General features: G+C 44.3%; 5 protein-coding genes across 8 annotated transcripts; 3 read left to right on the forward strand and 2 right to left on the reverse strand.

Moving 5' to 3' along the window:
• Positions 1-13,704: 13,704 nt before the first annotated feature.
• LOC117850223 (uncharacterized) lies at positions 13,705-16,434 on the forward strand. The gene is made up of 8 exons (XM_072292460.1): positions 13,705-14,696; positions 14,746-14,788; positions 14,884-14,964; positions 15,119-15,238; positions 15,532-15,630; positions 15,709-15,768; positions 15,860-15,954; positions 16,154-16,434. Exons 1-8 carry the CDS (start codon positions 13,909-13,911, stop codon positions 16,227-16,229), a joined length of 1,362 nt encoding a protein of 453 aa, XP_072148561.1. The 5' UTR covers positions 13,705-13,908; the 3' UTR covers positions 16,230-16,434.
• Positions 16,435-17,240: 806 nt separating this feature from the next.
• On the forward strand, positions 17,241-24,789 carry LOC117848342 (uncharacterized). Of its 2 annotated transcripts, none has more exons than XM_034729698.2 (17): positions 17,241-17,498; positions 17,607-17,683; positions 18,317-18,382; positions 18,516-18,587; positions 18,950-19,022; positions 19,312-19,349; positions 19,444-19,554; positions 21,631-21,750; positions 21,844-21,924; positions 22,012-22,080; positions 22,195-22,272; positions 22,381-22,545; positions 23,300-23,407; positions 23,497-23,565; positions 23,648-23,710; positions 23,798-23,910; positions 24,006-24,789. In XM_034729698.2, exons 1-17 carry the CDS (start codon positions 17,465-17,467, stop codon positions 24,475-24,477), a joined length of 1,809 nt encoding a protein of 602 aa, XP_034585589.1. In that variant the 5' UTR covers positions 17,241-17,464; the 3' UTR covers positions 24,478-24,789. The 2 variants fall into 2 exon arrangements, with proteins under 2 accessions (XP_034585589.1, XP_034585590.1); XM_034729699.2 differs by having other exon boundaries at positions 17,325-17,498; positions 24,012-24,789.
• Positions 24,790-29,755: 4,966 nt separating this feature from the next.
• Positions 29,756-31,759, forward strand: LOC117847238 (uncharacterized). Its single transcript, XM_034728408.2, has one exon. It carries the CDS (start codon positions 30,497-30,499, stop codon positions 31,523-31,525), a length of 1,029 nt encoding a protein of 342 aa, XP_034584299.1. The 5' UTR covers positions 29,756-30,496; the 3' UTR covers positions 31,526-31,759.
• A 3,911-nt stretch (positions 31,760-35,670) lies between these two features.
• Positions 35,671-39,053, reverse strand: LOC117849407 (uncharacterized). 3 transcript variants are annotated; one of them, XM_072292898.1, is made up of 4 exons: positions 37,351-39,053; positions 36,578-37,262; positions 36,182-36,460; positions 35,671-36,055 (listed from the first exon to the last, which is right to left on the reverse strand). In XM_072292898.1, the coding sequence occupies exons 2-3, from the start codon at positions 36,827-36,829 to the stop codon at positions 36,203-36,205; spliced, it is 510 nt and encodes a 169-aa protein (XP_072148999.1). In that variant the 5' UTR covers positions 36,830-37,262; positions 37,351-39,053; the 3' UTR covers positions 35,671-36,055; positions 36,182-36,202. The 3 variants fall into 3 exon arrangements, with proteins under 3 accessions (XP_072148999.1, XP_072148997.1, XP_072148998.1); XM_072292896.1 differs by having other exon boundaries at positions 36,578-39,053; XM_072292897.1 differs by having other exon boundaries at positions 35,671-36,076; positions 36,578-39,053.
• Positions 39,054-40,562: 1,509 nt separating this feature from the next.
• LOC117849405 (formin-like protein 12) lies at positions 40,563-53,993 on the reverse strand. Its single transcript, XM_034730936.2, has 18 exons — positions 53,517-53,993; positions 52,155-52,852; positions 51,861-52,082; positions 47,249-51,777; positions 46,920-47,043; positions 46,129-46,200; positions 45,123-45,221; positions 44,964-45,005; positions 44,737-44,817; positions 44,601-44,651; positions 44,431-44,512; positions 43,105-43,199; positions 42,646-42,717; positions 42,452-42,568; positions 42,245-42,313; positions 42,093-42,159; positions 41,172-41,501; positions 40,563-41,084 (listed from the first exon to the last, which is right to left on the reverse strand). Exons 1-17 carry the CDS (start codon positions 53,587-53,589, stop codon positions 41,311-41,313), a joined length of 6,684 nt encoding a protein of 2,227 aa, XP_034586827.1. The 5' UTR covers positions 53,590-53,993; the 3' UTR covers positions 40,563-41,084; positions 41,172-41,310.
• Between the last annotated feature and the right edge of the window lie 4,642 nt (positions 53,994-58,635).

A 58,635-nucleotide genomic window follows, 5' to 3' on the forward strand; every position in this document is an offset into this window, starting at 1 on the left:
CCTCTCATCATCCTCTTGTTTGTACCCCCACTACAAACTTTGAGCACCTAGGCTCAGGAATAAAGTCAACCAACCAACCCTGTCTGGACGTAGGGCGCGTTGCCCGAACCAGTATACATTCTGTGTCATTGTGTGCTAGGCCACATCCGATCTAACGCACGGCAACTACAAATATTTACTTGTCGGCCAGATTTCGCACCGACAAGTAGCATCTATAATTTGAGCAGGGTGCAGAGGCTCTTCTTCTTCCAGATCTTCAGCAGCTTGAATTAAATTATCAATGCCTCCCATATCATCATCAATAGGCATATTTAAATCAATATCAAGAGCATTGCCATTGACAGCAAGATCATTAATCTCGAGAAAGTCATTCACAGGAGCTTGAGCAGGAAGTTGAGGTTCTTGCTCATTTTGTTGAGGCCCTTGAGGGTTCGCTGGAGGCCCAATAAAAGGAGCATCAGGCTGAGCTTCAGACCTATCTAGCCAAAGGCCCCATTGGGGTGCAGGCCCAGGATTAGCATTTAAATGTTGATTAGGAGCTTCATTAGGGGGTGCAGCATTGGAAGGCTATCCATAACCAAAAAAATCAAACAAATTGGGCTCCACATCATCAGGTAGTTGATCTTCATCTGCAGGGCACCACCTAGCATTTTATATTGCAGGATTTCACATTGAGCTACCCATGAATCACCTTCAAAATCTTCCCCCTCTGAACATACAATAAACCAAGGAATCCTAGATAAATCCAGTACTCGAGCTTTCACCACTATTCGGGCTAGGTTATGTGGATCTTCTTCCCAAACCAGGAGTTTACCAAATGCAGAAATAGTTTTCTCAATGTCAGCTCTAGACCAAAAATCAATATTAAAACCAAGCAACATCAACCAGACATCGCAGTTCATGGTGACTATTTTGTTGTTCCAACCCCTATTATGCTTAGTAAAATAAATCCTATATTGAACATAATCATGTGGACTTCCCCCAATCAAGAAGTCTCTGTCATGCACAAAATTGAACCGCACAAAATTGACCATAGGGGCAAGATTGGATGGACTGAAACCCCACCCTATGCCGATTGCGAAGGAAATCATCAAGTAGGTCTCTGATGGATTGGAAAGATACCTACTGCTGGGGAAGAGGCTCAATGTTGACAATTGCGACATCACAGTTGCGGCAATGAGGACCCCCAAGAACCACCCGTGCCATGGGCTTCCGGAATCCAACAAGCCGACGATGAGATCCTCTTGGCAAGAAGGGATCAGAACCAACAAAACGGTAAGCCATGAGGGCTTCTTGATAATCTTTCGGTTGTTGCTTAAAGGCACTGGGGTTTTCTGAAGCCGTAGGTGAGGGGTTGGGGGACTGGAAGAGATGAGGGGTGGAGCTCAGAAGGTTGGGGCTCTGAGGATCGAACTGCAGGGAAAGCAGGAGAAGCACAAGGGGGGCAATGCAGAGCACCTGGCTGAAATGGTGGTGACGATGGCTCCGATGCCGGCTGGGGAGATGAAGCAGCAAGCTCTCCGGAGTGAACAGAGTCTTTCCAAGTTATTGTAATCGGTGGCTCGGAGACATTGATACCATGAACTTGGCGACCCTGCTCTTGATGTAAACTGTAAACTGGGATTGAGCATGTACTAGGCCCACCTTCCAGGGACACTGACTTAGCAAACTAGCTATTGACTTTGAAATTAGACCAGTGTGCCGGTTGAAATGCAATTGAGAAGCTCCTGTCGTTGGAGAAGCCCGGGAACCGAGGTGGGAAATGACAATGGGCTGCAATGTGGCCCAGCCGGAAGCAGAGAGAACATCTAACAGGCCGAGTGCAACTGGGCCAAGAGTGTGTAGAGGACAAGCAATGCGTGCAAAGGGAATGACCTTTAGAAGGAGAAACTGCTGCATTTGGCGCCAGACCTGAATGCCCTGCACTTACTGTCCTTGGATGCCAATCATGATTGCACCCCAAATTAAGAGTCAAATCAATGTTTGAAACTAACAAATTCAAAATCGGTGAACGAGAAGAAACCATGTTCTTCATAGGAACCCAAGAACGACGAACACAAATCAGATGAACACCTTAAGCATGATGATTGCCCAGACGGCTGAATACTGAAGATGAATCAGAGAGGTCATGATTCTATGAAATTGCTCTAGAATGCCTGAAATAAATAGCATTAGCCCTAGTTAAAGGTCTATCAGGGGATGTATCTGCATGAATTGGCTTCCACTGACTGATTTTCTTAGGCCCAACAAATTGCCAAGGAAAATGAATACCCTGAGCCTTTGCAATCACTTGTTTAGCAAGATTCATCCCATGATCATTACAAAGGTTGGACACCACTTTGAAGTCTTTAGATTGAAAGAAACCCAGTTGATAGATCAACAGACCAACTTTTTTGGAAGAAACTTTGAATTTGAAAATCCAATCATGAACTTCCAGAGGAACAAAGTGAGAAGCAAAACCTCCAATGATCGATTGAAGAAGAAACCCAACAGAGTCTTCAGACAACTTAAACTTGGAGCGAGGGAAAGCAGCAAGCAACCAGAAACCTTGACCTTCAGCAGAGGAGATCTTGGCACCAAGAAGGGAGTGTACCTTCACAACGAAAATAAGACCTGGATGTAGGTTAGCATTTGAAACCATGCTTGCACAGAGGCAAAGAGCCGTGAAGAAGAACCAGGAAAAGGTGGACACTAGGATCGAGGGATCACCAGCGGGTGAGAGTAAGAGGAGAGGAGAAGGTGGATGCCAGGATCGAGTGATCACCAGCGGGAGAGGGACCCGAAGATCACCGGCGGGGGAGAACCCGGCCGTCGCCTGTGCCCTTCCGTGAGATCACCAAATTTCTCGAACACATTCCGAAGGCTCTCTTCGACCGTACGGAATGAGAGACTGTGGACGTACAACCTGGTAGCGGTGCCATGGGAGGCACTCAGCGGCTGGAGGCAGGCAGTGGCGGTGGACTGATGATGGTGGTTGCGGACAGCACCAGAGGCGGCGGTTGGACGAAGTGTGCGCGAGAGGCAGGGCGCGGCAGTGAAGCTGAAGGTTCTATTCTGCTCCATTCAAACTCCTACATTTAGAATGCGTGTACAGTTGACTTTTTAGATGTTGGCTATCTTAATGCTATAATAATTTATTCAGATTAGAGATATCAGCATCCACAAACAATAGACACGACTTGACCAAAATTCAACTTGTGGCCAAATCTAATGTAGCTATTTCATTAATCTTATTGTTTGATTATTGTCAGCTAACTGTTGTGACTTGTTACATGTGCAGAGCTTGCTGCAAGGAGGGGCCGACACGTCCTCCAGCACGATCGAGTGGGCGATGGCCCTCTTGTTCAACAACCCGGATGTGCTCAGGAAAGCAACAGCCGAGATCCACTCCGTCATTGGCACATCTCGACTACTACAAGAGTCCAACCTCGCGCGGACTCTGTCGGTGTTTTATACCTGGCAACCTACCGAGGGGGTACCTGAGGTAGTAGATTGGTTGGTGGGGGATCGTCGGATCTGAAACTCAAAGGTAAAAGCGAGGACACAAGACACAAATTTATACAGGTCCGGGCCGCCAGAGTAGCGTAATACCCTACGTCCTGTTTGGGGTGCTGTATATTGCACCCTGCGCTTGGGCGTTGAGTAGCCTAGTTGTTGGCTACTAATGGTGGTTCTGAGCTGAGGTGTCGATCTAGGTACCCCTGCTCTCCTTTATATACTCCAGGGGGGTAGGATTACTAGTCGGTTACAAGGAGGAATCCTAGTAGGATTACATATTATGAGTCCTAGTAGGATTACGGTGGAATCCTAGTAGGAGTCCATCTTCTTCCTTCCTTGCGGGTATTGGGATCTATCCCCGATAGCATCTAGACATCAATCATCTATAGATACAGCACCACCACATAACTCCTCTTAGCCAGGCGGTGAAGGCCAGATGCGGCAGATGACGGCAAATCTGTGCAGCGACAGGGAATCGCGCGGCAAACAATCAACAACACAGCAGCGGGATAGTAGGTTAGCGGTGAGGATGGAGTGTAGGAGAGTTGGTGAGGAAGCAGCGACAGAGCAGGGAGACGATGGGGGTGTAGTGCAGGGGCCGGCAACGAAGCATGCAACAACATCAAAACGGGTCAACGAGGGAACTGCGTGATGGTTCCCTAACCGGTGAGATCAAAAGAACAGGCACAATACTTGGGCTTGGGGATAAGAATGACATGCTAATCAATTTTTTAAGCAGGACCTGCATCAAACAAAAACCCACGTTATAAAAGAAACAAATGACAAAGATAAAAAATGAAGGGAGAAAAAAATTATATTCAATAATTTAGCAATTCAATTTGGCAAAGATCTAATTGAAAATTGACAACCAACATCAAATTATCACCTAAGTTTTGCACCATGTGTATTAGAATGTGCGATGCTTTTTTCCTCCCGTGCGCGTTGCACAGGCATATTTGCTAGTAAGTTATAAAGTTTGTTATCGTCTAGAACATGGAATTGGAATCTCTTCATTAGACTTGAGCATTTTCTGGGCTCGATTGGGCCTGCAGGAAGCCCAGTTTGTTTTGGGTCCAGAATATCTGGGATGGGCATGTCAAAATCCAACTGGATGGCAAAATTTTGGGCTCACGTCGGACCGGACCAGCTGTTACTTTTTTTTCCTTAGCGGGGCGTGGACCCGAGATGTTTTGGGCCTGCTATTTTTCTCTTCACTCTTCATCTTAGCGCCCGGGGACGGATGTGGAGTCTATCAGAAGGTTAAAAATGCCAACGAGAGAAGAGAAGAAAATTAGCCGACTATATTAATTATTGCTCCCTCCATTTTTATTTATAATAAGCGCACACACATATTAAAATTTAAACTTTACAATCTTTAATTAATAATTTATTTATTATTATTTTTATAATGTAAACATGGTTGGATTCATAATTAAATATACTCTGAAATGATTATAAGTTTATAACCATAAATAATATAATATAAGATAAATGAATGGTCAAGTGTTATTTGGAAAATCATGCCAAGTTATACAATACCTTATAAATATAGATAGAGAGAGTATATTTTCTTTATGATCCCAGTGTTTGAAATTTCATGCTCCAAACATGACCGAACCGAACAGACAAAAAAGTGGAACGAAATAAAAAGCTTAGGAGATACTCCCTCCATCCCAAAAAATAAGTTGTTTTAGAAATTTTAGGACAGATTAACAAGAAGGTAAAATGACCTTGTTTGCTCCTATTCATTAGCCATATTTGATGCTAATTGACAACTACATGTGCACATGCACATACCATATAGAGTAAAACGACTTGTTTTTTTTTGACAAATTTTGAATCCTAGAATGACATATTTTTTGGATAAAGGGAGTACTTTGTACGTTCAACATTCAGTGGAACCTTATTTGAATTTGTGAACGTATTTGAACCATGAGACTATTTCACAATTTTTTCCCTTTTTTGAATTTGTGAACTTATTTCATATTTGTTTGTTAGTAAATCAGTAGGGGAGTCCCCAACCTTTTTATTTCGTTCTGAATGTTCCATAGCCCTTTCGTTGTAAAATGTCCCTAACAAATATGGAATAATGGATGGCTGGATACATGCCCTATGCGGGGGGGGGGGGGGGTGTGAAATAGAAACAACTCCTCCATACTCCAACCTTAATGGTTCGGACCAGATCGTCATGATACATTTTTTTAGATGTATGAATTCAGGGGGAAAAACTTGTACCTATATTCCTGAAAAATTCATGAGAAAAAAAATGTCATACCACTAGAATCCTCTGCTCCCATGAGTTGATTCGTTCTGCCATTGTCTTTTTTTTTATGGAAACAGGAGGGCTTTAGCCCTGCTGGTTATGTATTGAGAAAAAAAGATGTAAAGGGATTACAAAGAGCAAACCAGTTTGAATCTAAGAAACAAAGAAGGATAAAAAGAAAATCATGAAGATTACAACATAAGCTCTAGCCATTCAACCATTGATTGTTTGGAGGCCTCTTTAACTCTATGCAGGACTAAGGAATAGGTGGACTTAAACCGCAAGATGGCCCCTTGCATTGTTGGTGGTATACCTCTGAAGATTAAATCATTTCTTGTCATCCATATGCACCAGCTCATGATTATGATTATTTCCATGAAGAAAGGAACCTGAAGCTTAGTTTTGAAGGAAGTCAAAATGGAATAAGGGTCCAGCTGTAAGTCGGCATAAAGGCCTAGATGGATCCAACATTCTTGAGCAAAAGAGCATTCAAGCAGGAGATGGAAGAGAGTCTCAATTTTGTTGTGGGAGCAGAGGACACAATTATATGAGGGCATAACCATATGTTTGCGCCGCATGATATCCCGTGTACTAAGTCTGTCTTTTAAAACCAACCAAAAGAAGACTTTGTGTTTCTTTTGACACCGAGACTTCCATAGCCAATCATATACTGGATGGGTGTTTCTATGTCCAATTAGAGACTTATATGCCTTTGATGAAGAGAAAAAAGCATTACCCCAGATGTATATCCAAGAGTCTGGATCAGGCGAGAGTTCTAAACTTTCTAGGTCTTCAGCAAGACTAACCAATTGATTATAGGCTTGTGGCGTCAAGGGCAGGAAGAAGAGATGCTGCAAGTCCGTGATCGAGTAAGCTCGCTTCAAAGATAAGAGTTTATCCCGAGTAAAAGAAAACAGATGAGGGTACACTTGTGTTGGCACCTTATTATTCCATAGATCATGCCATAAAAGGCAGGTACTGCCATCCTTCACAGACACTGAGGCTATTCCTTTGAATTTGTCCAAGAGTTTGATGATGTCCCGCCACCAAAAGGAGCCTTTAGAAGTAGTGCCTGGCAGTTTACCATTTCCATAGTATTTTTCCCATACTAGATGAACCCACGGGATATCTACTTTATTATAAAATTTATGCAAGAATTTGAGTAGCAGAGCTTCATTTTGTGTCTGTAGATTCAGAACACCTAGACCACCTTCCTTTTTTGGTAGAATCACCATGTCCCATGCGGCTTTAGGCGGTTTCTTGTTGTTGATATCCGAGCCTCTCCAAAAACAGTGCTTTCTATATTTATCCACTTGTTTATAAACTGATTTAGGTAACAGCAGGGTACTCATATGAAACATCGGCAAGGCAGAGAAAATTGAATTTGTTAGCTGTAATCTCCCCGCTTCAGAGAGTAGATTTGAGGTGGACAATAATCTTCTTTCACATCGACTCACCATAGGGAGAAATTCCTCAAATTTTGGCTTTGTCAAACCCAGTGGTAGTCCTAAGTATGTGAAGGGCATTTTCCCTATAGAGCAGCCAAAGGTCTGAGCTAACTGTTGTATCCTTTCCTCTGAGATATTGATTGGCACCATCATGGATTTGTTGAAGTTTACCTTAAGCCCAGTTGAGGTGGCAAAGGACTGTAAGAGGTTTTTCAGGTGAAGCAGTTGCAATGGGCATCCATCCATAATAATAAGAGTGTCATCAGCATATTGTATGATTGGAAAGTCCTGATTATGATTAATCTGAATTGGTAAATGCAGATGTCCCTGTTCCTTCGCATTGTTGAGAATTGACTGTAGCAGATCTGCCCCAAGGACAAAAAGGAGTGGAGATAGAGGGTCTCCCTGCCTAACTCCCCTTTTGCAGGAAAATCTTTTTCCTGGAACTCCATTCAGTAAGATAGAGGAGGTCCCTGAAGCAAAGATTTGTTCCATCCATGTGATCCATCGTGATCCAAAACCTTTATGCTTCATAATGTCAAGCATTGCATTGTGCTCAATGTGGTCAAAAGCCTTCTCAAAATCTAATTTCAGAATAACAATTTCTTTTTTTGACTTATGGCATAAGTGGATATATTCAAAAGCCCAAGCAAGGCAATCCTGGATGGTTCTTGTTTTGATAAAGCCATATTGATTGGTATGCACTAGCCTTGTTATGACCCCTTGTAGTTTATTAGCAAGTAATTTGGTGATCAGCTTGACTGAATTATTTAGCAGAGATATGGGCCTATAGTCTGAGACAGTAGCAGCTCCCTCTACTTTGGCAATTAAAGTAATGTATGAGCCATTAATACTCTGCAGGCATAAATTTGCTTCATGGAAGGCTTGGCAGAGAGCATAGAAGTCTTGCTTAATGACAGGCCATGCCTTTTTGATAAAATCAGTGTTGAATCCATCAGGCCCTGGTGACTTGTCACCTGGCAGAGAGTTAATGACTGCATCAATTTCTTCTGTGGAGAAAGGTGCTTCCAGACTGGATAAGTTATCATCTATGTGCATTAGCTGAGATAAATCAAACTCCATTGGTTGAGGATTAGAAGACCCCAATCTTTCTTTGTAAGCCGCCCAGAGAATGGATTCCTTATTCCTGTGGCTGGTTTGAGGAATACCATCAGAATCTTCAATGGACCTGATAAAGTTCTTTTTATGCTTAATTGTTGCATTGACATGGAAAAACTTTGTGGATTCATCTCTAAATTTTACCCACTTAAGAGCTCCACGTTGTTTCCAATATGTGTTTTGCTGCTTTAGGAGAGATTGCAAATGCTGCTGTAGAATATCTTTGAAATTCCATTCGATTAATAGCAGATCTCTACACTCCTCTATTCGTTCCAAGAAGGATAAAATAAGCTTCACATTGGAGATGACTGTTTTCAGACTGGATAGCTGAGCTTGCCATGCTTTGAGTACCCTTCTGAGGTTTTTGAACTTGGCAGCAATAATCTTAGCTTTATCTGTTTCCTGTATAGGGACCGACCATCCATGTTTGATAATATCCATAATCTGATCATGTTGTAGCCAGTGGTTCTCAAAACGAAAAATTTTCCCTTTCGGTATATCTGTACCAAAGGTTATAATGCATGGTGTGTGGTCCGAAGTCTCCATCACAAGAGGGTAGGCAAAGGTATTCGGGTAGGATGTAGCCCAAGAAGGGGTGACAAAAAACCAGTCTAGCCTCTCCAACAGGGGTGATTATTGCTTATTTGACCAGGTGAATTTTTTTGACTTGAGCGGAATCTCAACAAGACCAAGACAGCTAATAGCTTCATTGAACAAGAGCATATCTGTAACATTGCCTCCTGGTTTATTTCTATCCGCTGGACTTCTCATAAGATTAAAGTCCACTAAGACCAACCAATCGACATCATCAGGCATCTGTATATGTTTGAGCCAGTTAATAAAGTCTCGCTTCCTTTCCATCAAACAAGGGCCATATACATTTGTGAGAACCCATTCATTGTCAGACATTGTGGACAGAAATTTCACTGACAAAGCGTACTCATTAGCGAAAACTAATTCCCCATCAAAAAGTTTTGATTTCCATATGATTGCTATACCTCCTGAAGCACCCACAGAAGGCCGGTATTCAAATTTATCGAAAGCACGGGGGCAGAATTTTCTAATATAGTTATTGTCAAGATATTCTCTCTTAGTTTCTTGCAGGCAAATAACATCACAATTGCTGTCGATAATTTTGTCCCTAATTGAAATCCATTTCTTGTCAGAGTTAATACCCCTGACATTCCAACACATGACATTCCAGACTCTTGTGTTAGCAGAATGATTCATAAAAGGTTATGTAGGGGGGGCTGCCATAAATCAGGCAAACATTGCCTGAACCAGATCTGAGTAAACCGAGGTAGGAGAAGTATCTGAGTGCAGACACATATTTCGAACATAACCAAAATAAAGAAGACAGATAACAAAATAAAGTTTCTGGCAAAACAAGTCAGGTGCAGAAGAGGATGCCACCAAGCCCCACCAGAACTACTGCTTCTTGGGCTTATTCTTATTGCTTCTTGGGGGCTCCTGTGCATCTTCAGCATCGGCAGCGGACTTCTTCTTGACCAGCTTCCTTGCAACCGGAGCTGTGCCCTTCTTCTTGACTAAAGCATCAGATGTTAGCTTGGAGGCATCCACCTTACAGAATGATTCACCCAGGTTTCTGATAATCTCCTTTGATAAAGTAGGAGGGGCTGCTGAACAACCAATGCAGTTTTTGTCTTTACAGCCAGAACTTTTGAACCCCTGGTTGTGATTAGAGTTCCTACTGCTCCTGCGAAGCTCTTCATCATTAACCGTGCAGCCCAAGTCAATCTTACCTAGATCATTCATGTGATGCGCTTTCTTGAGCAGGACCTTAGACCAAGGACCAGAGGTAGCAGAGACCTTTTGAATGATCTTTTCTAGCGGTGTAGAAGGTGACTTTGAGAGCTCGGAGCTGAAGGTGTCATGATCAGAAGAGTTCTGTTCCAAGGCGTCAGGAACGAAAGGGGTAGCTGAGGAGCTGGCAATATCACTATGCAAATTTCCCTCAAAAACGATGCCCTTGGATTTGAGCCCCTTACCCTGATTAGAGGAATCCTTGGAAGGACAACCAGAAGACATCTCATTTGGACATTTGTTGGGTAGGCTGACTTTTATAGCCGGCTCTGAATGGAGGAAAGACATAGCTGGTGAAGACAAGAAGTTCTTGGCCCAGACAAAGCTCATAGGGTTCAGGAGTTGGGCCATAAAAAAGTGAGACCATGCCAGGGGGACATGCACCTGGGAGTCTGTCTTGCCTGGAGGAAGGTATTTTGCCCAATGATTATAAAAGTCTGCAGATGCCTGAGTGACTTGAGACTGTTTAGCATTCTGTAATTGAGAGAAGACAGGGTCCTGACAAGGCCCAAGAGTTTGGACAAAGCCCAAATGCATGTGAAAGTTTTGAGGCCCATGGTCCTGAGCTTGATCTTGATTGGCACCCAGAAGCTCATTTTCATTAATTTCATCCTGAACCATGTGCAGTGGCTGACCATTATTTTGGGGATGAACACATCAACTTGAGCAGGTTCAATATTAAAGTTATGAGCAGGGATGTCTTCACTCCCTGAGGAGTCAGTCCCATCAATAATCTGCATATTATCTTCCATTGGGTCATCTGCACCCTGATTATCTGCTGCTTGAATTAAATTATCAATGCCACCTAGATCATCATCCAACGCCATATTTAGATCAAAATCTAGACCATTAGGGTTAACCTCCTGGACCAAAGCATCATGATTATCATCCTGGGGTGGGACTTGTTGCTCCTGATTGGCTGGGAGAGCTTGCACAATAGGCACTTCTGGTGGCAGCTGGGGCCCAATAAAAGGGGCATTATTCTGTCCTTGAGGCCCCTCTGGCCAGAGACCCCATTGTTGAGCCGGGGCATGCACAGGCATTGCACCGGGCATATTATGATTACCAGCATTGGAAGGTTGACCATATCCAAAGAAGTCAAACATGTGTGGATCAACTTCATCAGGAGGTTGGTTCTCATCTTCAGGCCCCACCCCTAATAACCTGTATTGCAGAATTTCACATTGAACCGTCCATGAATTACCTTTAAAATCTTCACCTTCTGAACAGACCAAGAACCAGGGGATCTCAGTTAAATCCACTACTCGGACTTTAACAATGACACGGGCCAGATTATTCGGGTCTTCCCAAACTAACAATCTCCCAAAGACCGCCACTGCTTTTTTTATGTCAGATTTTGTCCAGTAATCAATATTGAGACCCAGAAGCATAACCCAGGCCTCACAGTTCATAGTGGTGAGCCTATTGTTCCAACCCCTATTATGATCAGAAAAGGAAATCCTGTATTGCCCATATTGATGTTGACCACCCCCAATGAGAAAATCCTTTTCATGCACAAAGTGAAATCGAACATATGCTTGACCATATGGGCAGGGCTGGATTGAATGAATAGCAAGCCCCTTATGGTTTCGTAGAAAATCATCAAGAAGCTCCCGTATGGACTGAAAAGATACCTGGAGCTGCGGGAGGGGTTCAATCTTTGCAATGGCCACATCACTTTGATTCCGCCTCGCTCCACCAAGAACCACTCTAGACATTGGTTTACGGAAGCCCACTATCTGACGCTGACATCCCCTTGGCATGAAGGGTGCTGGATTAACGAACCTGAAGGCCATGAAAGCTTCTTGGAGATCAGCCAGCACAAGCGATTGCCCAAAGGAAGACGAAGGGTTCTCTTCAGAGTAGCTTTGGGGATGAAGCTGGAGGGAATGACTGGAGGAGGGTGCACTGTTTACGAAAGGCGGCTGAGGCGGCGGAGCTTTTTGCGTGGGCTCCGAGGCCGGGGAGGAAGACGAAGGGACACCCTCTGGAACCGCGGCACTGAGGGGACGTTTCCAAAAAATAGTTTCCTTAGGGGCAGCTGCCGGTAGACCCAACAGGGAGAGACCCAAATCTTGAAAAGTGCCAACTGCCACATCCTGGGCATTAGAGGACCCACCGGTCATAGGGGTTACATTCTGAAACCAGGTGTGCACCGAAAAGGAAGACCAGTTGTCCAGGCATGGTGACTGGAAAGAGGCTGTATCTTTGGAGAGCCCAGGGAAACGTGGGCGGAATCTGCAAGATGCCGCAAAGTGGCCCAAACAAAAACATGAGCCGCAACGAATGGGCCTCAAGCAAGAGCCTCTGGAGTGGGTATGAGAAAGACATCTGGAACACTGATTTCGGCCCAGCTTCACTCCCCAACTTTGAACCGATGGAACCGTTTCCGGAAGACCCGGCTTATCCATTAAGACAGACTTAAAAGACTGACTCATTGGACCCAAATTAAGGTCCAAATTAATGCCACGAGAGGGCTGATTTGAAATTTGAAACTCCTGTGTTCTCTGTTCATGAGCCTAGGTACGCACATCAAGAACATTGATCCGAGTTCGACGATTGCTAGAGAAATCCGAAGCTGGAAAACAACCATCATGAAGCTCCCGTAAGGGTGATGAGCAACGGCGAAACTTAGATTGGCCAAGAGGCAAAGAATTGGCCCCAGTTAAAGGCAAAGGAGACTTTTTAGAGGAAACCAAAATCCAGGGAAAGTGAGCTCCTTGAGAATTTGCTATAACCAACTTGGCGAAGTGCAAACCTCGATCATTGAACAAGTTGAAATCCACTTTAAAAAAAATCACATTGAGAAGAACCCATCTGATATATGAGAAGCCTAACTTCTTTGCAAGAGACGCAGAACTTGAAGATCCAATCATCCACCTCAGAAACTTGAAAGAGATCCGAAGATCCTCCAAGAACCGATTGGAGGAGAAAGGCCACATTGCTTTTAGAAAGCTTGATCTTTGATCGAGAGAAGGAAGCCAAGAGCCAAAAGCACGTAGAAGCGGAGGAAGGGCAAGTCGAGATCCGAGCGCCCAGGAGGGACCGTACCTTGTTGGAGAAAGAGAGTCCTGGACGGAGATCCACATTGGATATGTCCATGGAGACGAACAGGGTAAGGGGGAGGGGAAGCTCACCGTCAAGAGGGATGGACGTCGGGACCGGGTGGTCACCGGCGGGGGGCCGCCTCAGCGCTCTCCTCTCTCATCCTCGAGTAGCTCATTTGTTTTCTGCCTCCTAATGGTGATACACTCTGAATTTCAATGGATTCCAGCAGCAAAATCGAATCAAGAACAGATTCACTGCTAATTTCGCAGCACAATGTTTCACCCCAACGGTAAATACCGCGATCACCCGCTCAATAAATCCACCCATCAACCACGCGCACCAACGGCCCCAGATCGCCCCCGCGCCCCGATCCAACGGCCCAGCGAATCCGCAGCGGCCAAACCCCCCTCCCGCTTGGCCGCTAGCCGTTGCGCCCCCAAAAACCCAGCGCCGCGCACCCCACCACCACCACCAACGTAACGTTGCCTCGCCCTGCTTCATCCGCTTCTCCTCCCCCTCCCTCCGCCTCCGCTATAAATTGGTTTCGAATTCGTCCACGCGGATTCGAAACGCGAAATCCCACCCCTCTTGGATCGCGCCCGCCTCTCATTACTCTCGCTCATCAACCGCCGTGCGAATTGATCGTTAGGGGATTCGAAGGCTTTTTTTCGTTTTTGTTCTCTTCTTGGTCTCGTGTCTCGATCGGGGATGGCCGCCGCGACGGTGATGAGGAGCGCCAGAGGAGGAGGAGCGCGGCGGCCGTTCGCGCCGGTGGTGGTGTCGCCGCCGCCGCCGTCGCGGGCGGGGAATCAACTGGCGCCAGAGGAGGCGGTTCTTGGCGGCGCCGGCGCCGGCGGCAAGGCGGCCAAGAAGTGCGGCTCTGGCTCACCCCCTGTTCCTTTCACGTCCAAGAAGACGCCGGCGGCGGCGGCGGGGAGGGTGTCGAGCATGAGGAGGGTGGGTTCTTGCGCCAAGAGGTGCTCGACTCCGGGGGCGGCGGCGTACGTCGCGCCGCGCGCACCGGTGCGGGGAGTCTCCGAGGCGGTGGGCAACAAGGTGAGGGCCATGATCTCGTCGCCCACCTGCAGCGAGGCCCGCCAAGAACGGCGGGGCAGTGAGGCCTCCGCCTCGAGGAAGCGGGCAACGAGGAGTGCGACGATGGAGGAGGCCATGGCGGGCCTCCCGGAGCCCGGCGAGGGCCGCGTCAAGTACCTGGTGGACACGTTCGAGCGGCTCCTCTTCCTGGCCGGCGGCGACGGGCCCGAGGCGCGGAGCAGGGGCGCGAGGAGGAAGAACGAGGCGACCGTGACGGCGGCGTCGGCGCCAGCAACGCCGCCGGGCGCCGACGTGTCGTACCGTTCCATCGCCTCCTCGTCCGAGGTCTCCTTCCCCGGTATCGCCGGCGTCGCCTGCATCCTCGACGCCTCCGATCGCACCAGGTCTCGGATTCTGATCCATCGCTGCATTTGCGTCGCCGTTGATTTGCTTTCTTGCTGTTCCCGACTCTTCTGCTGATGCGCTTTTTTTCTTCTGAAAATTCAGCAGGATAACCCGCGCACGAGGCCAACGCCGGCAGAGGACATACAATGTACGTATGCTGCATGCTCACAATCTCACTTTTTGTCGAGATCAAGATAAATTTGTAGTGAAATTTGTGTGGATATTGTTCATCGCACATCGCAGAGCACCGGCTCGCCAGAGAGGGGTTGGAGCAGGAAGGTGACAAGGGTGACGAGCCAGCATCCGTTCAACCTTAGAACTGAGGTACGAGTTGTGTAACGCTCATCATGTGTTGCTCATCTGCAGTTCTTGCTCTGCATTTTTTTTGGGAAGCAATATTGCTTGCTCAGCTGCTCATGTTCTGCATGACGATTATGATGACTGACTGAAGAAACTTTGCTTCTGTTCTTGTACTCAGCAAAGAGGAAGGGTGAAGGAAGAGAATTTTGTTCAGAGATTGAGAAAGAAGCAGATGGAGGAGGAAAGACTGCGCAACCCACTGGCTCAAGGTTTACCCTATACCACTGATGAACCAGAGGTATGGCAGCGATGCCTATAATAATTTCAGTTCAGTGTTCACTTTTACATTGCTTGAACATTGTCGCTTCATTACGTTTGACAATGCCTACATGAAATTTCATGTACAACGATCAGCCTAAAAACATCAGTAGTATACTTGAAAAGAAGTTGAGTCTAGCTCTAGCACCATTGTCACACCTTTGTCTGACTGGGTAGAGTGGCACACCACATTTCACTAGCATGTTTCTGAACTTGGAAGGAAGACCTTGTTTCCTTGTCAGTTATCTCAGCCTTTCTCTGACCCTTCTGCAGACTCCGGTGAAACCTCCAATGAAGGAACCCACTGAACCGATCGATCTCGTGCTGCACAGTGACGTGCGCGCAGTCGGTCGCTCCAAGTTTGATCACCAAGTAAGTTGTCCATTGCGATGCTCGCTCGCCGTCGAAGAGTTCCTGAGGGCCATGCACCGGCTATCTTCCATCCTGCAGGTCGCCGAGCGAAACAGCTTCATGGAGGAAGTGAAATTGGAGAGGGAAAGACAGCAAAGGGTATAGCACCATCTATCTGAAAGTTACAGCATCAGGTTCATCTTGTTCAGATGCAAGAACTGAAAACATGGTATGATGTGTTCTTCTGCAGGTGGATGAGGAGTTCGAGATCAAGCAGCTGAGGAAGGAGCAGGTGCCGAGAGCACATCCGATGCCAGATTTTACCAGGCCATTTGTGCCAAAAAGGTATTGGATTTCTAGTCCTTTGTCTCCTCTAATGATCTGATAGCCACCTTTTGCATGTCAATCATTAAATCTCACGATCTCAGTCCCCCAGAGGTTCTAAATGAACTGAAATAACAGATTCATGTACATTTCCATACATGACAGTATGCAAGTGTTCGTTTCAAACTATTTTCAGCTGAAACTTTTGGCGAAAATGCAGGTCAGTGAAGCCTAAGACGATTCCCAGGGAGCCAAGATTTCAACCCAGATTGATGAGGCACATCTCAAAGGCATAATCAGCTTCAAAAGTAGTCGTCATCGTCACCACCATTGTGGCGATTCTTGCTGTTTAGCAAATTTTAGTAGCTGCTAGCATCTATAATTTTGAAACAAAAAAGGGAAAATACCCTGCATCAAACATGATGGTTGGTGTAATCCGTTGAATGCTTGTAGAGTTCTTTTATGTTTGATTATATTTTGACAGTACATGTATTGGGTTAATTCTTTTGTGATTCCTTTCACAGTATGCTTGTTGCAGTGTTGTGCTTATTCTTTGTCAATTATGCTGACATATCCAGCAGGCGCTTTCAAAGAGATTAAACGTATTAGTATAAAATACGTTTTCATCATCAGGTGATTATCAAAAGAGATTAAGCTCCCTGCGGCACAATCTAACACGGGTTACTTATTTTGAAGAATGTTAGGGCGAGCAACAACCATAGCGCTGTGAGAAGATAAGAATGAAACCAGCTGGGAACACTGCAGAGTGCTGCACATGGATAGTGGTTGAAAGCAGTTTATTGCAGTGTCCGTTTTCACGTTTTGGAGGGAATGCTGTTCCAATTTCCCAACGTTTGATTTGAAAAAAAAGGATTTGGATCTTTCCAAAGTTTGCATCTACTCTTCGATTGAAGAAACTGGGTGATACAGTGATCCAAATTGTAAAATGCGCTACAAATGCATAGCAAACTAGTAAGTTTTTATTTTTGGAGGCCAGTGCGTGGCGAGATTTTATTCTTTAACTTGTATCTTAGCAAACTAGCCTGGTGACTTCGATCACTAACATAAAAACATATTTACTTTTCGAAAACAAATTCGGTATAAACAAATAAACTTTGACAAATATCACCAATTTCTCTTTTTGAGAGGCAAAAAGAAAACAAAAGAAACTAGCTGGTTCACAATCGGCCCAGCTCGTTTGCTTAAACTGGGCCGGCCTAACAACGGCATCTGACAGGCTGAGCCCAGTATTCCACAAAAGCCCGTCGAGTATAAAAGGAAACAATCGTTCGGAAAATAAAAGGGGAAAAATAAAAGAGGAGAAAATCAGATTGTGCCGTACGTTCTCGCCACTATATGTTCGTTTACCAATCCCGTAAAATTCATCCCCTTCTCGATTCGATTCGTTCGGATTCCGCCGGACTCGACACCGGGTGGCTCCGGCGATCTGTCTGGTCGTCGCGGCGTCCGATTTAGTGCGGGTTCCGGCGAGATAGCCCGCTCCCGTACGCCGCCTCTGTTTCAGGATAAGATGGCGGCGGCGCGGCGCGACTTCGACGAGCAAGGTGAGCGAGTATTTATCGAGGAAGCAGAGTTGTTTCTTATGCTTTGAGAGGAGTGTTTTACGCCGGGTATCGCGGGATTTTTCATGTGTGGTGTGTGACTGTGAGCAGATCGCCGGGCGGCGAAAGGCACCGAGGTGTTCGTCGGCGGGCTGCCGCGGTCGGCGACGGAAAGCACGCTCCGGGAGGTTGGTTTGGTTCTTCTGTTTCAGGGTTGTAGTGGACCACCCATTGGGGATAGAAGATTGCTTGTGTGCGTGCAGTGCAGTGTTGGTAGTTAGGCATCTAGAGGTTGACTGAGACCTGTATATCCGACTATTTATCGAAGTAGTGTCTAAATAGCAAATCAGAGTGTTAGATGAGTAACTGTCCGTGGAGTTGGTGGCATTATAGGTTCTGCGATTACTTTTTTTTCTCTGCGATTACATACATGATACATTTGTCTCCTCAATACTTGCCTACCATACCCAAAAACAGAGTGAAGTAAAATGGGAGAAGGGGTTTCAATTTCTTCTGCAATCCAAATGGGAAGAGTTGAATCTAAAGATACAGTTGTATCTTGGCCCCTCTTATTTATTCTGTAATTTTTTTTGGATGTGGAACAGTAATATACCAGCATGTAAAAATGTCATATTCTATCTATCTAGTAATAAGAGAAGTATGTCATATTAGAAGGATTAGGATAACTATTGTATATTTGAGTGTTGAACTTAATCATATTTAGAATTTCTACTATTCAACTTATTTGTTCATGGCTAAAGGAAGTTTTCTTGCAGTCTGTTCGTTATGCCACTAATGGGACTGACTTGTAGTATTAACAGGTATTTTCTCCTTGTGGAGAGATCGTTGACGTGCGTATAATGAAAGATCAGAATGGCCTTCCAAAGGTCTAGTACAACCGTAAAATTTTAGATATTTCTTGCAATATATGTTTTCAGTATTTTAGATATTCTATTTTTTTCACTGTGTCATGAATACTTTAAATATCTAACACCATTTCTTTGCCTGAAATGGTTTCAGGGATATGCTTTCGTGCGGTTTGCAAAGAGGGAGTACGCTAATACAGCTAAAAGGCAAAAGAATGGTATGGAGGTAAGAAAGATGTACTTCTTGTACCAAACTACCAATGCTGACAATTTTTCCATATGTGGCATCGTATATAGTCATTTTTTCCTGTGCCGCTATTGTTTCCATACCTGCATGTAGACATCTTTCTTTCCTTTTTAACCTTTTGTTATTCCTGATAGTATAATAATTTACCTGCCACACTTCTCACTTTCTTCATATTTCTATTTAACGACACGTTTGCTTTATTTTTATTCCCTTTTTATAGACCTTGAATCCAGAGTGAGATGGTAGTGTGCTGTTTCATTATTATAGATGTGAACAACAACATTATGTCTCATGTACCAAGCTTGACACTTGTAATACATTTGCTGTTGGTTTTTTACCAGCTACAAGGAAAGAGGCTTGTTGTCGATCTTTCAATGGATCAAGATACACTTTTCTTTGGAAATCTTTGCAAAGGTAATCTTCACCCTTGGTGAACATCAAGAATCATACTGCAGTAAATTTGTCCCCAAGAAGAATACATGTCGATACAGTTGATGGATCAACACTCATCAATGTTGTCTTGTAGAAACTAGATAGCCGTAATATCTGTCCATTGTCTTAAACAACCCAATACATCAGTGCTAGAGCTTTTGTTTGTGTCTTTTTAACATGTTGATCTGCAGAACTTTGTTATGAAAACATGCATGCAAATAAAAATTATTATCTAATTACTAATGTCTGCTTTCCTTTATTGTCTTGCCAGAGTGGACTTCAGAAGAATTTGAAGAATTGATTCACAAGGTAGGGCCATCAATCATATATTTGTTATCTATGTACTTCTTAAAATAATTTCACTATGACACACGTTATTTTGCCATTCTCTTTGATACAACAGACATTCAAAGATGTTGTTTCGGTGGACCTTGCAATGGCTTCAAATCTTGGTTCATCAAGCAAAAGGCATATAAACCGAGGTTTTGCATTCGTGCGATTTTCTTCTCACTCAGTAAGTCTCTAGTCATTGCTAGAATAGTTCTTTTGTTTTGTAAGCGCATTCTGTTGTGAAAATGTCAACCAGTAAACAAAATGGGTCGTTACAAGTCTATTAAAATTCTGCATTTACCATTGATTTTTAAATCTTGTTTTATGATGTTTATTACTATGATCTAAGTACGTGAAAATCAGATATGCTTTCTCATATTTTGTTGACTTGTACCATTCTTAGTTTATTTTTTCCCTTTGCAAAGGCTCTGTAGTTTATTTAGAGTTGACCGTAGCTTTGTCAACTGATTTATCTTGCAGGTATTGGTCAATATTGTTGCCTCTTGTTTTGTTTTTTTTTTAAAAAGCTTATTTGGACAAACAATCTTATGCAAATACCAAGATATGTGCAAAATTACCTTCAATCTATCCTCTTAAGTTTCTATTGTTGCTAATCAATGAATGACTCTGCACTTTCTCTTCCTGTGCCCTTGCTCCCCAACCAAATGCCAACTCGGGTAACTTTGTCCTAATTCAGCATAAGAAATCTACTACTCCTACTGCCATATTCAGTAGAATACAATCCCTGATCTACAGCCACAATCCACAGCCAGTGATGCTTCTACCAAAAAGAAGGAAAGACTAAGGAAACAAGGGGTGTGGAAAGGTTATTTTATTTCAGCATCTTGTTCTTGTAATGGGGATGGAACCATTCGATCCCATCTATCTACTAGCAAAAGAAGCACATGTGCTATTAGTTTCATGCATGATCAAGTGACCATATATCCTTAGTGGCATTATGTCCTAATCTCAATATGGAGCCGGATGATGAATTGGCACCGAATTATCAACATACCTTACAATCTGCTTACAAGCTTAGGAATTCATCTCTGACTTATATACTCGACATTGATTTTGGATCTATATAAAACATAATCTCTCCCATCTATTTTGTCTTAAATGACTGAGTAATGTTGAAAAGGATGGCTTTTTATAGTTACCTTCTCCACTTGAGAAATTTTCTATTGTCTTGTGGATACTTCTGAAGAAACCGCACACATTGAAGGAATTCTTTGTTCGACACAGTCGTAGAGAAATTTGGAACTGGTGATATAGGAAAAAGATATATGCCAGAATTGTTATCTCATACATATCTTGTATCTTTGATCTGTTATCATCTTAACAAAGATTTATTTGAAATGAATCCCCTGATGAAACAATTGTATGGAAGGATGATGATTGGTTGGATGAGCCAAAGGAGTACTTGCATCCTTGCATTTTCTGATCTGTAACATTCATGAATTGTATTACATGCTTCGTCTGGTAGTTAATAACATGAAATCATCAATTTATGGAGTCACCTGATGAGCGTGTTCAGGACCTTTATTACCATTTGTTTATCTGGATGGCCTTTGTTCTATTTGTTTCTCTAGAAACCTGTGAGCGGCTGTGTTGAAAACACATAATGCTGGAGAGGTAATGCAGTTCCAAAGTTTACCCTGAGTTTTAACATCAGCAAAACTGAAAATTCGTGTGTAGGATTTGTAGAAACAAGAACTCTGAAATCAACGATCTGTCACTGTTTCAATTTTGAAGATCTGAAGGCTACATTGGCCCCTGTTACTCTTGTCGCCATTCCGTTATTGTTTCCCATCCTGTAACTTGCCTATATATTACTTTCATTCAAGAAAAAGTAGACCAGAACCCTAATTCTTTCCCCATTTTTTCTCTTTCCTAATTGGTCGTTCTTCAATTTATTTCCAAATCTATCTGTGTTCTTGTGCCTGTGACACTCTCTCCCATGCTGACACTTGAATCCCTTCCTTCTCTTGGATTCATCACTACACCACAGGAATCTTGAGCTGCCATAGTATTAAGTCTGAAAATATCACTTGGTATTAATCACTGCCACAAAATACAAGTATGTTTATCTACATAAGATCTTGGTTCGTTAGTCATCACTTATCTGAGGTTATGCCCACTGAGATATGAGCAAAAGACAAATATCTAATATCATCTTGGAGAAGATGATCTTAAGTCCATGATTTCTACTCAAATCAGCTTCCTTTGATTTCATTCCACCTCAAACTATCAATCACAGGCGGCGGCACGAGTAATCCGTATCGGTTCCAGAACAGATTTTATGCTTGGCGATGTTTTGCATCCTGCTATAAATTGGGCTGATAAGGAGTCGCATGTGGATGCTGATGAAATGGCCAAGGTAATGTAGAAGGGAAACATTTTTTTCCATGGTACAAATATAGCTATCTTCTGTTTGAACATTGATTGTGATTTCTGTTCTGTTTACTCCCAGATTACGACTGCTTTTGTTGGGAATCTGCCAGCAAATGTAAACGAGGAGTACTTGAGAAAGCTTTTTGAGCAGTACGGGGAGGTTGGTGCACCAAGATGGCTGTCACATTTTTGCAGTTTTTACTAACCAATGTTAATGTTAAAACAATATGACCTGATGTGCAATCAGGTAATACGGCTTGCTATCTCGAGAAAAGGACAATGTCCAGTTGGATTTGTTCACTTTGCCAGTCGCTCAGTAAGTGTTGATCTTAATTCTAGAGGCTATGTTATCATCCAATTAATGCACTTATATATTCTTTGAACAACTGTATTTGATGATTGACATAAAAATGAATATTATCAATTGAAGGAGCTGGACAATGCTATAAAAGAAATGGATGGTGAAACAGTGAGAGGACCTGATCAAGGACCGGCTTTCAAGATCCAGGCATGAACACAAATGCTATCTGTTTGATGGTTATCGCCAGTTTCTTACTGCTTATTTTAATTTTCTACTTTGGATTAGACAAAATAAGCTCTCATTTTATGTCAATAGGTGTCAGTTGCTCGACCTGCAGTAGACAATGAGAAGAAGCGATCTCGTGAAGAAGTGAGAACTAGAAGATCAAATGTATCAGGAGATAGGCCAGATTATTCATATGGAAGATATGGACATGATTCACATGATCGTCAAGTGAAAGCTCCGAGATTATCAAATTATGTATGTGTGATAATTAATATGTTGTTAATTATTTTTCTTTTTTTCTTCTTTTGCTTCCTTTAGTTTTAAAAACTAACAAGTCTTTAAGTAAGATATGACCTCCTACAATTGACTCTTAAATGCCTTGAACTACCAAGACTTGAAAATCTCAATTTAGCTAGCCATTCACTTGCAATAGCTTTGGTTTAATCAGCTTCAAGCTTATGGGTGTACTGTTCTTTTAAAACTGAAGCGTCCATTGTCAACCTGCTACCTCTGGTTGGTCATATGTATTCGTTTGATAATGGAGTAAGCTTCTTCTTGTCTCTAAATGCCTGCTACATTGTCTTCATCGTACAAAAGGATCATGAAGGCTTAAGATTCTATAGTTTTAAAAAAAAAGGCTTAAGATTCTGTATCATAGGTTGCAGGTCAACTCTTGTTTTGAAGGCTACAAGCACAACTATTTTACTAGAGCTCTCCTGTTTGATAGCTTATATATGTCCTGTTTTTATAGCCTGACTTCTCACTTCTTTATGATATAAAAACGGAACATCAGATACTCCAGCATCAACCAGGTTTCTTTTCTTTTTTCGAGAACAGCATCAATCAGTTGAATTACAGTTTTCTTGTTATTTGAATATATATGGTTTTTCACTTTTTCTAGTCATACTTAGTTAAAATAAAGGGAATACATTTCATTTTGCAGTAAGGAGAAAAGGATGATGTGTTTGTTGATATATGTGACAATATTTTCTGCTTGTTTATCTCTTAGGTGGCTGATGCCTCTGACCCCTATGAATCAGCTCTTGCTTCACTGCCTTCAGCTGTCAAGGAAGTCTTGCTTCGAATTCTACGTCTGGGAATTGGTACTCGATATGACGTAAGTAATTTGTACAGAAAGGTCTCCTTTTTGTTCCTCTCTGATGTATGAACTGGAGCATGATGTTCCTGTCCTTCTTCTTTGTCCAGATTGATGTCCATTGTGTAAAAAGCCTCAATGAGCTTCCTGAGTCATCTGCTGTTGCTGTCCTTAATAAGGTGTTTAGTTGTTTACACAAATGATTTCTAAGTTCTCACCTGAATGATGTTATCATTAATCCTCACAAAAGAGCACATGCAGTTTTTGATATCAGGTGGAGATAAACGCAATAAAGGCGATTATTTTGCTTCATTGATTGCTAAGGTTATTACTACCTCATTCAATATCTTCCACCTTTCCTTTTTACACTTATACTTTTTGTTTCCCTAAACGTTTTGTTTTGACTTGCAGCACCAGGCTGAAGCCTTTGGCTACTCATTACACGATACTACTTATTTGCCGAGAAATTCTGAAATGCATGGCAAGCGATACACACATGAAGATTATGATTACATGGCACCCGGGTAGGCTTGCACTCACATCCCTGCTCTGACAGGCCTTACTGTAAATGGTTCATGTGGTAGTCAAGCTCGAATAGTGATCTCCATTTTACTTGCAGGAGCAGTAGATACAACTCAGGCCATGATCCTTCATCATATTACGATGATCTACCAGTGTCTCAGTCAAGGATTAGAAGATATGGTGAAGAAAGATCCACCATTGTAAGAAACACAGAATCGCGACACAATGAAATGGACATCAAAAGATACTCAGAACCAAGATTAGCCCATGAATCAAGACATAACACTGGAAAGCTTATTGATCGAAGATACATACAAGACCAGAGTTTAAGTATTGAAAGATCAGCTGAACAAGCTGTTCTGTCTAGGGAAAGGAGATTCCTGCCTGCTGCAGGGTACAGCATGGACTTAAGCTCAGATTTCCGCTCCAGGTCGCCTGCTGAATATTCGGCAGAACGCCAACAAGTAAGGTTTGATCCCTTCACAGGGGAGCCTTACAAGTTTGATCCCTTCACCGGGGAGCCCATCAGGCCCGAACAAAATCAGCGGCGCTCAGGAAGCTTGTACTGATAGGAGTGGTTGAAGCGACACTGAACATGCCAGATAAGACCATGCTCCTGAAACAAAGCTATATCTGGATATGCACTTCTTATCTCTGCTAAGTGCGCCTCTGTGCTGTTGCTTCTGGCCTACAGATTATGGGTTCCCGGGCCCCAATTCATGGTCCACTAGAATGATTTATCTATGTTTGATGAACCATCTTGGCAGTTAGGAGTTAGGTGAACTTTTGTGCCCATGTCGCTAAATATTGTGTCGGATAAAACATTCATGAATATTTTTGATAGATTAATTAAAATCCAATAACATGAACTGTGAAGACTATGCTCGTGTTGGTATTCTCTTACCGTAAATAAGTAAATAACGTAGTTCAGGCAGTGCCAGATTGCAAATACTGCGTACATTGCAAGTGCTCTTTTAGTGGTTAATCTTTACATATTGTTAGTTGTTGATTGTTATCTGGAAATTGCTCTTTTATTGGTTAGTTTTTACATATTGTCAATTGTTGATTGTTAACTGGAACTTACTCATTGACTTAATAGTATTTTTTTGTCCACTTTGGATGCTGACCAAGTGACCATGCATGCCTTTCTCATATCTACTCATCTGGAGCATGTTAAGCAAGATGACTGATTGGACAGTTGGCAAGACCAGAGGGACTTTCTGCCTCCTAATGATGCTATCTTCGATTCTACTGCTTTAACACTATTTCACATGCTCCCTGAGCTCTGAAACTTGCATAGCGTAGTAAACTGGGTTGCTTGAATATGCCACTTCTGCTGCAAGGTGTATGAACTAGCGCAAAACTTGCGAAAAAGGGCGACATTGCTATGCGTATCAACAAAATTTTCTTGTGAAATAATCGTCAACCGTTGCATTACTTGCCTCAGATTTGAAGTAACCGGGGATGTGAAGGGAGCAAATGGTTATGGTTATTGATGCAATGATTTGAACCCAATGAAAACAAAAGTTAAAACACAAGAAAAAACACTTTTCCCAAGTACACCCATTGAACTTGTGGGGAGTTTAATTCGGAAGAAATAATTGCGGTCAGTCAGATCGGATGCTTTCACCAGCTCATTGGATTAGGACTAATGGATACACGCTGGATATTGCATTATGGTAGGGTTACACTCTTATCATTGACCTACCACCCAACTTGACAGTATCCTCATCACATATGGACGAACTTCTCGGCTCACAAATTGCAGATCCATCTCTATCCATTTGGCACTGCTCACGTGCTATTATTCCACATTATTTCATAGTACTATACCCTTTCAGAGAATGAGAATCTCATACCCGTAGTGCAACTTCAACAGTAAGGAGGAACACTTTAGCATAACACATTTTCTTTTGTTCCAAGATCAACCAATTAAGAGGGAAAAGGATCCATTATCCCCCCAAAAAAATTGTGGCGGCATAATTTAGAGGTGATCCAAATACTAGCCATCTTGCTGCAGCATTCATATGTAAATAAAAAATTAAAAAAATCCATCATATTAAGTTGATGTGACCAAGCAAAACATGCTCAATGAGCTAGTGTGCTGAAGATGGTATGTCACTGCAGCTGACTGAGTTTCTTGAAGGGAGAACAGTGCAAGGAGCTGGAAGGAAAGCATCGGCTCACTCACCCCAATCATCAAGGGAATGCACTACAAGTGAGGCAAGAAGCTGTTCCCAGCAACTACTTAGTCCATGCATGGATTATGGATATAGGTTCAAGGTTATGGGACCCAATGCAGAACCCTAAACAATTGGTGGTTGTGGCTTTTTTAAAAGGGAAAATGGTGGTTATCCTGTCATCAGGGATAATGGACCCCCCCAACACCAGAGCACACACTGGCAGCATTTGCTGCCTGATTTTGTTTGCATAATTTTGCACACACACATGAGCCTGCATCTTTTCTTCGACTTTCCGTTCCCCGCTTAATTTTGCCACATCTTCAGCTTTAGCATGGTGCCCACTAAAGACTGTTGGGGTATATTCTGTGCTGTGCCTTATCTCTGCGATTTCCGGCACAAAGGAATTGTGAAGTGAATCCATGAAATAAGTTACCTGGATAATTTGACTTCCGAAAACCGGTATGCGAAGGTAATTTGGATACCGAAAACCCTCCTTAATCTGAAGTCCTGAGAAGTAGTAGTCTCTGATCGTTCAGTTTGCAACCGGACACGAACATTCCAACATGAACAACATTCAAACTCCTCCGCTGACCAGCTTCAAGAAGCTACAATTGGGATGTCGGAATCCAAGTAGTCCCTATCCCAAAAGGTCAGTGACAGCAAGATGCTGAATTGCTGATACATGGCCATGATGTGAACAGAGGAAACAGTTGGGCAGTACCCATCTCATCTGGAACAAAGTGAAGCCATAACAAACTTCACCTATTAAATTATTGAAGTTTTTGGAAAAGGAAAATAAAAACAATTGTGAGTGTGTGTTGATGCCAACAGCCTGAAAGATGTGGTTGTGACAACTACTCCCCTTGAGAACAATGCGTCACCAGCAGATGACCGACACAGGAGAGAGCAGTACATGATGAACTACAAGATGCAGGAACTGAACATCTAGGAGTATAATACAGTTACACGCATGATACGAGCAGCTACATGCTAGATCAGATAACTGTACGATTCACTGCGACATCATGGGCTCATCATATGAATGGAACCTGAACTCTATGAGCTACAGACACATGTGAGCAGTGGTCCTTGTGCTTGCTGGGATGTTGCGGATCAGTGGTTGCGTGCATTCCGGGCTCAAAATCTTGCTCGGTTCTGATTGAACAAGAGAGGGACCCTAGCTACCTCGTGCCCTGTCTCCTAGTCTTGGAGGAAAAAGTTTGCATAATTGCATGTATACATGTCTTTTTGTGGGTAGAGATTGGGGATGCGTGAGAGACACTGAGATCTGGGCTTATGGTTGGGTAGACCGGTGCGCCGTGGTGATAAAGCATTTGGTCTAGACACTATCTCTTCTTCTTTTTTTTGTTATATATTTTCGCAGTCAAACAAAATTGTTTCAACAAATTGTAGCAATATTGTACTAGACGCATGGGAGATGAAATTGAGGAATCAACAGCTGAGATCAATCATGCCCGTGTACAAGGACCAACTGAAGAATATGCAACAAAATAACGTTTGGTGGCTGCTCTGTCCTTTTGTGTTGTGATTTGTACGCCACCAGCTTAGCTAATAGCTGCCCCTAATTGCTGGTGGATCTCCAATCTGGATGAACAATCACTTGGCTACAGGAAACCATTAATGGCGACAAAGTCTTGCAGAACAGGCTATAGATCTGTGGTCTGTATATAAATCTCCATTAGACAGTACCGTCGCCCGTGAACCAGAGTACTTCACATGTACGATTACAAACTTGCATCAATCATGATCTCAGTTTCTCTCTACCATGTCAATGGAATATTAGTTTATTGAAATTAAGAGCACAAAATGTTGAAAGTTGAATCAAAGATGTGACTAGACCAGCTAGTACTCTCTACTTACAATTCTACAAGGCATATATCAATTGGGTGGGACAAGTACTATTTAGTCAATTATTACTCTATCAGTACATAATTTTTTTAAGAAAAATTATTGTTATTAGGTTCATATTAAAAATTACTTAGCTATGATTAAAAAATTATCACATAAATCATATTAATGGATTAACTGCCAGTCAAGGTTGTCGTAATGAAATGAAAGGGTATTGTAGTGGCAAATGTGTCGCAGAGGACCAAGCAATATAAACGAAAGTAAAATTACTCTTTTCAGTCACAAATAATCGATGTTTGGGGCTGCCTTAAGTCAACCATTTCAAACTTTAGTTTAAATTACTTTTATGTGTTAAGTTTAAATGATTAAAAATGATACGAGTAGATTTGTCTAAAAAATAGCTTAGTAAAAAAATATACTTTTGCTAGTGTTGTAAATATTTTATAACAAAAGGTACCTACCAATGTTTTTTTTGGAAGTGAACCTACCAATGTTATGTTTTGAATGCGCCATTTATTTGTGACTGTAGGGAGTTTCTTTAAGAAAGGTACAAATCGATCCACTGTGATCAGATTATATCTTCTATTTTAATTTTGGCAAAATAGCCATTTCAGTCCCTAAATTTTGCACCGAGGATTAAGTTCGTCCCTCAACCTTTAGAATGCCCGATCTAGTCCTCAACTTTTGATTTTGGATCAAACATGCTCTTGTGCTGATATGAGCCTCCATATGAGCATGAAACTAATGCGAAAAATCATTTTTGCCCTTGGCTCCTTCTTCCCCTCCTCAATTTTCTCCATACATTAACAGTACTATCCAAAATATATAAGTATGAACATATGTATGTTTACTGAGAAAGTATGAATACATACACGGAGCATGTATACCATACCACGAGTATACGAGCACATGTCAAATATTTAAATTTAAAATATGTGTACATACATTAAGTTGTGTATATCATGCAAGAATATGAGTACATACATTTTGCATATTAAAATTTAATTTGTATGAGCACATGCATGATTTTAAAGAGTACGAGTATATACATTTTTTAAAAACTATATTGTATGTTAGTTAAAAAAAATATATTGATGTGTACGTATCAAGGGAGTATGAGCATATACATGTTGACCTAAATGAGCCAAGGGTAAAATGGACTTTTCACATTAGTCTCATACTAAGATATAGCACCACATCAGCACAAAGGATGAGTATGACCCGAAAATGGAAGTTGAAGGACTAAATTGACCGATCTAAAAGTTGAAGAATGAACTTGCCTTTAATTTTTGTCAGGATATGATTTAGTGCTAGTATGAGACTAGAATAGGATTATGTTTTCATTTCCTTTTATTTTCCTTTGAAAAGAATATGACCTGAGCCTAAGAGACGACCCTCTTGAAATAAAATTAGAAAATAAGAGATCCCAGCACATAGTACAAAATCCATGAAATGTGAGAAGATAATACCTTCTGGATTTTTTTTTCTCATGACTAGGACCTAATGCTAGCATCACACCAAAATAATCACCATGGATCATCTACCCATATTGATCGACCCTCTCCAAAAGAAAAATGGAAAATCCCAGCACATAGTGCCAGATGACTCTGAAGTAACTTCCATTCCAAGTGAAGCGCACGCAAGACAACGAAAGCAACCCACCTCCAAAGAAACCAATCTAACCGAAGCCGGCCAAATGCCTTCCGACCTTCCTAACCGTCAGTCGGCAGCCTTTCAGTGAATTTCCGGCACGGGACCTAATTTCACCCAACAGCGAGAGTGACAGTCTCACACCTTCCACTCTGCCATCACCAGCATCCTCTGCTCTCACCATTCTCTGCCAACTCTGCTCGACTCCGTCGCCGTGCGCTCGACGTCTCAGAGCTCCAATGCAACCGTGCATACACCCAATCTTCTCCGCATCACTTATAGATTTTATATACATCTATGTGCCTTTGAGTGGGATACGATCCAAGCAACAGGAGCCTCTCTTCGTCCTCACACCAGCTTCCGGCTCCAGCTCGGCCGCCTTCTAACCGACGGCACCTACGATGCCTGCGAGGCTGCAACGTCTCCTCGTCCTCGTCCCTTCTGGCCTGCTCGTACACCCATATAATAGTGTTTGGTAGATGTTACCGAGACGGGGATGAATGAATTTCAGCTCAGTCCAAATTCTTTTCTATTTTTTCTGCTCGGATCGCTTGCTTCTTCCCCGCCTCTCTTCTTCCTCCTCCATATAAGAAGCTCCCGCCGTGCTCGCCCGCCACCGCCAGCCCGTGCAGTCAGTTACCGGGTCAGTGCCGTCATCAGTAGCAGTAGGTGGTGAGTCCATCACCCGCTCGCCCATCCATCTGCTTTCGACCTCCCCTGCTCTTGACCGGCCAACCATCGATCGCGGCGCGGCCAAGCGATCCCCGCCATAAAGGCGAGCGCGAGCGAGGGAGAGCAAGTCCACTGTTGCATTGCTGGCTGCTCTGGCTTTCTGAGGAGGAGGAAGAAGAAGAAGAGTGGTTGCGGTGCCGGTTTCGGTTGCGACATGAGGAGGCCAGCGGGGATGGCGCGAGGTGGCGCGGCGGTGACGGCGGCGGGGAGGGCGACGAGGGTGATGCGGGCCGCGGTGTCGGCGTTCTTCGGCGGGTACCACTGCTTCACCTCAGTGGCGGCGCTGCTGGCGCTGCCGTTCTCGGCGGCGGTGCTGGCGTCCGAGGCGGCGGCGCCGTCGTCCGCGACGCTGCGGGGGACGGCGGCGCGGCTCCGCTCCGTGTTCGCCGCCGCGGGGTTCCCGCCGTCGCCCTTCTTCGCGCTGCTCGAGGCCAAGCTCTCGCAGACCGTCTTCACGTTCGCGGCCACGCTGCCGTTCGCGCTCACGTTCCTGCTGCTCGCCAAGGCCTGCGTCGCCGCCATGCTCCGGGACCGGGAAGACGGCGGCGGCGGCGCGACACCGCCCCGGCGGCAGCAACGAAGGCTCGCCTCCGCGCTCCCGCCGTGCGGCGCCGTCGTCCGCGCGTACCCGGCCGTCGCCGCCACGCACCTCCTCAACGCCTTCCTCATGCTCTCCGCCAACGCCGCCGTGTTCTCGCTGCTCCTCCTCGCCTTCGGCGCCGCCGACCTGCTCGGCCTCACCTCCCACTTCTGGACGCTCGCGCTCTCCGCCGCGGGCGCCATCGTCTACTCCCTCGCCATCGGCGTCGCCACCGTGGTCTGCAACCTCGCCGTCATCGTGGCCGCGACGGAGCCCGGGTGCGCGGGGCACGCCGCCGTGCTCAGGGCGTGCGTGGCGATCAGGGGCCGGGTGTCGACGGCGCTGGCGCTGGCGCTACCGACCAACCTCGGCATGGCGGCGGCCGAGGCGCTGTTCGGGCTCCGCGTTGTCGCGCAGCGCCGGAGCGCCGGGAGGCTCGCGCCGGGGGTCGCCGGCGAGGCATTCTCCATCGCCTACATCCACGCGATCTGCGTCGTGCTCGAGATCATCGTCAGCTGCATGTTCTACCGGAGCTGCAAGAGGAGTGAAGCTGACGAGCTCAGAGAGCTCGAGCCAGAGGAGAAGGGTGATCTCCAGGCTTGAGCATTGGAGCTCTCACCTTCAGCTTCAGTCTGGTGTACAAGGAAAAGAAAAAAAACACACAAATAGCAGCATAGTTTGTCTTTCTGAGAAGCAACAGGATCAGATAAGGTAGATTTCTGCAAATGTTTTTTTACGGCAAGCAAATGATAAATTGAGGTGAAATAAATAATTATCTTGTACAGAAGGAGATACTCTTTTCATCAACTGAAATAAGAAATCATGGAATTTTGCATTGTTTGGTGCTGTAACTTGTAGAGACATTGATAGCTTCAGAAACTTGTAGGAAAGAGAGGAATATTTTGGAACTTGCAGATTTCATATATTCTGTTCTTGGGTGAGACAATGATAGCTTCAGAAACTTGTGGGCAATGTGTGTAAAATGAGCAAGTAGGAGAGCTGCTGCTATATTAAAAAAGAGAGGAAGGCCCGACAGGTAAAAATAAAAGAAAGTTTTGTTCACGGTGTACACTCTCATCCCGACTAACACATGGGGAAAAGGAAAGAAAGGCGTCTCTATGTACAATTAATGCCGCCGCGCAGCATCAACAAAAAACTCTAAGTGTTTTGCTCCTGCCGCAATCTATGTAACCGCTTGGTCTTTTATCTTGGCAACTAAGCGACTGAGTGTTTGCTCCTAATGTTGAAAAGTTAGTGCATTTTGCTCCGTCCATATTTCCCACAGTACAAGGATGATTAGGGTACGCAATCCTTTTCTGCAGACGAGCTGTGCACCCGCTAAAGCTATCCACCAATCGTGTAGCGAGTCATGTGGAATCCAACGACTTGGGTCAATGTTTTCACACCGTGTCCATGCACTCATTTCTGCCCAAATTCTCCTTACAAAGCTGCATCCGGTGAATAGATGAAGTCCCGTCTCTTGAGTTGTATCACAAAGAATACAACATGGATTGCTTGGCCATCCCTGTTGCGCCAATCGATCCACTGTCCAAACTCTGTCCTAGATAGCCAGCCAGCTGAAGAACTTGCACTTGGACGGCGCCCAAGGTTTCCAAATAATAGCCTCGAAATTAGTCGTCGTGGACCCATAGAATTGCGCACGGTAGGCTGACTGCGTACTATATTGCCCGTCTGCCGTTAGCTGCCACACAATGGTGTCCGACACTCCTGGCCTAGGCTGCACCCGACTCACCTCAGCCCATAGGCTGTGGTACTCAATAAAGTGTGTTACCGAGAAACTGTGATGTAGAAGGTTCAAGTCCCTAATCCAGCTGTCATTAGTCAGGGCCTCATGCAACGATCTGTTCTTTCTTCTGGAGATGTTGAACAGATTTGGTGCCATGTCTCTTGGCCTTTGGCCATTGATCCATCCACTGTCCCAGAAAGATATTTTGTTACCATCTCCAATTGTTATCGTCATGGCTGCCGCAAAAAGCTTACAGTCAGCTTGCATGCAGGGGACATCGCATCCCTCCCAATGCGGGCCATTGTTCATCCATTGCTGCCATAACCAATATAGACGGAGAGCTCTGAAGAATTTTGCAAGATGTAGTACTCTGAGGCCGCCCCCTTTCCTATGTCTGGCCGACCGGGTTCAGTTAACCTTGCACTTCCCGCTTGTGAGGTTTTCTTTTTTGGCCCAAAGGAACTGTTTCCTCTTAGCGTCAATGATCTTCATGATTTCTTTGGGTGCATTTAGGGATGTGAGTAGATAAATGGGCTGGGCGGTCAGTACCGATTTGACAAGCGTCAATCTCCCAGCTGATGTCATATTCCTTGCCCTCCAACTGCTTAGTTTCCCAATGGCCTTGTCCACTAGAGGTTGAAAATCCACCGCCTTTAGACGTGTCGTAGATAGTGGTAGACCCAGGTACTCAATCGGGAAGGTGCCATGCTTTGTCGGAAGGTTTTGTAGAACTTCGCTTAGTTGTATTCCTTCACAACAGATAGGGAGTGCAGTTGATTTTTGGAAATTTGATTTGAGCCCCGTTGTCTCTCCAAACATGTTCAAGATGTTGACGAGTGCATCAATCTCCTCCTTTTTTGATACAATGAATAGCACTGCATCGTCAGCGTACATTGATATCCGGCATGAAGGTGCACGTCCTTGCAGCTTGCTAAAGATACCCATCTCCGCTGCCAATTCAAGTAACCTCTCCAATGGATCAATTGCTATGATGAAAAGGAACGGAGAGAGGGGGTCGTCTTGGCGTAGGCCCCTGCCATGCTTTAGCGGTTGATTTGGAACCCCATTTAGGAGAACTCTGGAGGAGGTTGACAATAGCGTCGTGATCTAATCATGCCAACACGTCGGGAAGCCGAGGTGTTGCATCAGGGAGAGCAGATAATCCCACCTAATGGAGTCAAAGGCCTTTGCAATATCCAATTTTAGGAAAATTGCTGATACTTTGTTTCGATGATATCGTCTAGCCGTATTATGCATCGGCATGAAATTATCATGTATGCTCTGCTTCATGATTAATTCACTCTGACATTTGGATACAATTGAGTTCATGTGCGATTGTAGTCTTAGTGCCAACGCTTTATTGATGATTTTGATGAAGGAATGAATCAGGCTTATGGGCCTGAGATCCTGAACAGTGTCGGCCCCCTCTTTCTTTGGTGACAGGATAATGTTGGCTGAGTTTATTAGTTTGAGGCTGTTACAACGAAGCGAGTAGAAAGCATTTGCCGCTGCCATTACATCTTGCTTGATGATGTCCCAACATGATTTGAGGAACAACCCCGTGTATCCGTCTGGTCCTGGAGCTCTATCACCCGGCAATTTATCAATAGCCCTTTTGCTGCATGGTCTCTTTGAAGAAATTTTGGATCTCAGTTGATTTTTCCTCATGTGTACATACCCAGCCTATGCCCTTCTTTAGTCTCTGTATGAAGTTTTTCTGGCGCCTGGAGTTGACCCGTCGGTGGAAAAAACGTGTGTTAGCATCCCCTAATTTTAGGTTATTAATTCTGCTAGCTTGGTTCTTTCGCGCTCGTTCAATGTCCAGCCCATGGCCCTAGTCTTTAGCCGGCTACGCAGGAGGTGCTCTGCCTCCGAGAGTGTACGGTGTTCTTGCACTATGTCCAGCCTTAGGATAACCTCTAGGGCCATGTACAGTTGCATTCTAGCATATGGTATAAGACGGTTGCTCCACTCCCGTAATGCGACAGCCGCGTCATGTAACTTGTGATAAAGTATATGGAATGGCTCAACATGCAGTGTTTGTGTACTCCATGCCCGGGTGACTGTATCCCTGAATCCCGGAAGCATTGTCTAGTAGTTTTCAAATTTGAAAGATTTTGGACGTCTCGGTCCACAATGGTTGGAAAGTAACAGTGGGCAATGGTCGGATAGAAAGGTGGATAGGGCGTGCAGGGCATGATTACTGAAAGCATGTTCCCATTGCTTATTGGCAAATACTCTGTCGAGCTTAACAAGAGTAGGGTTTCTTCTTTCGTTACTCCACGTGAATTTTCTATTTTGTAGGTGAATTTCGCGAGGTCACAGGCATCCAAGGCCTCTCTAAACATATTCATCTGCCACCGGTTGAGCCTGCTGTTTTTTTTTTTGTCGCTCGCTTTGTATATGAGATTAAAGTCGCTTAGGATGAGCCATTGGGAAGTGTATACTGGCTTTAGAGATTGTAGTTCAGCAAGGAATTCCACTTTCCTGGTAGCTCTGGTCAGGCCATATACTACCGAGAGAGAGAAGCTGTTTGGCGTTTCTTGCATTATTACCGTTGCCGTGATATGGTACTCTCCTATTACCCGTTTGACAGCTGGTGTTCCACATTAGGAGAATGCCACCCCTAGTGCCACTGATACCCCCGCTGGCTTGTAAGTGTAACCGTCAAGCGTGTGCCCTCCTAGATACACTGCCGTGAATTGGTCTATCTCGCTTAGTTTCTTTTCTTGCAGACATGCAATGTGGCATAGGGTGGCGGAAATCGTCTCTCGGACCGTGTCTCTGCTGGCTCTTCTGTTGAGCCCCCTCACGTTCCAACATAAGACTTCAACTTCAAGGTTCATTCCTATCATGGAGGGAACGCCAGACATCTCTTGTAACGGCAAACAGGGCTGATCAGCAGTTGTGGCTTATCACAGCAGGAGAAGAGAGCACAGACGCATAGAATAATGCCCTGATTCCTCGACAGGGACCCATCCAGCAGGAATGCAGCGGACAATTGAAGAATGGACCATGCAGATGGAGTTACGCTGCCATGACATTGTTGTGGCTTTAGGATTACAACCCAATCGAATGCGAAGTCTCTGAATAATTCAAATAAGCTGCAGTGGCGCCTTGCACTGCTTAAAAGTTCAGAAGGTGCACTTAACATAACGAACTGAACGACTCTAGTTGAGGCATCGAACTGGTAGTTAGGTGGCCGCCTGTAGCGCTTCTGCCTGCAAAGTGGTGGTGGCTTCCTGGATGTCGGCGATGGCTTCTCCTGCCACCGCGGCCATAGCTTCGTCGAGGTCGTCAGCGTGTATGTCTTCAAGGTTGAAGGCCGCTGTGAGCGCCGCAATCACCTCCTGTGGTAGTGGCCCCTGGAACATTGCTAGGAATTCCTGCAGTGCAGCCTCGACAAGCTGTAGATCATTGTTCAGGAGGCCGAGCTTGCGACATAGATTATGTTGCGCGCGTTGAATAGCTAGCATTGGCCGACGAGTAGAGAGTCGCATGCTGCGGCGTACCGTAGACATATCGAAGATGCGTCATGGACGGCGACATTTGGCTGACTCCATGTGCGCCGGCGGATTCGGCTCCTCCAGTGGTGGCTCCTCGCTGTGGAGGATTGGCTCCGGCCTGGTAAAGAAAGCCCCGATGAGCGTGTTGTCAATCGGGCTGCTGCGTTCTGTGTTGTTCGGCATCGCGGCGGCGGACGTCGTGTCCGTGTCATTCACAGCTCCGTCAGTGCGGCTGGTGTCGGCGCATGCTGTGCCTTCGATGTCGCTGGTCGGGTCTGGCAGCATCTGTGAAGCATGGAACAAATTAGAGAAGCTCTGATCCAGAGCGAAGCTATGGCCAGAGGCCATGACTGGCGAAGACGGCAAGGTTGGCAGCTGAAGATTCTGCAAAGCTGCACCAACCTCCTGGATGGAGATAGATTCCCCACCGTCTTGATTGGTTCCTTCAGCTGGTATGTCTTCCAGGATGCGTGCAAATGAATCTGCAACCTTGATCATCGGCGCCTCCTTGTTCTTTGGCTTGGGTTGACGATCGTCAGACCAGGCTTCAGTCCCCTGATGGCCGGGTAATTGAAGCCTGTCTGCCAGCACCGCTGCTTTGTCGATGTAGTCGAAGAGGAGCATGTTGAGAGGTGCTAGCTCTGTGTTTGCCATCCCCTGCTGCCGGTGCAAGTAGTTCTTGGCCGCCTCCTGGATCGTCGATGCTTGGTTAGCGAAGAGGAATTGAAGCTCAATCACCTTTTTGTCTTGGAGGGCACCGAGTTGTGGCAGCTGCTATGGCAGGTTGATGTTGGCCGTAGCGTCATCGCCCATGTTCCGACCAGCATCTTGGTGATGACGTCCCCCTGCCTGCTCCCTCCGGCCCAGTTCATGCGCCTGGGCGAACGCTCTCGCTCGCGTGCTTACACGTGTCATGGGCGCGGCGAGAGTGGTCACCGTGGCCGAGCTGGTCACGTTCGTCATCGTCGTCCTTGCGTCAGCGCCATGCATTGCCTCTGCCTGGGTGGTCGTTGTTGTAGACTTGTAGCCCCGGCGTTGGCGTTCCCGTTCATCCCTGCCGTCGCGTCGTCGGTCTTCGTCTGCCGCACTGCTCCAACCAAGTCGCGATTGGTCAGAACACGGTGGCGAGTGTGGGCGCGCGGCGCGTTCCGCTGCCCGGCGTGGGGTGTTCTCACCATCAATGCAGCCGAGGTGCCATGGTGTGGGAGGCGGCGGATTCTCAGAGTGCAGGAAGTCTTGTCATCGAGGTTGACTAAAGCTAGCGTGTAGTCCTAGATCTCCTCGAGGTGGATGATGATGCAGTGCTTCACTCCGCATTGCCAGTGTTCTGGTGGCGTCTTGGACACCAACACTGACTCGAGCCTGGCATCACGTGCACGGTCGGTGAACGTTAGCCAGACGCACTTGGGGATTGAGCTTTGATTCGCCGTCCATGCCCACAGGTTGATGGTCTTCGTCTCCTCCGGCTGGTCCAAGTTGGTGTTGATGGCTTTGAGCGCGCAATGGCTGCTGATCAGGTGTTCTGTGATGTCAGCCCTCTAGGCGTGCATAGGCACGCCATCGAGGCAGAGCCTGACCCGGAACAGTAGCGCAGCTCCCTCTGCATCCCGAAGGCTCCGCCATTTGCTGAAGTAGACCTCAACGCCAACGCCTGTTGCTTTGCCCTTCTGGAGCGCCTCTGTGTAGTGGTGGCCGTGCTTAAACTTGATGAGGAATGCTTCAGGGAAGTGGTGCGAGACAGTCACCTCCCATGGCGCAGCTTGAACTCCTCTCCGATTGCCTTCTCGATGTCCCACGGCTACGTTGGCTCCGAGCCACGCACCACCTAGGTGACGGCCGCCGTTGTGTCCCACTCCCACAGGTCAGCGTCGATGTCGCCGGTGGACTGGATGAGGCAGTCCACTTGTTCCGACCTCGTCACAGGGTCGCCAAGTCTTGACATTGCCGCCGATGGTGTGGGCGGCAGAGGTGGCAGTAGATCTTCGCGGGTCGCCGGCCTTCGACTGCTGACGCGCTCCGGGGGGCGGCTAGCCCACCGCTGGATGTTCTCTCTGCTTGCGGTACTTGTTGTTGCAGTCCCGAGCGCGGAGGCCAAAGCGGTGGCAGAGGAAGCAGCGGACTGGATCCTAGCAAGCGGAGGTGCGGTGGTCGGTAGCTAGGCAGATGAAGCAGCGGCCGTCGGTTTTGGCCCAGAGAGCGCGTAGACTTGGGGAGGGCTGGTGCTGGGGGTGAGCAAAGTGCTGTGGGCGAGCGGAGCAGAGTCGCCGTGGATGTGGCGCACCTCGATTTGCCTGGGGCCGCTGCGTCGGACTTGAATGCTTCTCCTTCCTCCACCAGTACGGTGGCCTTACTAGCACCCATCTTGTGTCCTGGGGAGTAATGGCGGCCGCCTTCCGCCGCGCGCCGGTCACCTCAGGCGTAGCTTCACAGGCAGAGGGGTGGTGGGTGGGCGAATGCGACCTAGCGGAGCAGTAACTGCTCCGGACGGGCACTGTAATGACGGATTTCAACCTATGTGCACGCCGGGTCGGGATCAAATCCTCCTCAATGGATCCTCTGACCACCTGGGCGAAGGTGCAGCGCGGCGGAGGAGAGCGTCCCTGGTAGGCTTCCGGCGAATCCTGCACGGATCTCACCTAGATCTTGGCGTTGACCCTGGATTTGTTGGGATGGGGCTGCGGTGTACCCAGATCTGCGACTGGCTGGGCTGACGGGGTGGTGGCAGCCGGCGTGGCTGACCAGGAGGCGGTGGAGGTCCTAGGTGCAGCTTGGGGGTGGTGGAGGAGCTTGGGTTGCGTGCCATCGTGGGCATCGCCATCGGAAGCGGAGCGTGGGGAAGCATGGTGAAGGACCCTACCGAAAGGTGTGAGAAGTTTTTTTTTTTTTGCCCTCTGGACTCTAGTATAGTGGTAATATCCATACATGTCACCTGTCAGTCAAATTTTTTTGTTCCATTTTATTATTTTGAATTAAAAAATTACTACCAGGTTGAGATAACCCTCATCCATTAAATTGCAGAAGTAAAGTCATCTATGGAAAATTTGAAAGTACAGTGTTGTCAAACTAGAACATCAATAATTATGGGAAGAGAAGAATAGAAGAGAATGCAACAGGTGTTCCCTTTTGAGCCTTATATTTAGTCCGGTTCTTATGATGTTTTTTTAATGATAAGTGCTGGTTTTACTTGATCTCCTAAATGCTCGAGAGTTAAGACAAGGGACATTCACAAACAATGTGATTTATAATTCGTCAAGAATTCAAGACACCTGTGAACACAAACACCATAATCACGATAACCAACTATAGTGGGGCGTGATATTTGTTAACAAGGTTCGGTCAATATAGCATACATCTCAGCCACTAGCCACCACTCCCACTAGCAGCTGCCAAGTCGTCTCATGGTTACAGCGATGTGACCTCATCTTAATGAGCCCAGGAGTACTGAGTACATAGTACAACTCAAACTCTATTTCTAACCATCAATTACAAGTCAGGTTCAATCATAACCCACTTGTACATATATTCGACAGAAAACGATGACAACATGGCTATACACTCATTACTAGTTGATCAGGAGGTGAACTGTGAACAAGCCCATTAAAAAAGAAAAGAAAAATACAGGAATAATCTCGATTCTTGAATAACAGAATTTAGTAATCCCAATTCTACTTCAAATTAGCATGTCTGCAAAAATATTTAGACTTCAGGACCAAGAAGCATGCCAAAGAAGGCACGTAGGCCAGAAAGAAGCGAGCTCTTAAGATGGGCCTAGCATACTTTCGCAGTACAACTTCACCGGCCCATAAATAAATCTATAAAAGATCCAACTCATGCAAAATAAAGATTTTCTTCTCGGAAAAGAGGCAACATAAAGAGAGGTACTCCCTCCGTCCCAAATTATAGATCATTTTAGCTTTTTTATTTATAGACTTCGTTATGCACTTAGATATACCCTATGTCTAAATGCATAATAATATATATGCATCAAAAATGTCAAAACAACATATAATTTGTAACGGAGGAAGTAGAAAAGAAAAAGGAAATGGACTCCATATCGAATCATCCCGAGAAATAATTGCGTGAGAATTGTCCTTTGTTTGCAAGCAAAGCAAATTGAGGTTAAATAAATCATTATCTTGTACAGAAGGAAATACTTTCAAGTGAAATAAGTAAGCAGGGAATTTTACTTTCTTCAGCGCTTAAGAGGGATACGATCGGATCATGGGGCTTGTAAAATTCATATTCTGTTCATCCTATAGACACTGACAGCTCAAAAAGCTTATGAGCAATGTTTGTGCTATGCTACCAGGTACCAGCATCTCTTGAGAATGATCTATCACAGTACAGAATGTATAATACATGATCCTGCCCTCTGGTGGACCACACGTATCAGTCACAGTTACATTTTTTTTTCATTTCTGATTTCGAACAGAAATAAATCGTCAGATGCTGAGATGGCCCTCATGTAGAGAGTTACAGGCTTACAGCATTGCAGTCAAAGTCGCACTGTTCTCTATCTTTTATGACAGAGATTACAGTGTCGTATGCAGCATAACACAAGACAATGCAATCCTTAGTCGATCTCAAGACGCTCAAGACAGGGGGACCATTCACAAAACACTTTGCTCTATAATCTGTCAAGAAGTCAAGAACATGGCTATACACTCATCGTTAGCTGGTTAGGATTCTGCCTGTGGTAACACTAATCCTTTTCTATTGCTTCTGACCTGATAACTATTTACGCTCCTATTTCCTAGTTTACAAGCACTGACCTACTCCTGCTGCTAGTATAAATAGAAGGAAAAGAAAATTCTAGTATGAAATCTGTACAGGAGAACCTAATTTGGTGTGGGGTTAGCTTTGTACAGTGTCGTGAGCTATCAGGTATGGATGTTCAGCCGAAAAGTATCTGTACAAAACAAAAGAAATGACTATATGTTAGAGTGATACTGATTCACCTGTTAGAACAGGACACTGATGTAAATAACTCTGTTACCTTGTCTTGTAAGCGTAAGTTGTCCACAAGGAATTCATGTGTTTCGGTAACCACTGATGCTTGTGCGAAAACCTGTGCGGGCCAGAGGAGGTGGCATTTCCCAAGGAAGAAAAGCTGAGCATAAAACTTTTGTCGCATATCACTTGAAGGATGATGGTGATCTTGGTGATTTGTCCCCATTCCCATTTTTTGATTTTACAGGAGTTTTGTCCTGGTTTGCTTCTTTTTCGGCCTCTTTCTGGGCTTTCTTCTTCTCAGCCTCAATCTGCTTAAGGTTTTCATCAGTAGCTTTCCGAAACAACCCCACGAAGATCAGAAGAGTTGTAGCAACTGCAGTGTTTCAAGATCTGTTAGGAATAAGATACAAGAGATATAAATGTAATACTACGAAATGCTTCTAACACATTTGTAAAAAAAGAAAAATAAAGAATGGACCAAACACTAAATCAAGTATAAAATCATGCAAAAGGAACTGATGTAGTTCAGAGATCTATTTCCATCTCATATCTACTGTCTAAAATAGAGAATTTGACGAAGAAAAATGGCCAAGGGAAAAAAACTACTGCAGATCTAATGAAGATGAGGCTTCAATAGGCTTATGTAAGTCGTTGTTCCAAGTTCCAACCGCTAACTGGGAATAAGTTAGAATCACCACAGTGGGATTCAATGTCACGCTTCTGCTGGCTAGGGCACTACCATCGAATCTCAAGCAATTTCCAGAATACTGACTTCAGTTCAAGTGTCAATCTAGTTGATGCATAAAACAACTGAAAGCAGGTGCAGGCTATTCCAGATGCGTCAATTTAAAAACGTGATATCTGGATCACAGCTTTACCAGCATAATGGTAAAATGGACTAAAGAAAATATGATTTAGCACCTCCAGTAAACCATTTCCATGTATGAATTGGCATGCATATTACCTTGCTCAAAAGGGAATTTTGCAGGGTCTTCTCCAAAATAAAGGGCAAGTGCATCTGCGCTTTTACCCTGTAAGTACTGGTAAGTTAATAAGGAGCAGCTATAATGCTTACAGTGTTTATAATGGAAGCAAGAAGGATGATAAATGACTTACTACTTCAGAATAGAAAGCTGATAGAGAGCGTACATCAGCACTAGAATAATCAATGAACTCCTTTAAAGTCTACATGGCATCGAACAAATGAATAAATAAATAAAGTCTCAAATGTGCAAGGGAACATAAAGACTATGCTCAATGACACAACCAAAACTATGAAATACGAAAAAACTGCAAACAACACAAAAGGTTGCGAAAATATACCTTACGGAAAACATCAGAAACCGGCCCATCACTTTCCGAAGCAGTTAGTTCCAGTTCAACTTTCTCCAGGCCTTTTACGACTGCCTGCTGCTCTTCCGCCAATGCTTTCAGTTGCAACTGTTTACAGAAATTCCAGAATACTTAATAAATTTTATCAATATAGATTATCCATACTAGTCAGAGAAGTAAATTACCTTTGAAGCAGCTTCCAAGCTGACAAGATCTTCATGAAAATCCATTACTTCTGGTGACTTCTCTGCAAGGGACTGAAGTACATTTAAACCAGTCATTAAGTTCTGAAGAAAACTGTACCGATGCAAAATAAGAAGTGAATTGACAGGATATGCTCTCATTTATGTTCTCATCATAATGGGAGCATATCCGGTGCTACCCTTATCTAACCTAATATTGTTTGTATACATAGAAAAGATAAAAACAAAAACTAGACCAATCTTGGAGGAACTAGGTAGCTATCAACTATTAAGAATAAAATAGGCACCTAAATTCGGCCCAACTTGAACTTGGGTGGTATGGGCACCCAGTTCCCAACACATGAATATATAGAAAATTATCAAAAGTCTGTACGAACATTATCATCTAAGCACATGCTAATTTTTTATTGTTCAAATTTTGGATGGTAGTTATCTCCATACCTTACATAGAAAGTGCATTAATGTCATTCTACTGTTAGTGGCACGGGTCTCTATAAGTTTTAGGAGGCTATCCAAGCGAAAACCAACAGCCTGGCCTGCAATGAAATAGCAAGAATATTACTTTCTTCAATAAAGATAATATAAGGTATTGGTAAATTAAACTACTTAGTGACCAACGTCCAACAGAGCCTGAAGATACAATAAGTTGTTATTAACACATGATCTAGGCCCCAATTAGTTTGCCATCATTCCATCTACAGAAGAACTTATTTTATTGGTATCAGTCTTTCAAACACTAGGCTGGGCCCTTTGGATGCGCTGGTTATTGTTGCTGATCTGAATTGACCATGGGGTGGTTTGCAAATACAGTTATACAGGTGCATCCGAATGTGAAGGCAAGGTTTGCCATGGCAATTTTTACGATGGTGGGTAACGGTGTGTCTACTAAATTCTGGAAGGATTGCTGGCTGCATGGAGGGACTATCATGGAGCTAGCACCAAATCTTGTTTCTTCAGTGCCTAAGAGAATTCTAAACAATGGAATGGTAAAAGAAGCATTGCCTGATCGACGACAGTGGGTATCTCATAGAAGAGGGGTGCTGTCAACAGCCACATTGGTTGGACACTTAAGAGCTTTGGGAGATGCTGGATGTTTGGCAGCTGGGATAATATGGCATACAAGACAAGCATCTACGGTGGTTGTCTACATCAGGTACTTACACCATGGAAAAGTCTTTAGAAGTGCTGGGCACTGCTGTGATTCAAGGTATTCTTGTAGCTGGCCCTCTTGAATTAATGCTGGATGGCAGATAGATTGATGAAAAGAGGGTTGCCTCACCTGACATAGTGCCCCTTGTGTGATCAATCAGACAAAAAACTATGCATCATCTCCTCATTTCATGTGGGTGTCCCAAGAAGTTTGGTTTTCCGTCCTCCAGAAAGTAAATCTCCAGGCTGTAATGCCACAACAAGACTCCTCTATATGGTGGTGTGGTTACTTAAACTCTAGAGAAAGGGATCTGCAAGGGCTTCAATACGTTGGTCCAGGCAGTTATGAATGAAGGGTCCTTGTGGTGTGCTACAGGAGCAAGGGACCTCCCGGTGTTATCCTGGGTAGTTTCAGTGTTTTGTGGTTTGTTTAGTACTAGTGTGGGTAATCTCCTTCATGTAAGAACTGATAATACTGTACAATGGATTGATAATACTGTACAACAGGGTGACTTGAAATTATCCCACAGAAACCTTGATGATGCTTTTCATCTAAACAGACGTGCGGAAAATTAATTTCAAAGATATTAACAACATCAACTACCCAAAGTCCATTACCTCTCGGAGTGCCTTGATTTAATGTATTCCCAATTAACAGAATATTCTTCATGATAACCTTCAACTTCTCAGAGCTTCTGAGCTGATTGGCATATCAGAGATGAGTTCTCTCATGATGACATGGATACCAAATGTAAAAATAAGAATTCAGGAGTTATTAGAATGCTTACCTCCTCACAAGCGGATGACACAGTCTGCAAATTCTTCCTAACATCCCTAATCTAAGAGGAAAAGAAGAAAGTTGGATAGTGAAAAGCCATGAACAACTCAATACTCCGAAATCCCAAAAAGTTACCAGTGTATGACCTGTGACTGAAACTGAATCTTGAAAGCGAATATCCTAAGCTTAGATTCAACCCTTGGCACCTTCATTAACTCTAGAAAGAACTGCACAGGGGAAAAAGGCAGCAAGGTAAATTGAAGGAGAACAAGCAGCTTATGATTTTTAAAAATTATGCAACTGTATCCTTAACCTAGTTAAACATGTTTAATCACATTGGAATATATCTATAAAGCATAATACGGATTCTTACGTGCTCACACTTTCCAAGAACTTCCTTGTCCCCGCTGTAGTTCTGGTGGACAAAAATATGCAAAGTAATTGACCTTATTTTGGAAATAAAATCACGAAAGAAAATAATTCAAGATAATGAGGGACACATGGAAAGTTTAAGTGCTAATTCAAAAACAACCTTTAGAAGCTCCATCTCCTCTTTTGTTGGGCAAAATTTTATGAGATTTTCAATTTGATCAGCGTCCAAAACAGAATCATCCAAAGCTAGAGCAGCACTCTGTTATAAGTAGAGAAAGTAAACATATAGATACATTACAGTTAATACATGCACTTGAAACCTTACTTGACTATTAGTCACTAATTTGGGATTAATTGTTGTTTAAATTTCCAATAAAAAATGAGGGAGATGATTCCCATCAGTGAAGCGGCTTTAGTTGCGATGTGAGTAAAGCTCATAAAAAAACAGGTGATTCTGGACCTAAATATTTTTCAAGAATACTATTCTGAACCAAAATATGCTGATAACTTCAGAACAATTTTGCTAGATTTAAAATCGTGCATATTAAAATTGTGAAAGAATTTGGTCAAAGTAGTAATTGTGATGACCTGCCATATGCTTGCTCTATCATATACAAAAATGCATTTTCAGTCCAAGGAGGATATGCAGATCAATTTGGGAAACAAATGCAGCTACAAGTCTACATCAGTAAATGCAGTTACTTTATCAACATATCTGAGCTGGAGAACCAATCCAACAATTCTAGAAGTACAGGTAGGAACACCCTTTCTTGCCACTAAACATACTGTCATTTTTTTCTACTTGACCCACTTGTCATTTGTCAATGAAGGTATTAGTGATACAAACAAAAAATTCCCTAGAATTTATTTGATGCTTTCACTTCTATAGAACTGTTTAAAAACTACAATGGATCTTCTATGACAACCAGGTTTCATGCTTATATTTATATCGAAAGGGAAACAATTGCCCATGGTGAACGTTCACAGGAAGCTGCCACACTATTCACAAGGAACTAATGCAATTGATGGAATTGACCCTCCACTGATAGAATGTAATTTAATGCTTCAAAAACTGTGAACAATCAATGTGCTTTCCCTTCAATTTGTGACACACTCCTTGTTGTTCAAGAAATGCAAAAGCACATAGCTAGTCAAAAGATACATACCATCATCTCAGAGAGTGGCATTTTGATTTTTGTCAACATGATCTCTGTGTTATTGGCCCGTCTTAGATCGATCTGTGGGATTTTCAAAGACACCAACAGATTTTTAGAGGAAAGAATAATAACACAAGTAAATGATTTCTTTTTTACTCAAAGTAAGTAAAGCATTTCTATTGCCAGAAAGAAAGAAAAAAAGATCAACTTTAGTGCCAGCATGTTAATGCCAACAAAGTATATTTTGAGCTAAAGTATTGAAATGGACTGCAAATACAGAAACACCACATGTTTTCCTTTCCCAACTTCATGGCTAGGAGATTAGACTTTTCATACATATTAAGCCCCTGAGCTTAGAAGTTTAAACAGAACAAAATATCCACTAATCATAATTGACATGGCTACTCCAATATTTCTGAGTGACTCATTTACACCAAATGAACAAAAAAACAGGTTAGTTCATGAAAAAGGCTCTTTCATTTTTGCATGTTCGTTCCATTTCTATGACTCAGGTCTCGAAGGGTAACTCAGGTAGGTGGTCTTACTTCAGTTCAGGGGCTGAGTATAACCTTACATGTATTATGTGACAACGTACATCATGTAGTTCTGGTTGGCTACAAATGTAATTAACATACTATCAGACTGAAGAGTAAATGGCATTCTTCCTATGCTGTACGGACCCATCTCATATAAGGAAAATAAACTTCCATGCAACTACTAACTAACAAAGAGGAAATACATGAAACTCAAGATTGGTCATTGTTTTCATGTCTAGAATGCTTAATTTTTGAGTAATTTACCAGTTGAACTTTATCCGGTTTAGATCCAAGAGATTTTCCACGTCCTTCTGATTTTGAGCCAGCTTTTGTCTTTGGAGCAATGGTAAACAGAGACTCCAGTTCATTTACATCAAATTCAGCACGGCTGCATCAATCATGTTGCCAGTTTAACATAATAATAAGGTGAGAAATATACATTGAATGCTACTAGAATCTACAATCAATAAAAAATGTGGGCTTTGAATTAATTTGTATGAGATTTATCATCAGAGCAATTTCCATTATAATATAGAGAAAAAGTGGAGAAACTATATCTTTTGGCAAGCAAATGATTGGTCAGTTGATAGTACCTATTAGCATCCACTTGCTTTTGTAGCTCTGCCCACAAACTTCCTTGCATTGCCCTAGTTACTTTGACCCAGTGTAGTGGTTTTAGAGATGACTTTCGTACTGCGCTTTGTAAGGTTGGGCCTAACGACCGAGCAAGGCCATGTCCTCTTCCACCAGGTGGAGCAGGCATACCTCTTCCACCTGGAGGTGGAGGGGGGCCACCAGGCACTCCAGGTGGCATTGGAGGGGCAGGTGCACCAGGAGGAGGAGGGGGCCCACCTACTCCTCCATGTCCTCTAGGAGGCGGTGGCGGCGGGCCTCCGTGTCCTCCGGGAGGAGGAGGAGGAGGGGGCGCTCCACCTCGAAATCCAGCAGGTGGTGGAGACAGTGGAGTTCCGCCTATTCCTCCAATGGGTGGTGGTGGAGGAGGAACTCCTCCAATTCCTCCAGGTAGGGGTGGTGGCGGTGGAGCCCCTACATATCCTCCAGGAGGTGGCGGTGGTGACGGAGCCCCTACATATCCTCCGGGAGGTGGCGGCGGTGGCGGAGCCCCTACATATCCTTCGGGAGGTGGCGGCGGTGGCGGAGCCCCTGGATATCCTCCGGGAGGTGGTGGCGGCGGCGGTGGCGCCCCTGCATCTCTTCTAGGAGGTGGCGGTGGCGGTGGAGCTCCTACATACCCACCGGGAGGCGGTGGTGCCGGTGGAGGAGCACCTGAATATCCACTAGGAGGTGGAGGAGGAGGAGCTCCTGCATATCCTCCAGGAGGAGGAGGAGGAGGAGGTGGTGGTGGTGGAGCCCCTACATATGCTTTGGGAGGTGATGGTGGTGGTGGTGAAGCGCCTATATATGCTCTGGAAGGAGGTGGTGGTGGTGGTGGTGGCGGTGGAGCACCTACATATCCTCCGGAAGGCGGTGGTGGATCCCTTGCATATCCTTCAAGAGGTGGCGGTGGTGGAGCCCCTGCATATCCTTTAGGAGGTGGTGGTGGTTGTGGAGCCCCTCCACATTTTGTCTGAGGTGGCAATGGCAGCAAAGCCTCTCCACATGTTCTTGAAGGTGGTGGCGGTGGTGAATCCCCTATATATCCATTGGAAGATGGTGGCGGTGGCGGTGGTGGAGGCGGGGATCGTGAAGGACCTTCCAATCTTTTGGTAGGTTGAAGCGATGACAAAGCTCCACTTTGAAGTCCGATGGGCAATAGGATTCCTCCTATCCCTTCAGTAAGGGGTCGTGGAGGTGGAATGCCTCCTAATTCTTTGGAATGAATTGCTAGTGAAGCTTCTCCATGTCCTCCGGGAGGTGGAGGTGGTGGGATGTTCATAATTTCTCCACAAAGAGTAGACAATGGAGATCCTCTTTGTCCTTTAGGGAGAGGAGGTGGAGGTGGAATTTGTTTAATAACTTCAACAAGAGGAGTTTTCTGTGGTGATTGTATACCCTCAATAGGAGGTGGCAACAAAATTTCACTCCCTCTTGGAAGTGGTGGCGGCAGTGGAATTTGATCAACCCTTGTTGAAGGTGGAGATGAAACTATCACATCATCCTCTATGAGGGGAAAAGGTGGGATTGCCACATCTTTCCGGAAATGAGGTTGGTATGAGCACGGGGATGGAGGTGCAATATGACGTAAAGGTAAAGGTGGTGGTGGAGGTATAGCATGCCTTGTACATGATTGTGGAGTCAAAGGACGAATTACTTCATTTTCTCTAGGTGGAGGAGGTGATGGAGGTGGAGTAATATGTTTTCTACATGGAGATGGACGACTAGGGAGTGGAGGGGGAGGGGGAGCTACAAAAGGTGGTTCTCTAGAAAAAGGTGGAGGTGGTGGGGAAGGTGGATTTTCATAATGTTCTCTTGGAGAAGGTGGAGTTAAAGATAAACATGGAGATGGTACAAGTGTTGCATGACAAGGTGGTGGCGGCGGCGGTGGTGGAGGAGATGGAGGTTTCACATGTTCTCTAGGCCACGACAATTTTTGTGGTGATGGAGGAATTGGTATGCCTTCATGTTCTTTATCATCACCTATAGAGGCCAGGACTTCGTTGATTGTTTCACTCAGTGATATCTCCATCTTGCAGGGCTCCAAATGAATGGATTGTGTTGTTTGATCTAAAGACTGCGTACAGGTTACTTCCTCTGCAAATGTTGAGCTCGAAGAATCATCTGTTACAATATGAAATGTTGAATATGGAGGTGCTGCGGGTATAAAGGGTGAGAGAGCTGAAGTTGTATCTTCAGTACTTCTAGACAAATGCTGAACCATATACTTAGAATGTTCTGATGAAGATAATTCAGCCGTAATACGAGATTGCAATAATTGAACTTCGCTTGCTTCATGTCCTTCAAGACAAGAAGGTGGAGCAGGAGATTGTTGTTCTGGTAGCATTGCTGATTCTTTATATGGACAATCTGAAGGTGGAATTGAGTATACTGGCAGTAGTGATCCGCTATCACTGCATATTGCTGGTGGCGGTAATTGCAATGGTGGTGGTAGTGGAGGCAGAGGTGGGGGTGGCGGTGGTGCACTATGTTGTAATGTTTTGGGAGGTGAAGAACAAGTCACAGTATGCAACAAAGATTTGGTATCTTCACTAGTACTTGGGACATCAATGGCAGTTAGTGTATCGTGTCTACTTGCTACTTCCTCATCTACAAAATTAGAGGATCCTAGGAGACATTCTGTTGTATCTATACTACTTTTTGAGGGAGAGGTTACTGAGGAATCACCTAAGTCAAGAACAGTTTGTCTACAATCAGGACTAGAGGAGCAATACCTATCAGCTCTTGTTTGTTCCTGTGCAGATATTAGGGTGCTTGAATCACTTTGGCTACAAGAATTATGTCGAGGTGGCAGAGGAGGCGGGCGTGGGGGGTGACGGGCATATTTGTTGGAAGAAGGCAATAGACTACCTGAATGTACATCCTTTTCCTGTGTCAATGTTGGGTGAAGATGCCAAGGTGCTTGTATTGGGGGAGGATGAGGTTTAACATGCTCTTGGTGTTTGGGCGATATTGAAGATGACATTGACATCTCTATGTATGCTTCAAATGATGATGAAGGTAAAGACGAAACAGTTTTTATTGGTCGGAGAGGAGGATGTACTAAAGATATTTGGGATGATGATCCCAAGGGTGTATAGAGTGAAGATGGTGGAGGCACAGAAGTTGAAGCAGAATCATCCCTTCCACTTGTAGAAGCAACAGAGTTCTGCTTAGACTCTGTTTGTAGTGGAGATAAAAAGGACAAATCTGTGGATGCTGCACGAAGCAGACTGCGCCTGGGAGATGATGGAGCAAAAAGCCTACATGTAGACAAAGGATGAAAAGGTTTTTTCTTTAGCACAAGTCGAGATGAATCGGTTGTATCTGTATTTGCATTAATAGAAGTTGGAACATGGTTTAGGGCAATGATAGATCCTTCTGGTAGAACGTTCACAGAAGAAGTATTCGAAGACTGGCTAGATCCTTCTGGTAGAATGTTCACAGAAGAAGTATTCGAAGACTGGCTTTGGGAACTAGTAAATGATGTATCAATTCCCTCCTTTTGTTCTGCAGTGCCATTACTGCTGCAAGCATGAAGCTGCTCGATATGTTTCTCAGCAGAACTTGATTCTGAAGAAGTGCTTGAGCTCTGTGGATGTGAATTTCCTGATAATTGAAGGTCCACCCTGTTATTTTCATCTGTGGGCCCAATCACTTCTGCATTTGCATCTCTGATACTAAGTTGTTGTTTGTTGCTGCCTTCTTCATGTCCAATCACTAGGTCATTTTCATAAGCAGCATATTCATCTCCCCCACTGTCTCCCACATCCTGCTTGAGAAAAGTATCAAGTCGTTCATTATCCTCAGCTTCTTCCAATGTAGTACTTTCTGAATTGTGGACTGTCTCACCTAATTCAATGTCCATTGACTTCCCCTCTAACACCAATTTGGGAGTTGTAAGTTCAGATATGATAACCTCTTTGATCATCTGTATGTCCATAGGGCTATTAGTTTCTGATATAATCACCTCCTTTACCAAGACATTATCAATCTGATTCGAGTCTTGACTGGAACCCATACTTGTGTCATGCTTGGAACTGCAATTCTCCAACATGCAGCCATTTTCTTTGTTGGAAGAAGAACAGGAAATGCCACCATTTCTGTCTCCATCTATTGTAGCTGCCAAACTTGACTTCACTACTCCAGTTTTGTTGCTATGCATCTTATTGGCTTCAGTGGATGTGCATGTCTTTTCATCACTTATTGTTTCTAACAACAAACCCAATTCATTGACTTTGTTATTTCCTGATTGATCGATGCCAATATCTAGCTCAAAATTGGAAAATGGTGAGTTCTTCTGAGGTTCGGCTCTTGGGGTTGGACCAAAGTCTGTAGAGGCTATAGAAAGAGTATCAGCATCCTTAAGTCCTTCTTGGGAGTCAGCATTACTGAAGATTTCTTCCGCTTCAAAGAACTCATCAGCAGAGGCAACATCCATATCATCATCATCAGGTGTCACTTCAGTGGACGCATCAGACTCAGCATCAAACTCTGAAAAGAGTACCTGGTTCAGGCATGCACTTACAATTAACATTGATATATCTGGTAACGAATTACCACATGTATGCATGAGAAATCATAGCCTACCTCTGCTTTGAAGTTCTTTGTGAACTTGTGATCAGCATCCCAAGAAATATCGATGTCTTCAAAGCTCAACAATAAAATGTGAGACTGGATAAAAAAGGTGTTGAACATCACCCTGAACATTAACTTTTCATCTTCTGGGCCATCATCCACGTGCAGACATTCAAGGACGACATCACCTTGGACGTAGGACCCAACATTTAACTTCACTGGCACATTGTCTGCCTGCAACAACAGTTAACGAGTAACTTGAATAAATAGCAGAACCATTTAGATTAGAAATGTGCTTGACGGTACCTGTCTGTAACGCCTAACATGTTTCTTGGCCTTCGATGTTGATGAAACGCCACTGTGACTTCTGTCAGTTGTTAGAATATCCTTACCATATACTCGAACTATTGGCCGACAACCACCAACTCCATCAAAATTTGGAACTTTTCTAAGGATTACACAATCCAGGGTGAAAGGAATAGGCTGCGTGGGCCAACCCAACTCATCCTCCATTCTGCAAATGTACCCAAGATACCGAAGATGAGATGGTTGTGGATTCAATGTGGTTAACATCTGAAGAAGCTCCTTAGGTGCTTGCTTGTACACCATATCTAGAGTTCTTTGCTCCCCATTATATTGTTTCCTATACAGAAGAAGACCTGCAAGCATAAAGGCCAACACCGGCCATGCACCTTTCTCACAGTGCATTAACAGAATGTTTTGCTGCCCTTCAACCATAAGCCACCTCTCACTCAGTCTTAGGAAGTGGAGAATGATGTCCAAAGGAAGTAACGGGCATCCTTGGTACTGGCAAGGATAGTCTTTGACTGTAATACCGTACATGGAGAAAATACCTGAAACCAGACTCCTTCCTTCATCTCTGAAGTTGAGTACCATCAATGAAGAATCTGCAAACTGTTCACGAAGCTGCAAAATAATGCTGTCCAGGTAATTCTTGTATTTGTATTGGTCCATGGTCTCTGTTGAGAAGCAACAATCGAATACTGCAAGCACAAACAGGCCAATTATACTCTATTCATGTCAGACTTTATTTTGAGCATGTTTGTAAACATTTTAGCAGCATGACAGATCCCAAGATAATTGAATTTGGGAGAAGTTTGTGCGCTCTTGAAGCACTAATGCATAGACTAGAAGATATGTGGGGTCTGGTAGCTAGAGGGTATACATGAACCATATATTTAGATGATGCACTACGGCTGATGCATACATAAATGCTGGTATCTATATACTCATTACATGCAAACATCGAGGTAACTTTTATGAACTAGGAATGTAACAAAAATTGAGCACTGAATGGCCTACATAAGGAACACCGCAACCTATCCTAAGTGACCAGGTCGCAATGTTGCAATTTACCATGTACTGAACACTGATGGTTTTAGTTTCAGCAAGAGCAAATGCACTGAGGGTAAGCGAAACTAGAGCAACAAAGCTCGATCTTCCAGACACCACACCATGCTAATGCAGCGCGCAGTCACATACATAGCACGTATACTGGTGATGCAAACGCATACCGCAACATTTGTCTGAGCAATGCACTGAGCGAAATTACAAAGGTAGCTCCATTTTTAATGCTGAAATCGACAGAATTGGGCCCGCGCCAATTTTGAATTCTGGATTGAGGAATGCATGTGGTTACCACCGTACCGTAGACGCGGTCTGCGATCTCGAGGAGCCGATCCGGCGGCTTCCGGTAGAAGAGCCTCCGGAAGAGCGCCATCCCCTTCTTCTTCCGGCCGCCGTCTCCGTCGCCGCCGCCGCCGCCGCCGTCTCCGGCGGCCTGCCCCCGGGCCCACCTGCTCCGCGAGGCCCGTGACCAACCGACCGCGCGCTTGCCCGCGGCCAACCAGCCTGCCCGCGGCGGCGCCAGCGATCGGACCCCGTGCTGACCGCTACCGACCCAATGCCCCTGACGCCCACGCCCACCCGGCAGCGCCGGCTGCCACGCCGCCGGCGATCGGGCCCGTACGCGGCCCGCCCGCGCCCAGCTAGCTCCTGCGCGAATCGCGGGAGGGGCAATGCCGCGGCGGAATCCGGCCACAGCTAGGGTTTCGCCCTCGTTGAGGATTTTTTTTTTCTCTCTCTCTGGTATTTTTTGCGCTGCAAAATTTTTTTTTGGGTTGTTTGAGGTGGCGGAGAAGGAAGCGGAGGAAGGGAGGAGGAGGAACGAGGAAGACACAGGGGGACGAACAGGTGTCTGCGGATGACATGTGGGGCCGGCACAACGGATTTCTCCGGGGCTGCGGCCGCGGCGCGACGTGACCGTTGCCTCGGGACCCGGCGCGCGACCGGCTGCTCGGCGCCCAACACCAAACAGCGGGCACCTGATGGGCTTGTTTTTGATGGTGGGCTAGCATACAAGTAGCCGAGATTAGTTGGGCTGGGTGGGAAGCGTAGCTCTTCTCTTTCTCTTTCTTCTCGGCCTGGGAGCGTAGCCGAGATTGATTGGGCCCAGTATTACGAACAACAGGCCACATCCATAATTCAGATTGGCCCAACGAATGTACTCCCAGTCTCCCACTTTCTTTCAAAGAAAAAGGCCGTACCGTAATGGGCCTAATTCAGATCGAAAGAACTTCCTGATCTTTGCAACAACAAAAAAAAAAGGAGGTTCCAAAATAATAGTCTGAAGAAAATATGGTATTTGACTCTAGCACTATGACTGCACAAATTGCACATGTGACTAATGCCAACCATCATGAAAAAAAAAAGCACCAAAAAAAATTGTGCACGTGGACAGTTGACCGAACGACCTGCATGCACCCCACGAGCCCACGGCGCAGGTCGCTACGTGTCTCGATCAGAAACAACCGCGTTAGCATCCATACGCTGCTGCTGCGTGGTAGACGAGAAGACTGACGGTGCGTCTCGCCACGGGACGCAGCACACGTGACGATGGGCATTTGCCAACTCGATCCGTAGCTAGTAGCTCATGTTCCCTTTCATGATTGACTGTACTTGCGCACCAATAAAATTAAGGAATTTCATTAATCTGAAAGAGAGAGAGAGAGAGAGAGAGGAAAAAAAACATTATTGGCCGTTCGAACGTCTCGTCTCAATAATTGCCCCGTCAATTTTCCGAGATGCGAAGAAGCTGTACATGTGGATCGATGAGCTACTCCTGACAATCCCCCTGATTCCTTCCATCTCGAACTTGAAACGTTAACCTCAAAATTTCGTCTGGATTGATGTTGACATGATGTTTAATGTGCCACTTTAACTAATAATATATGTAAGAATATGTTTTTCAAACAGAAGCATGTATATCGAATTATTTTTCGTTTTCTGTTACAATACAGTGTCTAATAAATATATAAGATTATATATAAAAATATTTTTGAACAAAAATGTACCTATATATATAATTTTTATATTTAGAAACTAAATGTTTAATTTGGAAACAATACATGGTCAAATTTTCAAATTTTTGACTTGATTTTGATCAAGGCAGTCAAATATATATGACCGTTCCAGGGGAGTACCAAACAGTGCAAGTAAAACAAGTCATTCGTGTCATAAAACAAGTTGGACTTTTGTTGGAGTCCTGCATCAAAATTTTTAACTCAGTCACTTCGCTTGTCTGAAAAGCTCACGCACGCATGTCTGTACTTGTGTTTTTTTTCTGTTTTCCCTCTTTGGTGAAGCATAGGTAGTCATAGATGAACATGAACTGTGTCAGGAGAAAGGGTGACAAGAGTGTGCACATGTACTTGCCTAACCCATCATTTCAAATGAGTAACATCCTAGCTATAAACTAAAAGAATGAACACCAGAGAATTGCTATTATTAGCATTATCTCACAACATATACGACATCTGCAGTATAATCCTTAATATATATATATATGAATATATCAATATTGATAAAGTGTAAATTCAAGAAAATAAGTTCTACAACGTACCAGCTGAAATTTCAAAACCGAAACTGAAAAATTCAGCATAAATATTCCTGCCATTATTACACACAACTAAATTCTTACATAATCTTCAGCTCACTAGCTGATACTACCTCTATTTCAAATTATAGATCATTTTGACTTTTCTATGTGCATAGTATTTACTACGTATCTAGACATAAGCATACATCTAGGTGAAAAGTCAAAACGACCTATAAATTGGGACCGAAGGAGTAACAAACCGAGAAAAGAGCACACAAACAACCGATAGATCTGCACTTACCAACCCACACTGCACGAGAGCATGATGCTACAAGTTAGCTAGCTAGTGCCACAATAATTTAGCCCAACAACCACACCAGCTATATGGTTCCAAAAAACATACATCATAATTAACAATAATGGTGTTACTTAGTAGCCTATATAATGTCTTTCATTGTGCAACTATGCAAGGCACACTATTCTCTGTGAGACGAATGGGGAGCACACACAGATCGTGACCAATCAGATGGCTGGGGCTTTAGTAAACAGAAAAAGGAGGGCTCGTTTTAAAATGAAACCAGGTTAGTTAGGCGATGCAAATCAGCCAAGATCTGATCAGTGGAGTAGTTCAGCTTGTGCTTAGTGGGCTGATAATGATGGGGAGCTTCATGCCGCTTTCTCCAAATGTTGTTGCCGTGTGCCGTGTAAACCATGCCGGCCGGCAGGCCGGCCGCCGACGATACGGGCAAACAATTACGGTCATAGACTTTGGCCATTGCGTATCTCCCCTGAAAATGTTAGTATATATGAACATACTTAAAATTTGACTAAATGTGGACAAAAACATTCAAAGTTTGCAAAAAAAAATGTGATTTGGCTAAATGAGGTAGAATAGTTGGTTACATGAAACAACCAAATTAATGACACTACACGCTACTACAACTATAACAATGATATATAACTATGTTTTTTACTCTTTTCCTCTTTTCCTTTCAATTTTTTGGTGGAGAAAATACTCCTCTTTTTCACTCGACTCTTGCTTGCTTGAGGCTGTAACATTGCAGCAGACTTGTACGTAGGCCCAAGAGCCAACACAAGTTGGTTCGTGTTAAAAAAAAAATTAAAGGAAAAGGAAAAAGGATCTGAAAAGATGCAACGCTAAGCTTTGCTTTCAGTGCGAACTCCATCAGCAGGATGCCTGCTGCGTGGACTTCGCTGATCAATATGCCACGTGTCGCCTCCGCCGCCGTGTGCCGCGTTGGGGGCTGGGAGAGAGCCCATATGGAGGAGATGATGAAGGCGGCTCAGCTTTTTGCTGCAGCCTAACAGCCACAGTCCACACGGCCGGCCCTCTCCCCGCCGGCCGCCGGAGATTAGTACTACAGTGCAAGGTTCCCGGGGCCCAGCCGTCAGATAGATGCGACCCTCGGCCACGGTCGGCTCAGTGGCACACGCAAGCACAGAGGCATGCATGCACGTGCGTGGGGCACGAATCGCAAAGCTGCGGGCCATCTGTGCGCACACGTACGCTACTTTTAAGCTCGTGACCGATCGGTAGGTCACTGCGACGACAGTCGTGTGCGATCTAACAATAGGAAGGAATAAAAAGGTTGTTGTTGCCTTGTTGGTAAAGGGCTAGAAGGGCGGATGGATGGACGTGTGGCTCCGATCCGTGCGTGAGTGCGCGGCACTGTGCCGGAGCTTTTGTTCGGGGCGCGCCGCGGGCAGCAGCTAGCGGGATCGTTTGGCCCACAGCCCCACGTAGCGGACGTATCACGCTAGTGCGTATGGATTGGATGCACGCTCATTTTCCGCATTGCCCGTCGTTCCTGCGTAGTCAAGTACGTACCTATCTCGACTACTACATGCCACCCGTACGTTTTACTAAGTATATATACTCAATCAACCACGTGTACAACCAAGTTCATAAGTTATTATATCGTACGACTAGGGCATGATGTTTGGTGAATTGCTTACGTGTCCCACTGCACTTAGTTAATGGACACGTATTAACTAGTACAGGACCATTCTGCGCATAATACGAGGGTATAATCTAAATCGTTCACTTTAATTGTTACTTCCTTACATTTCATTCATGCATATGCAACCCATATATGATGGAGTGATATTCGCATATGGGTTCTGCCACGAAAGAAGGGAGGGGCATATGTCCTACCGGCATGTTGTTGTGGATGTATTGCCGTATTTCTTTTCCAACAACCGTCATTGATAAAATATCATATGACAATAATCTCCATTTGACCTATAATTAATTTTATATTACCAGTTGTATGTTGATTTCCTCTTCATCACTCAATAAAAACAATCACAGTTAAAGACATCAACACTACTTTAGTTGGAAACCAATTTTTATTGTAATATAATAAAATATTTCACAAGCTTAGCACATTATCAAGATGTAGACTTTTCATGTGCTGATCACCAACAATCCAGTGATAGGAGGGCCATCTAAAAAGAACATTTAAACATTAGCCACGATAAAGTACACATTTCATTCAGAGTACACTATTCTACATCTTCAAATGTAATAAGTCGAATACATTTTATTTCCGTTCCAGGTGGGCAGCTTACAAACACATGTTCGTTCGATCTTGAACCATCAATTTATAGATGTAATCCAATGACTAATTACTTCTTGATGATGTGTATGTGATGTATAGCTTCCTTTGTTGTCAAGATTATATATGGAGAAGATGGAAGGATATATCCAAATCAAAATAAATATTACCTCTAGAATTGTGGTGCTAGATTTTTTTTAAAAAAAAGAATAGATATGAGATGATATGACCCCACAGGTCCTACACATTTAAATGGAGCAATGCGGGATTGCAGTGCATTGCATAGCGTGCAGGAGAACTGTTTATGAAA

The sequence above is a fragment of the Setaria viridis genome, chromosome 3 (genome assembly GCF_005286985.2).
Source record: "Setaria viridis chromosome 3, Setaria_viridis_v4.0, whole genome shotgun sequence".
Lineage (NCBI taxonomy): Eukaryota > Viridiplantae > Streptophyta > Magnoliopsida > Poales > Poaceae > Setaria > Setaria viridis.

Bases quoted from the DNA above. Each gene is read 5' to 3' on its own strand.
- LOC117850223 (XM_072292460.1), top strand. From the start codon at position 13,909: ATGGCCGCCGCGACGGTGATGAGGAGCGCCAGAGGAGGAGGAGCGCGG. The intron at 14,697-14,745 runs TTCCCGACTCTT...AAAATTCAGCAG, and splicing joins GTTGATTTGCTTTCTTGCTG to GATAACCCGCGCACGAGGCC. The intron at 15,955-16,153 runs GTATTGGATTTC...GCGAAAATGCAG, and splicing joins AGGCCATTTGTGCCAAAAAG to GTCAGTGAAGCCTAAGACGA.
- LOC117848342 (XM_034729698.2), top strand. From the start codon at position 17,465: ATGGCGGCGGCGCGGCGCGACTTCGACGAGCAAG. The intron at 19,555-21,630 runs GTAAGTCTCTAG...TATCAATCACAG, and splicing joins TGCGATTTTCTTCTCACTCA to GCGGCGGCACGAGTAATCCG. The intron at 21,925-22,011 runs GTTGGTGCACCA...ATGTGCAATCAG, and splicing joins TTTTTGAGCAGTACGGGGAG to GTAATACGGCTTGCTATCTC.
- LOC117847238 (XM_034728408.2), top strand. From the start codon at position 30,497: ATGAGGAGGCCAGCGGGGATGGCGCGAGGTGGCGCGGCGGTGACGGCG.
- LOC117849407 (XM_072292898.1), bottom strand. From the start codon at position 36,829: ATGGCAAACACAGAGCTAGCACCTCTCAACATGCTCCTCTTCGACTAC. The intron at 36,461-36,577 runs GTTGGTGCAGCT...CATGCTTCACAG, and splicing joins AATCTATCTCCATCCAGGAG to ATGCTGCCAGACCCGACCAG.
- LOC117849405 (XM_034730936.2), bottom strand. From the start codon at position 53,589: ATGGCGCTCTTCCGGAGGCTCTTCTACCGGAAGCCGCCGGATCGGCTC. The intron at 44,818-44,963 runs GTAAGAATCCGT...TCCCCTGTGCAG, and splicing joins TTCTTGGAAAGTGTGAGCAC to TTCTTTCTAGAGTTAATGAA. The intron at 42,314-42,451 runs GTATATTTTCGC...GATGCCATGTAG, and splicing joins TTTCTGATGTTTTCCGTAAG to ACTTTAAAGGAGTTCATTGA.